A 71,105-nucleotide genomic window follows, 5' to 3' on the forward strand; every position below is an offset into this window, starting at 1 on the left:
TGAGTATAAGCTGAGTTTTTCAGCACCCAAAATGTACTGAAAAATTAACCCTTTGGCTTATACTCGAGTCCCTCCAGCTAGTACCCTCTGCTACCTGATATCCCACTGCCCACGCCAACCCCGGACCCCCTGTGCGCTCTTTTGCGCGCGGCTCCTTCCTGACTCCTTGCTCCGCCCCCGGCATGACGTCACACGCTCCCTACATGTCACATGTACATTTGATCATTGGGATCTATGGAACATGCACTATTTGTATAAAAACTGAAAAAGTAAGTTTTATACTTTTATCAGCTAGGTAACTTCATTTAAAATACAGAGCTTTGATTTCTTAGAACCCGGGGCAAAGAATTAAAAGACAGAGATTATCCTTTCAAGTGATTTTATCAAGCATAGAAAATTATGATGAATAAATGGCTTTCTGTATAAACTAATAATATACATATTTGTATAGAATGACATCATATGTTGCCTATGTCACAATGCAGAGGTGCTGATTAGTGATGAGCGAATCTGTTCCGTTTTGCTTCGCCGAAAAATTTGCAAATCTTTCAAAAGATCCGCGAAACGGTGAAAAATTCGTGAAACGGCGAAAATGTCGTGCGACAAAAAAAACTGTTGCCCGCGGCTATTATTTTGTCACACGGCTATTATTTCGTCGCACGCGGCTATTATTTTGTCGTGCGGCTATTATTTTGTCGCCCTCGGCTATTATTTTGTTGCGTGGCTATTGTTTCGTCGCCCGCGGCTCTTATTTTGTTGCGCGGCTATTGTTTCGTCGCCCGCGGCTATTATTTCGTCGCCCGCGGCTATTATTTCGTCGCGCGGCTATTGTTTCGTCGCACGGCTATTGTTTCGTCGCACGGCTATTGTTTCGTCGCATGGCTATTGTTTTGACGCCCGCGACTATTCTTTTTTTACGCCGGCGACAATTTTTGGACGTGCGGTGAATTTTTCTGTGGCGAATTTTTTCATCCGTTTCGTGAAACAATCCGCCAATGGCGAAACGCGGAAATTCGCCGTGAATCCATGCCTGCCGAAACATTTCGCCCATCACTAGTGCTGATAGTGAAGGTTCATTTAGGTTTGCTATTTTGCTTGGCCTATTTAGAGGGCATACTGTTCACTGGGCATTATAAACATACAGTCTCTTTTGAATCTCTCAGCATTCCTATTGATGGTCTCCAGAAGATGGGCCTGACTATATTAGAAGTGAAGTGCTGCTTAACCCATGCACAAAGTGATCTGCTCACTACAGATTGTCTCATGGGGCAGACTTTAGTGACTTCTGCTGTATTTGTTCAGTATGATTGACAGATCCTAATGTTATTGGTATTTATTTTGATTATTGAAACTTAGCAGTAGCGGCTGCATTTCCCACCCTAGGCTTATACTGGAGTCAATAGGTTTTTCCAGTTTTCTTAGGTAAAATTAGGTACCTCGGCTTATATTCGGATCGGCTTATACTTGAGTATATACGGTATAGGCAACAGGTACTGTACATTCAATGTGACCTCTGGTTAGATATGTGTGTTATCAAGATGAATCCAGGGCAATGTTAGGACGTCTGTGAGTCACAGTAATTGTATCCACATAGTCTTTCTCTTCTAGTCGTATCAGGGGCTCGCTTCCCCTTCCTTCCACTCCTTCGGCCAGTCTTATATCTGGCCCATAATGCCGGGGCAGTCAGCTCTGAGCAAGTTATTTGTCAGATCAACTATGGCCTCCATGCCAGCTCAGGTCCATCCAAATTGAATAGTTTCAATCTTTCAAGCAATAACGAATTGATGATGTTGATGATTACACTCAGATGGATGCCGGTAACCTAAAGGATGGCCTGAAAGACACACAGCAGTTATACTATGACCCTGTATTAGAAAAGTAAAAGAAACATGTATTTTTGATAAATTAGGCAAAGCTGAGAGCATAGCGCAGAGACCAAATAGACAAGGCAGTGCCATGGGAACCGTGAGTACAAGGATTCAGACCCATATTGGAAACAAAAAATGAGAGACAGTAGAGTAAATAAGCAGCAGTTTTACTAAAACTCCATAATTTCTTTTTTCAAAGTTGACTAAATTCATTTTCCCGAATGTCTAATATTTACTTGAAAAAGTTGCTACGAGAAGAGTAAAAAAACTGAACTTTTTGAAATCGTCCCCAAACAAATCCCAAATTTTATCGAATTGTCGCTGTGATAGGTGGAGAGCGCCAACACCTGCACCATCAGGGAACTAAGCTTCAGGCCCAGCTGGAGGCCCCACTATGTGGAACTGGCGGAAGGACACATAGGATTCCTTGCACCTGGTCCAATAGGGCCACCACACTCTGTGATGGGATTTAGAAAAAGTCGACTTGCAAGCTTTCAGCATTCTCCTCAGCTAACTCTTTCTGTATCCAAATGGCTGCTTCAACTGCTATCTCGCCAAAGCCAACAGGCTGGGATGGTGGTGGGTGAGGGGGCCCTACAGTGCTAAGGGGCCGATTTACTAATCCACGAACGGATCAAAAGTGTCCGAATGCGGTTTTTCGTAATGATCGGTATTTTGCGATTTTTTCGTCGCTGCCGCGTCTTTTTTGAAAATTGTAGCAACTTTTTCGTAGCCGTTACGACTTGCGCGAATTGCCGCGACTTTTTCATAGCCGTCGGCAAAAAATCGGAAAGGTTTGTGCGCCGTTTACTAGCACTCAATACGAAAAAGTCGCGACAATTTGCGAAAGTCGTAACGGCTACAAAAAAGTCGCAACAATTCACAAAAAGTTGCGATGGCGACGAAAAAAAATCACAAAAAATACGAAAAAGTCGCAAAATGTTCGTTTCCAATCCGATTTTCCCCATTCCGGATTCGAATTTGTGGATTAGTAAATGAGGCCCTTAGGGCTGATTTATCAAAATTCAAGTTTACGTTTTTTCACAATTCAAAAAAAAAAAAAAAGTGCAAATGGGACTATACACGAGAATATTCTTAAGAACCACAAATAGTCAGGTATTTGGTATTTATTAATTAAAAATTTCTCAAAAAGTCACCAGAAAAAACTCGCCAATTGTCTCTAACACCTTTATTTATTTTCCCATTCAAGTTTTTTGACAATTTCAATTTTTGTGAGACAAAACGCACGTGGGAATATTCCTTTTTCTTAAATAAGTTGCGCAAGTTTTGATGCAGTTATTTTTTTTCACCTCTGCAGGTTTTTTTTCACAAATTCAAATTTTGATACATCTGCCCCTAATGGGCTTATTTATCAATTTTTCGAGTTAGTGAAATCGAGTTTGTTTTTATAAATTGAAAACTCACATATCGAATGGTCGCTTATTTATTAATAAGCAAAACTTGTTTGAATAAAAAACTCAAATACCTCGAGTTTACGAGCTCTAAAAACTGGAAAAATGAAGTTTGAGAATATGACTTGACTTTGCCTAGGATGACACCCATTGACTTCTATAGAAACTCACAAGGCAAATTTTTACATTCAGCTTTTGGTTTTTTTTGCCAGATATTCAAGTTTTCGAACAATAACTTTGATAAAAATCAAACTCGACCATTGATAAATCACCCCCCAAGTTTTGTCCATTTTTTTTCAGTTTTATTGCGTTCCACCAAAAGGGTTAAAAGGGATATTTTGCACTCGGCTAACAAAATTCCTAATGAAATTATCTTCAGTTGTTTTTTTCAAAACATATACAGGTTCCCTTATCCGGAAACCCATTATCCAGAAAGTTCAGAATTACAGAAAGCCCGTCTCCCATAGACTCCATTTTAATCAAATAATTAAAAATTTTAAAACTGATTTTCTTTTTCTCTGTAATAATAAAACAGTACCTGTACTTGATCCTAACTAAGATATAATTACCCCTTATTGGGGGCAGAATAGCCCTATTGGGTTTATTTCATGGTTAAATGATTCCCTTTTCTCTTGATCCCAACTAAGATATAATTACCCCTTATTGGGGGCAGACAGCCCTATTGGGTTTATTTCATGGTTAAATGATTCCCTTTTCTCTGTAATAATAAAACAGTACCTGCACTTGATCCCAACTAAGATATAATTACCCCTTATTGGGGCAGAACAGTCCTATTGGTTTATTTCATGGTTAAATGATTCCCTTTTCTCTGTAATAATAAAACAGTTACCTGTACTTGATCCAACTAAGATATAATTACCCCTTTTTGGGGCAGAACAGCCCTATTGGGTTTATTTAATGGTTAAATGATTCCCTTTTCTCTGTAATAATAAAACAGTACCTGCTACTTGATCCCAACTAAGATATAATTACCCCTTTATTGGGGCAGAACAGCCCTATTGGGTTTATTTAATGGTTAAATGATTCCCTTTTCTCTGTAATAATAAAACAGTACCTGTACTTGAATCCCAACTAAGATATAATTACCCCTTATTGGGGCAGAACAGTCCCTATTGGGGTTTATTTCATGGTTAAATGATTCCCTTTTCTCTGTAATAATAAAACAGTACCTGTACTTGATCCCAACTAAGATATAATTACCCCTTATGGGGGCAGAAACAGCCCTATTGGGTTTATTTCATGTTAAATGATTCCCTTTTCTCTGTAATAATAAAACAGTACCTGTACTGATCCAACTAAGATATAATTACCCCTTATTGGGGCAGAACAGCCCTATTGGGTTTATTTCATGGTTAAATGATTCCCTTTTCTCTGTAATAATAAAACAGTACCTGTACTTGATCCCAACTAAGATATAATTACCCCTTATTGGGGGCAGAACAGCCCTATTGGGTTTATTTCATGGTTAAATGATTCCCTTTTCTCTGTAATAATAAAACAGTACCTGTACTTGATCCCAACTAATTTATAAATAATCCTTATTGGATGCAAAACAATCCTATTGGGTTTAATCAATGTTTTATTGATTTTTTAGCAGACTTAAGGTATGGAGATCCAAATTATGGAAAGACCCCTTATCCGGAATACCCTTGGTCCCGAGCATTCTGGATAACGGGTCCTATACCTGTATGTGTGACTGTTGGAGATCGCAGTAACTTACCTTGGCAGCTGAGTGAAAGGAGACACGGGAACCATGATTGGCTGTAGGTATAAAGAGATAATTAGAGCTGTATTAGGGCTGGATTTATTATGAGAAGCAGTATATCTGGTTACTGGCGGTGTAAGAATGATCTGTTCCTATGATACGGTGCCAGGACATTTCAGTAGGAAGAAGTGCTTACACAATGGGCCTCTTTCTAAGAAACTTTCCGGCAGAGGATTTAAAGGGGAACTATGATAAAATATGTCCAAGTCATGGGGAATGTAAAACAAAAAAAAAAAGTATAAAAGTATTTTAGATTTTATTGATACATAAAAATGTTATTTATTGTATTGGTTACTGACTGCTAACAGCTTAGAGGGCTGTAAAGCAGGAAGTAGTGTTCTGGCTATTATGTTAGACATCTGCCCACTCCAGCCTTTATAGATGACATGTTTGCCTAACTATATTGAAAACATTTTTTATTTTGCGCAGTCTATTTACCCAGTTTCATTTTTACACTGAACTGCTCCTTTAACGAGTTTAAAAAATGCATTTTTTCTTTAATTCAAGCTCTTACCCCCACAATTACATTTTCTTGATTGGGTTTTTTTCCCCCTAAAATGTAAAAAAATTAGGGATGCACCGAATCCGAATCAGGGTGGATTCGGCCAAACCCAAAAAAGTGGGTTCGGAGCACCCCTAGTAAAAATATATTAAAAAGAAAACTGCCAGGTTTTAAAAAGGCGGCTTTTTTAGTTATTATTCTTTACAATTTTAAGAGAAAAACCCAACTGGGAAAAAATACGATTGTAATAAAAGAACATTATTCCATTTTTGTAACCTGGTTATAGAATAAGTTAACCTTTTTTTTTTCTATGAGTAAAATTGTGCAGAGTGAAGCCCCGCCCCCACTTCCTGTTCAGTTCTCTCTTCAATTCGACAAGGTTGTGGGAGTGGAGAGCTTTCTGCGCATGCCTGGAGGCAGCAGGAGCCAATCTGTGCATTAGCAGGGTTTTTTTTTTATGCGAGACCTGAACAGGAAGTGGGGGCGGAGCTTCACTCTGCACAAGGAAGCAACCAGAAAGAATATCTTCTGACTGAGGAAACAGGTCAGAGAGAATGCTGGGACAAAGGTAGGTAATTCTGGAGGCTGTTTATTCTGGAGGCTGTTTATTCTGGAGGCTGTTTAGAGTAATTTTACTCATAGAAAAAAAAAGGTTTACTTATTCTTTAAGCCATTGACTATTAATAAAGCAACCTCTAAAGATCATGTATGCTAGGCAATTTCCCCAATGCAGGGGGGAATAATGAAAGCACATTTGTGATTGGTTACTATAGGGGTGCAAAGTTGCCTAGATTTGGTAAAGGAGAGCCAGTAACTTTATCCTAGGATTTAAATATTCTGGAGACCCTTGAGTAGTTCCACAACTACACATGTATATACATAGCAAACTTGTTGTTTACCTTCTGTTAGGGTTTTCTGTAGTTTATTCAGCTTCCTTTTTACACTCCTAGAGGTGATATTCCCCTTTATAATGGAATCTATTTGCCCCCTATTGAAAAGGGTAAGTCTGCAAGTCAACTTCATGATGTTTGCCTGTGTATGTTGCATTCTTCTCTTCACTCTACCACTGCTATCCTCCAGGTCAGCCATCACCATAACGATCCTCTGTTTCCCTACACAGAAAACGATATTATTTTATATATATATATATATATATATATATATATACACAGGTATCGGACCCCTTATCCGGAAACCCGTTATCCAGAAAGCTCCGAATTACGGAAAGCCCGTCTCCCATAGACTCCATTTTAATCAAATAATTCAGAATTTTAGAACAGATTTCCTTTTTCTATGTAGAAATAAAACAGTACCTTGGAATTGATCCCAACTAAGATATAATTACCCCTTATTGGGGCAGAACAGCCCTATTGGGTTTATTTAATGGTTAAATGATTCCCTTTTCTCTGTAATAATAAAACAGTACCTGTACTTGATCCCAACTAAGATATAATTACCCCTTATTGGGGGCAGAACAGCCCTATTGGGTTTATTTCATGGTTAAATGATTCCCTTTTCTCTGTAATAATAAAACAGTACCTGTACTTGATCCCAACTAAGATATAATTACCCCTTATTGGGGGCAGAACAGCCCTATTGGGTTTATTTAATGGTTAAATCATTCCCTTTTCTCTGTAATAATAAAACAGTACCTGTACTTGATCCCAACTAAGATATAATTACCCCTTATTGGGGCAGAACAGCCCTATTGGGTTTATTTCATGGTTAAATGATTCCCTTTTCTCTGTAATAATAAAACAGTACCTGTACTTGATCCCAACTAAGATATAATTACCCCTTATTGGGGCAGAACAGCCCTATTGGGTTTATTTCATGGTTAAATGATTCCCTTTTCTCTGTAATAATAAAACAGTACCTGTACTTGATCCCAACTAAGATATAATTACCCCTTATTGGGGGCAGAACAGCCCTATTGGGTTTATTTAATGGTTAAATGATTCCCTTTTCTCTGTAATAATAAAACAGTACCTGTACTTGATCCCAACTAAGATATAATTACCCCTTATTGGGGCAGAACAGCCCTATTGGGTTTATTTAATGGTTAAATGATTCCCTTTTCTCTGTAATAATAAAACAGTACCTGTACTTGATCCCAACTAAGATATAATTACCCCTTATTGGGGCAGAACAGCCCTATTGGGTTTATTTAATGGTTAAATGATTCCCTTTTCTCTGTAATAATAAAACAGTACCTGTACTTAATCCCAACTAAGATATAAATAATCCTTATTGGATGCAAAACAATCCTATTGGGTTTAATTAACGTTTTATAAATTTTTTAGTAGACTTAAGGTATGGAGATCCAAATTACAGAAAGACCCCTTATCCGGAATGCCCTTGGTCCCGAGCATTCTGGATAACGGGTCCTATACCTGTATATATATATAATACATCGGGCCCTGTTTCACTTCTCTTTGATCTGTAGTTTACCAAGTCCAAGTATAATAACTAAGTGCTACTAACTACATTAACTCCTGCATTTCATTCACCCATTAGGAAGTCTTGATCTGCAGGTATAGGATCTATTATATTGAATGATCTGGGGTTTTCTGGATTAGGGATCTTTTCATAATTTACATCACCATACCTTAAGACTACCATTAAATAAATCCAAAAAAGAAACTATTTGACGCTCAGACCCTGCTGCTATTATACTCAACCGTAAAGCTGTCCCACTGCGCCCCCTAGTTCTCTATAGAAGTTGATGAAAAACGTAATTACACATGGAAACCAATTCACCAATGAGAATTCTACTGACCCAAAACTTAATTATAGATGCAAGAGAAGTGACCAATGAGAATGCTGATTCCCAGCACTGTGTCAGGCCCCTTGCTGGTACCTTACATATAGAGATAATGATGTCATTTTCCCGTCATTATATGGCACAGGAATCAGACATGGGGATAAAGGGACAGACTTGTTCAGTGCTGGGAAACTGTGCTTAATGCTCCCAACTCCAATTGCAGGAACAGAGAACAGGGAGCCAGATTTATACAGATCAGCTGGGATTCTCATTGGAGGATTCTTTTGCATTTCAATGCTGCCAATGCGGGCCCTAGAGAGCTGGGAAAGTTTTATTGTGCAATATTGCTTTAAGAATACAACCCTGATGTTGCTGGACTACAGCTCCCAGCATGCCTCACCCTTCATTATATGTTACATTATTCTGGTGCTTTATTATTATGCTGCTTAGTTACCAACAAGGTATTAATACAGGGAAAATGGAAGAATCCAAGAATACCATGCAACAAAACTGAACATTTGGGGCCAAATAGCTTTTTGGGGGGTTTTCTAAAGAAAGAAAAAAGCCCATTGTTGTACTTACCAACTATATGAAACATGGTCCCCAGTTCATCATTATACAGTGCATTTAGCCCATTGGCGGCTTCTGTCGCCCCCTGTTTATCAGAGTGATACAGGATACAGAATGTACATTTAGAAATATCTTTTTGGAACTGAGAGATATCGCTAGAGATGCGGATCGATTGAATATCTCTGATGTTTTTCTTGAAGCTTTCAGTTTTCAGAAGATCTTCTATCCATTGGTGGCTCCAAGGTTCTCTGGAGCAAATCCCAACTACTAGACCCCCCTATAATATAATCATAATGAGAATTCATTTATCAACTCCAAATAAAATCAAAATAAAAAAAAAAAATCAAATTTTTTTTTTTGGCATTAGTGGTATTTTTTTCTTTTTGTTTGAAATAGAATTTCACAAATACTTTACATTTGCACCACTCAAGACCCGTTTTGAAGTTATTGTATAGTGCTAGCTTGAGCCCCAGAAGTGCAAAGTTTGTTACAAGTCTTGTAACCCCTAGCAACCAGTAGGGTTTACTGGTCAAAAAACAAATATTTGATTGGTTGTTAGGGGTTATTCTCTGGGACAACGTTTCACTGGAAGCCCAGTTGCAAAATATCTTGGAGTATTTGTTTATTACTTGGAGTATTACTGAATAATTAAGTTAATTTTAAAGTGTTCAACTCCGCAAAACACACCTACCTCTTCTGACAGATCAAGCTGTAAAGCCATAGTTCCACAGAGAGGCTGACATTTTGATTAATGGCCATGCAGCTACTGTAGGCCATATCTATTCATGTACAGGTATAGGACCCGTTATCCAGAATGCCCGGGACCAAGGGTATTCCGGATAAGGGGTCTTTCCGTAATTTGGATCTTCATACCTTAAGTCTATTAATAAATCAATAAAACACTAATTAAACTCAATAAGATTATTTTGCATCCAGTAAGGATTAACTATGTCTTAGTTTGGATCAAATACAAAGCACTGTTTTATTTTTACAGTGAAAAAGGAAATCAATTTTTAAAATCTGAATTATTTGCTTATAATGGAGTCTATGGGAGGCAGGCTTTCCGTAATTCAGAGCTTTCTGGATATCGGGTTTCCGGATAAGGGATCCCATACCTGTATATGATAGTTTACCTTCTACTCCTCTACATCAGGGCAGGGAATGATATAAATGACACATATATATTTTGCAAAGTGCTATGGGATATGTTGGGGTCAAATAACTGCAGGGTATTAATAAATAATGTGTTTTTAACTGGTTGGTGGCTGATGATGACATACTAGACATGTAACATATATTACCTGTGGTTGCAGAATGAGTTGCGTTGCCTCTTGACAAGAACCCCTATTCATGTTTATCTGTGGTCTCTGGTTTTCTTTCACATCTATCCAATACAATTACATGGAACGAAAACGTTACCAAAAATCTCTCACGCTAAAATACTTGAATAACGCTTCATATAGTGATTTCAATCTAACGAGGACCATTAACAAGTCAGTATACAATAAGCTCCCTGGTGATTCCTAACCTCAATGCAACTTCTCAACAACTCCAAATTACAGGTGTATATGGGTATTTATATGGTGATAAAGGGACAGACTTGTTCAGTGCTGGGAAACTGTGCTTAATGCTCCCAACTCCAATTGCAGGAACAGAGAACAGGGAGCCAGATTTATACAGATCAGCTGGGATTCTCATTGGAGGATTCTTTTGCATTTCAATGCTGCCAATGCGGGCCCTAGAGAGCTGGGAAAGTTTTATTGTGCAATATTGCTTTAAGAATACAACCCTGATATTTCTAGACTACAGCTCCCAGCATGCCTCAAGCTTCATTACATTATTCTGGGATTTGTAGTCCAGCAACAACTGAATAAAGTTTGGTTGAGCAGCGCTGGGCAGCAGGGTTCACATCCCCGTTAATGATGCTTATTTATAACGCACATCTCTGAGACACAGGAGATATTCCATGTTTGGATAGGGCAGCATGATATTAGTACTTACCTTTCCTCCTTTGCTCTAGGCTTCTTTTTTCATTAATTTCCTCCTTTGTGAACAGTTGAAGATTACACTGGGCAAATGGACTTTTATTCCACCAATCCCTCCACTCCATACTAGTAAGAGGGTCATAATCCAGGTCACTAATTATCATGGTTATTTTACTGGGACCTTGAAAATAAAATGTTTTTAGTCATAATTTAGACATTTTTGTTCATAAACAATAGTTAATACTAAATCAAAACTCACTTTCCGACTTTCTGTTCATTGCTATGGGGGTTTTTAGAAGCATTTTTATCGATGGGTGAAAGTTACCATTTGATAAATATGTTTCAAAACATCCTATAGGAATGAACAGAAAGTGGGTTCGTTTTTTGTGGTGAGCTCTCATCTCATATTCTGATAAATCTACCAAGGGGAGGCCCGTTTAGCATTTATGGTATCAAAAGATATCAAAAGATCCAAATTGAAAAACCACAAAAAACTTGAAAACTGAATTTGGATTGGATCTCCATACCTGAAGATTACCCAAAGATTATTTAAACATTAAATAAACCCAATAGGGCTGTTCTGCCCCCAATAAGGGATAATTATATCTTAGTTGGGATCAAGTACAGGTACTGTTTTATTATTACAGAGAAAAGGGAATCATTTAACCATGAAATAAACCCAATAGGGCTGTTCTGCCCCAATAAGGGGTAATTATATCTTAGTTGGGATCAAGTACAGGTACTGTTTTATTATTACAGAGAAAAGGGAATCATTTAACCATTAAATAAACCCAATAGGGCTGTTCTGCCCCCAATAAGGGGTAATTATATCTTAGTTGGGATCAAGTACAGGTACTGTTTTATTATTACAGGGAAAAGGGAATCATTTAACCATTAAATAAACCCAATAGGGCTGTTCTGCCCCAATAAGGGGTAATTATATCTTAGTTGGGATCAAGTACAGGTACTGTTTTATTATTACAGAGAAAAGGGAATCATTTAACCATTAAATAAACCTAATAGGGCTGTTCTGCCCCAATAAGGGGTAATTATATCTTAGTTGGGATCAAGTACAGGTACTGTTTTATTATTACAGAGAAAAGGGAATCATTTAACCATTAAATAACCCAATAGGGCTGTTCTGCCCCCAATAAGGGGTAATTATATCTTAGTTGGGATCAAGTACAGGTACTGTTTTATTATTACAGAGAAAAGGGAATCATTTAACCATGAAATAAACCCAATAAGGCTGTTCTGCCCCAATAAGGGGTAATTATATCTTAGTTGGGATCAAGTACAGGTACTGTTTTATTATTACATAGAAAAGGGAATCATTTAACCATTAAATAAACCTAATAGGGCTGTTCTGCCCCAATAAGGGGTAATTATATCTTAGTTGGGATCAAGTACAGGTACTGTTTTATTATTACAGAGAAAAGGGAATCATTTAACCATTAAATAAACCCAATAGGGCTGTTCTGCCCCCAATAAGGGGTAATTATATCTTAGTTGGGATCAAGTACAGGTACTGTTTCATTATTACAGAGAAAAAGGAAATTACTTTTAAAATAGAATTATTTGCTTATAATGGAGTCTATGTGAGATGGCCTTTCCGTAATTCTGAACTTTCTGGATAACAGGTTTCCAGATAACCGATCCCATATCTGTATAAGGAGAAGTATCTCTTACTCCCTATTTTCCTGGATTGCTATCTTACATTCAAAACACGTAGATTGCACCAAATAAACCATGAATGATCATCGGCCAACCCGGTTTTCAGTTCTGGCCATTCACTTAAAGTGGGACATGAAGGGCCACCCCTATAAGAGATGGACTAAAGGAAAAGTGAAAAATGTCTTACCCCACATCTTCATAAAATATTCCAAATAAGGCTTTAGATAATCCCTGGGTTTCCCTGATCGCAGGGAGTGACACACGACTATAACAGAATTTCTGTCTGCCGCTGCTTTCCATTCGTCCTCAGACGTAACCGAGAGTGGAATGAAGGACACGCCAGTGATGGGCATAAGGAGACTGTTCTTCAGCTGCCCTGCTAACCATGAAACATCAAAGGTTTTATCCCAGTAGAAGAGCTTCAGGGACAGCCCTGTGTCCTCACTTATCCGTGCCCCTCTGAAACAATACAGACAGCTTCATGGGTGGCAAGTTGACAGGAGGATAAATAAACACATACGGCCTCATATATGAAAAATAAGTCAACAAGCAAAGTGCAAATAATAATGTGCCCCTCTTCTATCCCTAAGGATAGCTCTTTGCACTCCTGAGATGGTCTACCAGAGGCATGGTAAGTAGGTCACATGTGGACATACCCTAGAAACCAATGGCCTTTATCTACCATAAGTGCAGAGTGCAGCTTTCACCAACCATTGCCATGGCTGAGCCAGTGCTCTGTGCATTCAGTGTTGTGCCCCGTTGTACTCTATCAACGTTGTACTCTAGCAACCCTGGCACTGGTAAATGAGCCCTGTCATCTTTTAGTTCGTAGCTGATATTACTTTCCATGGTACTCATATAACTGTCATTGAGAGAGAATAGGTTTTGGTACTGGTTGTCGTAGTTATACTCCTATAATCCTCCAGGGATATAAGATTCTCGCCCACAATGAGTAAGTTACTCTTGGACTTGAATAAATGCTTACTGAAATCGAGCCTGGCCCTGAAGGTCCCCCTGGGCCTGACTAGAACCATTCAGATTAACCAGACAGCTTTATTATACATTAATACAGAGTATTAAATAATAGCTCATACGTCCTGAAAGCTCATGAGGACGTGAGGGAACATCTAACAATACAGCATGTTACCATTTAACCATTTCTTCTTCCATGGGGTAGATCCTGTGGCATCCAATCATCATCCTTGGTTTTGCATAACTATCCCTCTCTGTCCATCTTTAGTAAAACTGTTCCAAGCATCAGCACAATAGCCCAAAACTGGTCTACCTGTTATGTCAGCACAGTGTCCAGAATGGTATCTGTGCAGTGGGTGTGTTTTTAGGGCTATTTGTGTCATCTTAACACTAAAGGTCCCCATACAAGGTCAGATTGTAGCTGCCGATATCGGTCCCTTGGACAGATACGGCAGCTTATCTGCCCGTGTAGGGGCAGAAACTAGGGGCCTGGCCGACCGATATCTGGCCTGAAATTGGCCAGATCTCGATCGGGCAGGTTAGAAAATTCCGTCGGATCGGGGACCGCATCGGCTCGTTGATGCGGTCCCCGAACCGACTGCCCCATTGCCGCCAGTATAATTCGATCATTTGGCCCCGGGGCCAAACGATCGAATTATTTTTTTTTTAACTACACGCTCCCCGATATCGCCCACCCGTAGGTGGGGATATCGGGTGCAGATCCGCTCGCTTGACGATCTCGCAAAGCGAGTGGATCTCAGTGTGTATGGGGACCTTAAGAATGCCATTAACCAAGGACAACAGCTACATTTTCTTTTTCTGTACCTAGACCTTGACCTTCAACCCTCAACTGTTTTGTCATCTATTCTAAACCAGTGTCCAGTTCTAAACATGTTATTAGACTATAACCTTGTAAATAGTTTATATCTAAAATTCTAATATCTACACTGGTTATTAACTATATTTCCTATAAAGCAAAAACAAAAGGCTAAGGTTTAAATATGAGCTATCACTTCCACAGGATTCAGAGATGGCTACATCTAGTAATAGAGTATAGCCGATGTGACCTACAATACACTTAAAGTTTAAATTCCAAACAAAATGTGTAACCAAATATTTCATTATTGTGTTGTTCTTACCCCAGCGATGAGCAATGTAGAAATTCCTGTTGGTCTGAGATGGTATCATTGTTTCGCTCTTGACAAGAGGAATTTCTCCCGGAATCAATTGCTCGCTTTTGTACATCTGAGTTGGCTTTGGTGTCTGTAGCAGAACTCTGCCTTACAGGAGAATTGCAGTGCTCTTGAGCTGTTTTATCATACTGGGATATAACACAGTTATTAATATTATGACATGGTATTTCACAGACTGTTCCATCAACGGCTGTACCGACCTGAGAGGTAATACTTAATGAATGGATCGGAGGTAGAACATTGGTTCTTGCTGGGAATTCTGAAAATGGTCTTTTAGTTTTGTTATATTTCCCATGTGATTGGCCATCAATTTCTACTGTATTTATATTTTTAAATCTATTTAGAAGGCTGTCTGTTGCCTCTGTATCAAGCGTTATCTGTACTTTGTTCATATGTACAAGGGTATCACGTCCCTTTGTGGCTGAAGACATCGTAGGACTGCCCTCTTGGGATGGAGACCTTGATATATTATCATGTTGAGATGCTTTACTTAACTTGTTAGTGCTGTAACTATCCTCTTCCAGTTTGGCAGATCTTTCCAGTACACTGGATCTTTTATCAGCCATAGGACAGTCAGAGTTCGGTCTAAAATCTGGAGAACTTGAACCCTCAGTTGAATTATTATTATGATACGTTATATTATCATAGCCAGCTAATATATCTTTTCCTTGAGTAAAGCTGAGAGAGTCAGCTCTTATCTGTTCTTCAGTATAGTTATTTACAGACTCTGTTCTCTTTCTGTGAGGCAGATGAATCATAAATGTGTAGCTTCCTAGAGTTATTTTATCCCCATCCCACAAGTCAGTGCTTTTGCAGACGAGACAACCATTGACATAAGTCGGTGCATTTTCCTTGGAGGTCACAAAGCCCTCTAGTATATTAATTACACAGTGATCTAGCTCAATTCCAGGTCCATTCAGCTGGATATCCTGAGAAGTTCCAGCACCAACAGATGTATTTTCTTTTAAATAAAATAAATATGTATGCTCTGGATGGTGATGTATGGGGAAAAGATAGCTCTTTTGGGGGTCTATCCTAATCCCCAGTTGCTCTACTGTGATGCCCATACTATCTAAATGCTTCTGTCTCTCTTGCATAACCTCAAAGTTTTGAAGCTTTTCTTCCCAGGTCATGTTCAATTCTTCTAGAAGATCTTCCTTTTCTCTAAGTTTGGACTGAAGTTCTTGCAAATCTCGGTGCATTCCCTCAGCTTGGCTTAACTTTTCCTTGAGGATCCTTACTTCTTCTTGTAACTCTCCAATAGCTTTACATGTGGTGTCCTCGTTTACTACTGCTTGGTTGACTATCCTTTTAGCACTATCAGCATAGGTTAAAGTGGACAGGGTCTCATGGTAATTATCTGCAGCTGGGCTAATGGTGGCCAACATGACTGTCTTGCTGTTGCCTCCTAGATTGTTTTTAAGTAGCCACGTGAGAACAGAATCTCTATAATTTACATAGCTCGCTTTCCCCTCAGACAAAGCAAATATAACTCTGCCAAGGGCCGTCAGGGACTTATTTATATTTTTACTTTCCTTTAGATGCTCTCCTTCCGCTCCTGTTTTAGAAACCCTCTCACTTCCCGCTAAATCCACCAGGCTAATCTTTCCAGTCAATTCCCTTGTGGAACCAGTACTATGGTTAATATGGATCTGACTTACGGTTATTGAGAAGATAGCATGTGAGCGACTGCTTACATCATTCATGTTTGTAGCAGCAGTAGTCCTGTGTTTATTTGCTTTTAATACTAGACAGTTTATATTTTCATAGTTAGAGACCGTATGATGAGACAGACCCTCCACATAGGGGCCAAACTGTTTGCTCTCCCGGACTTTGAGTGTCTTTTGGTTTTCCTTTGACTGTAATAGATCCCTCACCTTTTCGTTGTATATTTCCATGAAGGAAACTTCCACTCTCAGCTGTCTGGAGTTGTGTTCTCTCTTAAATAACTCGGAACTGATCATTGGAATGAGACCTGGCTGTTCGTCGGTTCCCATCATTGAAAATGATTTTCCCGATCCTGTTTGTCCATAGGCAAATATGCAAGCATTGAACCCTTTGAAGACATTGTCAACAAGTTCCGATCCAAGAACACTAAAAACCTCCTCTTGCCCTGCATGGTTTTCATCCACAGTCAAAAAGCAATGGTCGAAAGTGAATTCCTTTTTTACCTTCATGTGGTCTTCCTTGTGACTTGGAGGAGGCAACAGAAATATCTGGTTGCCTTTCACTTGCACGACACATTCGGATTTAAGCTCATTCTCCCTGTGGTTCATGGGACGTGCTCTCACCGCCACTTTCACTCTGACAGCAGACATATTAACCGTTCCACAGACAGCCAATAGTAGAGGGAAACAGGTAGATACAGTACCTTCAGTTACTTATCCCCGTGCCATGCTGGTCTGATGAACTACAATGTGCTCGCTCCATGTCTTTCTTGTGAAATCAGAAATCTCTACAATGTTCAAACTGCTCCGTGTATAGCAACACAAATGTCATTTTCCGTCACTTTTCTAGTCTGTCAGGTGTTGGCTGCAAAGGTGGAGCTATGAGGCTTTTGTTTACCTGTCGTCGGAAAATATTTAGGAGAGCAGTTCCTCATTACTGTAGCTTCTCTTCAGTTCAATTGGAAAGCACTTTCGCTGCCTGGCATTCTGAATATACATGCAGATCTCCAAGGTGCCTGGGCAAACAGGTATTCTTGTCAAAGGCTCAATTCATCTGTGCTAAACAACTATACACAGTTCAGTATATTGCATGGGCAACTGTTGTCTCCTTTGTAACCTTATTCTTTAATACTGTTCACATAATTTATATGTAACTTATCTTGAATTAGTTACTCACTAACTACAGGTACTTATTTATAGATAAAGCTCTCTTTACCCTCCTCCTCGTGTTAGCTTTCATAGAGGGTATTAGTTTACAGTTTTAGCGCATTCACCACAGTGTGAGGCAACAAAAAGCACCATGAAGATACAGGAAAAGTAATGTAACTGTTGCAGGGCTTTCCCTAGCTCATATAAAAGTGTTACCTATTCTGAATCCTTCTGAACATCTTGTATAGTGGATAACTGTCCCATTAGATTCAGAAGGTTGGACAGAAGTGATGTGAGAATCTGTCCAGTTTCTCCTTGCTGAAATATTTGCAAAGTGGTAAAAATTTTTACTGCACAATTTTGCAGAGCGATTTGAAAAAGTTGGGGCAACAAACTGGAAAATGAGGTTCAATGTGGACAAGTGCAAAGTTATGCACTTTGGCAGAAATAATATTAACGTTATAAAAGTTATCTACTAAATGGTACTTTGTTGGGGGGGTGTCCTTAATGGAGAAGGATCTGGGGGTTTTTGTTGATAACAAGTTGTCTAATTCCAGGGATGTTGGGTAGGGGGTTCCTCACGGTGAGGGCAGTGAGGGGGTTGGGGAATGCCCTGCCGGGGGATGTTGGGTAGGGGGTTCCTCACGGTGAGGGCAGTGAGGGGGTTGGGGAATGCCCTGCCGGGGATGTTGGGTACGGGGTTCCTCACGGTGAGGGCAGTGAGGGGGTTGGGGAATGCCCTGCCGGGGGATGTTGGGTAGGGGGTTCCTCACGGTGAGGGCAGTGAGGGGGTTGGGGAATGCCCTGCCGGGGGATGTTGGGTAGGGGGTTCCTCACGGTGAGGGCAGTGAGGGGGTTGGGGAATGCCCTGCCGGGGATGTTGGGTAGGGGGTTCCTCACGGTGAGGGCAGTGAGGGGGTTGGGGAATGCCCTGCCGGGGGATGTTGGGTACGGGGTTCCTCACGGTGAGGGCAGTGAGGGGGTTGGGGAATGCCCTGCCGGGGGATGTTGGGTAGGGGGTTCCTCATGGTGAGGGCAGTGAGGGGGTTGGGGAATGCCCTGCCGGGGGATGTTGGGTAGGGGGTTCCTCACGGTGAGGGCAGTGAGGGGGTTGGGGAATGCCCTGCCGGGGGATGTTGGGTAGGGGGTTCCTCACGGTGAGGGCAGTGAGGGGGTTGGGAATGCCCTGCCGGGGGATGTTGGGTAGGGGGTTCCTCACGGTGAGGGCAGTGAGGGGGTTGGGGAATGCCCTGCCGGGGGATGTTGGGTAGGGGGTTCCTCACAGTGAGGGCAGTGAGGGGGTTGGGGAATGCCCTGCCGGGGGATGTTGGGTAGGGGGTTCCTCACGGTGAGGGCAGTGAGGGGGTTGGGGAATGCCCTGCCGGTGGATGTTGGGTAGGGGGTTCCTCACGGTGAGGGCAGTGAGGGGGTTAGGGAATGCCCTGCCGGGGGATGTTGGGTAGGGGGTTCCTCACGGTGAGGGCAGTGAGGGGGTTAGGGAATGCCCTGCCGGGGGATGTTGGGTAGGGGGTTCCTCACGGTGAGGGCAGTGGAGGGGGTTGGGGAATGCCCTGCCGGGGGATGTTGGGTAGGGGGTTCCTCACGGTGAGGGCAGTGAGGGGGTTAGGGAATGCCCTGCCGGGGGATGTTGGGTAGGGGTTCCTCACGGTGAGGGCAGTGAGGGGGTTGGGGAATGCCCTGCCGGGGATGTTGGGTAGGGGGTTCCTCACGGTGAGGGCAGTGAGGGGTTGGGGAATGCCCTGCCGGGGGATGTTGGTAGGGGTTTCCTCACCGGTGAGGGCAGTGAGGGGTTGGGGAATGCCCTGCCGGGGGATGTTGGGTAGGGGGTTCCTCACGGTGAGGGCAGTGAGGGGGTTAGGGAATGCCCTGCCGGGGGATGTTGGGTAGGGGGTTCCTCACGGTGAGGGCAGTGAGGTTGGGGAATGCCCTGCCGGGGGATGTTGGGTAGGGGGTTCCTCACGGTGAGGGCAGTGAGGGGGTTGGGGAATTCCCTGCCGGGGGATGTTGGGTAGGGGGTTCCTCACGGTGAGGGCAGTGAGGAGGTTGGGGAATGCCCTGCCGGGGGATGTTGGGTAGGGGGTTCCTCACGGTGAGGGCAGTGAGGGGGTTGGGGAATGCCCTGCCGGGGGATGTCGGGTAGGGGGTTCCTCACGGTGAGGGCAGTGAGGGGGTTGGGGAATGCCCTGCCGGGGGATGTTGGGTAGGGGGTTCCTCACGGTGAGGGCAGTGAGGTTGGGGAATGCCCTGCCGGGGGATGTTGGGTAGGGGGTTCCTCACGGTGAGGGCAGTGAGGTTGGGGAATGCCCTTCCTAGTGATGGGGTAATGGCAGATTCTGTTAATGCCTATAAGAGGGGCCTGGATGAGTTCTGGAACAAGCAGAATATCCAAGGCTATTGTGATACTAATATCTACAGTTAGTATTAGTGGTTGTTTGTATAGTTTATGTATGTGCGTGTATAGATTGGTAAGTATAGGGTGTGGGTGCTGGGTTTACTTGGATCGTTTGAACTTGATGGACTCTGGTCATTTTTCAGCCCTATGTAACTTTTTTGTGCAGCCATTGGAGTCTATGGGCAGAAAAGTGTTTTTTTTTGTTTTGCTCCACAATAGTCTCTCTCAAAGACTTCTTAACAGTATTGGTGACTTAATATTTTATTAGCAAGAGAATAATTCAATAACAATGGTGTATTTTTTGTGTTCTAAAAATTGCAGAGGCTCTAGTGTTCTTAGTTTTTATAGTTGCTAAAGAGTTAAGGTGCCCATACACGGGCTGATTTCAGCTGCCGATATCAGTCCTTTAGACTGATATGGCAGCTTATCTGCCCATGTATGGGCACTACCAATGGGCCTCCCCGACCAACATCTGGCATAATATTGGCCAGATCTCAATTGGGAAGGTTGGATTTTTCCATCGGATAGGGGGCCACATCACCTTATTGAAGAGTTCCTCGATTGGACGGCACCTATGCCGGCGTTTTTATGCCCGTAAATGGGCTTATCGGGAGAAGATCTGATTGCTTGGCGAACTCACCAGTGTATGGCCACCTTAAGTCTACTCCATACTGTTAGGGCAATGGCCTGTGGGAGGGCTTAAGGAAAATCTCACTCCCTCCTGGCAACAAAATGCCCCAAAATTCCTTATTATTGCAGTCAATGTGAAACTGTCTGTTCACGCAATTGTGTGGTTAGAGACTTCTGTATTTTCACGTTGGACACAATACTAGGGAATTTTGTGCATTTGTCTCCCTCAGGGGAGTGTGATCTACTGGCAAAACACTCAGGGTGATTCATGGCAGTCGTAGTCACTATAGACCTACAGATAATGTCACACAATGGAGTGTTACATACATCATCAGATACTACATTCTATCTGGCAGACTTCTACTAAATGATATCAATTGTTATATGGTCTCAGTGCCAACTAAAGAAATAGGTAAATAGGTAATTAACGACCTCACTCAGGTTCCAAACAAAGTTCTATTATTGGAATATATCACTCTGGGTGAGGCCACAGGGGAACTGGCAGCCAACTAAACAATAAAAAACTGCCCCAGATCGACTTCCTTCTTATGACTTGACAAATGTTTTTTTATGTTACTAAATGGCTTTACTTATGGCAAGTGTTTAAGTGCATTGTTTTGGGTGAAAAAATGTATTGAGTTGTCATATTCAGTCCCAAATACCGTATGTGTTGGAGTTAACCCTAAACAAACCACACTCACTGCACATAGGGCAGCCATATTTGTATAGGTCTGTATAAATATGTATTTGAGATTTTATAAAGGGGACATTGAACATTATTTACCCCACTGGAAGTGCAGGTTAATAGAGCCCACACTCTGGTTGGGGGAAACAATACCCTTTTGTGCAAAAAATGCTCCTACCGAGCACTATGCCCCCAGCAACAGGAGGGGCTCCCAGTGTGGGCGGCCATTTTGTGACACTAACGTACAAATGATACTAAGTGCCCCAGTTTGTCCAAACCTCTCAGGAAAATGTAATGCTTGTTCTTTTCCATTCCATTTGCTCTGAGTGATCACGGCTCTGTGTAGGGGTAGGATAGGTACATAGTGGGGCTAGCACAGAAGGAGAAAATTGGAAAAGAAGCAGCGAAGTGTGGGGGGTAATAAATAATCACTGAGCTACTTTCTGAGCGACCAACTGCAATGTTATCTTTCAGCTTCATAGCAATTTCCCCAGTCACTGAGGGGTTGTGTTTCCTTAGGGATTATTTCAGGCAAAATCTCTGCAGGAAAGTGAAAAGGATTAAAGCATACCTCCCACCATTTTAAAAACAGAAAGCGGGACAAAAATAAATGGTGCGTGCAGTGGGGTGAATTTTTTTTGACCACACCCACTAAATACCACTCCCATTTGACTAAATTTGGCAGGTTATTTAAAGTTTGAAAACATTTCTGGGGGTTTTGGGGTCCTGTTTTATGTGTTATTACTCTACTTCTTGAGGGTTCACATGGTCCTGTCTCAGCAATGAGTCCGAACTACTTCTCAACAGGACATGCATATCCAATAGTTCTACCCTCACCTACACTACTACACCACCTACACTACTACACCTACTGTATCCTGAATGATGCAGCATGTCCAAAGCCAGGGGGCCATGTTGATTGCTGGAAGAGAAGCCACCAACAGTACCAGCTTGGTATTTGTGCCTAGATTTGTAGGGTAGCTACTGGGGTCACAAGGGAGGTGGAAAAACCTCACAATTGAAACCCCAAGATTGTGCCTTTGTTTTTTGAATTTGTAAAGCTGGCCATACATACCGATATTATTGTACGAAACGAAGATTTGTACGATATTCAGTGCATGTATGGTGGATTGATGAGGCCACCGATAAAGCACAAGCCTTGGATGGCGGTCGTCTTGTTGATCGGGGGGACAAAAGATTTTGATCGGGCGCTGTTGAAGCAGATGAAGGAACTCCAAGCACACCGGACAGCAGAGTTTGCTAAAAGTCGGTCTTTATTTTTCCTCTATTATTGCTTTGGTTTTAAACTCCGCTGTCCGGTGTGCTTGGAGTTCCTTCATCTGCTTCAACAGCGCCCGATCAAAATCTTTTGTCCCCCCGATCAACAAGACGACCGCCAGCCAAGGCTTGTGCTTTATCAGTGCCCTCATCAATCGAGCTATCTAAATTTTGTTTGATTTTCCTTGATTGGCTTGGGATTTGATACTTCATTGGAGATAGGCTCGGGGTTTATACACCTGAGCCTCCACGATTTATCGGGTACGGTTTGAAATTATCATCCCAATACAAGCCGTTTATATATTGTTTATTGCTTTATTTGGAGTTATTTCGGAATTTAGGGTACGTTTTTGTTAATGTATAAGAGCGCCGTTGAAGGCCCCCAAGCAAAGGCACGTATTTAGGGTTGAATCGTCAGATAGGGGTAGAATTCCCATTGTTTCTACCTCCATATCTGATGATTAATCTCTGAATGTTAGTGAAAGGCAAAAACGATCTTTCTTGTGACCTGTTGCAGGAAAGATCATAATTGTAACGTGTATGGCCACCTTAACTAAACTCTCATAGCCATACACCAGTCACTCTTAATTTTGGACTATAGATTTGCTTTTGAGTGTAAATGGGTGTATTAAATCTGTATTTATTACTATGTGCCATATTTACAGGTGCCGCATTCCATTGTGCTATCCTAGTGCTACACCAGCAATAACGTAACCCAATGGGTACAACAGCCACAGCGAGCATATGTATGTATATCTTCATTTATAAAGCGCTACTTATGTACGCAGCGATGTACAGTAGAATACATTAATACAAACTGGGGATTATTAAGATAATAATAGATAAATACAAAGTATAACCATAAATACAGATAAATACAAGATAAATACAGTTGCAACAAGTTAAGAGTCAAAGACACAAGAGGATGGAGGTCCCTGCCCCGTAGAGCTTACAATCTATATGGGAGGGTAACTTACAGACACAAATATAAGTGTTGTAGGTCACAGTGGGTGACACTACAATATAAGTGGCAGTTCTCAGATCAGGTGCTGGGTGAGTGCCCCAATAGGGAGTCTTTAAGTTTAGTTTTAGAAAGACTGAGGGAGGATTCTAGATGAGAAGAGATGTAGTGAGGGGCAGAGGAATGGAGGGCTTTGAAGGTTAAGAGAAGGAGTTTGTAAGATATTCTTTGTTTAATAGGAGCCACAATAAGGACTTTAGCAGGGGAAGGGCCTGAACTCTCCTGGGTGAGAGGAGGAGAATTCTGGCAGCAGTATTTAGTATATAGACTGTAGTGGGGAAAGATGGGAGTTAGGGAGGCCAGTATAGGAGTTTTACTCCAGAATTTGCCACCTATTGTGTATAAAACCCATTTCTAAAGTCCCTCAGCTTTTTTTTTTTATGTATTTTCCCATGAATGTTTCATAAGGTGAACTTTGTCTGGGAGTTTGTTACAGTGAGTTTTATGGATAACAATAAAACAGGCGGGGAGGTGTAGCACAGTGTTTGGTGCTTCGGTTATTATAAAAGCAACCTTTTCTGGGAAATGGAAAGAATCTTGAATCATGAAACTGGAGGTACAAGTCTGTGGCAAAAGACAATTACTCACAGGCATTCAGCAAAGAGATTTGGCAACAACCTGGGTAAAGGTCCCCATACACGGCCGATAGTAGGTGCCGATATGGGTCCCTTGGACCGATTCGGCAGCTAATCTGCCAATGTATGGGCACTACTGACGGGCCTGTCCGACCGATATCTGGCCTGAAATCGGCCAGATCTCGATTAGGCAGGTTAGAAAATCCAGTCGGATTGGGGACGGCATCGGCTCGTTGATGTGGTCCCCGGACCGACTTTGCCTATGCCCGTCATACCCTGGATTCTCCCAAGATCGCCCACCCGTAGGTGGGGGATATCGGGAGAAGATCTGCTCGCTTGGCAACATCGCCAAGCGAGCGGATCTGCCAGTGTATGGGGACCTTCTTCTCAGAGAGGGATTTCTACCTCTTAAATAAGATTATATTTCCTACCTACAATCATTACAGAAGGTCTAATGCCAAGCAGGCACCCTCCCTTCAGCAGTGCAACGGGATTGAGTGTTAACTGCTGGAACTCGGCATTCATGGGGTTAAGCTAACAAAACAAAAGCGGTTTCCCTACTTTCACTTTCACTTGCTTCATTGAGTTAGAGTTGAACTGAGCCTCCAGGAAATGCTTCTTTCGATAAACAGGGTGGTTCTGGGTGTAAAAGAGCACTGAAAGCAGATGATCTATCACTGGGAATTTCCCAGTTGCTGATAATTAAAACCGATTGTGAAATATCCTAGGAAGGTATAAAGCAGGCAAAGCGAAACTACACAGGAGAAGCAGCTACGATGGATGTGGATCAGCTCAGGGAATATATCCAGTCATTCCGCCTTAACGATTGCCCACTGGGGAACCAGGGCTACACTCGGATCCTCCTTCAGCTCTTTGGGTTCCTGGGGCACGGCAAGTCTTCTCTCATTAACTCCTGTAAATTTGCCCTGCTGGATACGGATTTCAAAAAGCATGCAGAGGCTGCAGCCAATGATGGTGGCCTGACGATGGAAAGGAAGTCCTACCAACTTACAGGGACCATCACAATGGTGGACAATAGAGGGTGCGCCATGATAAACCCCTATGAGATGGCGGAAATCTACGCTCAGCTGTGTAAGTTCCATTGAGATCCTTGTGTGACTGCTCTCTGTACTGGGCTTTGTAGGATGGGCTAATCTATTTTAGACCTAAATATAATTATATAACGTGTACCTGACCTGCTGCTCTTTAATTAGTGTTTAAAGGCTTATACTATATGGGGAGATTTGGTAAGCAAGGCAGAAGGGGGGACGGATGGTTTCCTTTCCTTTACTACAGTAGAAGGTGGTTACATCATGTTCCTCTCCCAATCTCAATGTGGTGGGGGAAGGTATAGGAAGCTAAATTGTAAATGAGAACATATAAATACACTGAGAATTGATTGGGCGGATACAGAGGATCATCATTACCCACAAGAAGCAGTAATGGTGGGAAGAAATATTCTTACCAGTAGAGATAACTTAGTGAAGTGAAGTGGAAGCCTCTCAGGGAAGATAATAGTCTGTGTTTAACTATTACTACTACTTTAGTTTTGTTCTTACCTTGTTCACAAGATCCCTGCTCCATGACTTAACCAAGGTGGCTGGTCACCCAAGGGACCAAAGGTTAGTCACTTGAGTATTGCTCATGTATTATAAGTGATAATGTACCCCCTACTGTAAATGATAAGGATATTAGCAGTCACTGAGGGGTTCTGTGCCCATATAAAGGCACAAGGCTGCAGGCTGAGTTATACAGGGAACTCTGAGTATCACTCATGTATTATAAGGGATAATGTACCCCCTACTGTAAATGATAAGGAATATTAGCAGTCACTGAGGGGTTCTGTGCCCATATAAAGGCACAAGGCTGCAGGCTGAGTTATACAGGGAACTCTGAGTATCACTCATGTATTATAAGGGATAATGTACCCCCTACTGTAAATGATAAGGATATTAGCAGTCACTGAGTGGTTCTGTGCCCATATAAAGGCACAAGGCTGCAGGCTGAGTTATACAGGGAACTCTGAGTATCACTCATGTATTATAAGGGATAATGTACCCCCTACTGTAAATGATAAGGATATTAGCAGTCACTGAGGGGTTCTGTGCCCATATAAAAGCCACAAGCTGCAGGCTGAGTCTATACAGGGAACTCTGAGTATCGCTCATGTATTATAAGGGATAATGTACCCCTACTGTAAATGATAAGGATATTAGCAGTCACTGAGGGGTTCTGTGCCCCCCCATATAAAGGCACAAGGCTGCAGGCTGAGTTATACAGGAACTCTGAGTATCACTCATGTATTATAAGGGATAATGTACCCCTACTGCTAAATGATAAGGATATTAGCAGTCACTGAGGGGTTCTGTGCCCATATAAAGGCCACAAGGCTGCAGGCTGAGTTATACAGGGAAACTCTGAGTATCACTCATGTATTATAAGGGGATAATGTACCCCCTACTGTAAATGATAAGGATATTAGCAGTCACTGAGGGGTTCTGTGCCCATTAAAGGCACAAGGCTGCAGGCTGAGTTATACAGGGAACTCTGAGTATCGCTCATGTATTATAAGGGATAATGTACCCCTACTGTAAATGATAAGGATATTAGCAGTCACTGAGGGGTTCTGTGCCCCCCATATAAAGGCACAAGGCTGCAGGCTGAGTTATACAGGGAACTCTGAGTATCACTCATGTATTATAAGGGATAATGTACCCCTACTGTAAATGATAAGGATATTAGCAGTCACTGAGGGGTTCTGTGCCCCCCATATAAAGGCACAAGGCTGCAGGCTGAGTTATACAGGGAACTCTGAGTATCACTCATGTATTATAAGGGATAATGTACCCCTACTGTAAATGATAAGGATATTAGCAGTCACTGAGGGTTCTGTGCCATATAAAGGCACAAGGCTGCAGGCTGAGTTATACAGGGAACCCTGAGTATCACTCATGTATTATAAGGGATAATGTACCCCCTACTGTAAATGATAAGGATATTAGCAGTCACTGAGGGGTTCTGTGCCCATATAAAGGCACAAGGCTGCAGGCTGAGTTATACAGGGAACTCTGAGTATCACTTGTGTATTAAAAGGGATAATGTACCCCCTACTGTAAATGATAAGGATATTAGAATGAGATGTTGCCTGCTGTGTATATAGGCACAAGGCTACATGGTGCAGAACTCATAGCAAATGTCTAAACCAAAATCTTAAAAAATCAATTTTCCTATTTATGTGCTTAGTGTAATAAAGAGAGGGAAATTACATATTTTGAAAAAATAGCTGTAGTTCTATTGTATTATCATCAACGAAACACATAATATTGTACAAAGACAATGTCCCTGGTTGGCCTCCCAGAATATACCTTTTATTACTATTGTTCCAGGTAACTTTGTCCCACTGGATGAGAGAGTAGAATGGAACCAGAATTACGAGGACATGATGTTTCGGCTGGAGGATGATGATGTGGAGCCAAATTTTGAAGATTTCGTTGTTCCAATATTTGTCTACAGGTGAGAGTGAGGTTCTGGTACTGTTCTTGTACTTCAGACACAGTGGAGGTATCATTTCTCCATAGAGATTACTGATTGACGCAGGGCTAATAAGTGCCTGAAGTTCAAGTTGCACATTTTCAAATGGTAGAGTCTAGTTTTGATTACATTACTCTTGAATGACTTATGGATTGTATCTGTGTGGCACAACACTATGGGGGAGATTTGTGTTCGTATTTTCTACAACTTTTTTGTACCTTTCGTATCTGTGACAATTTTTTTCGTTATTTTGTGTGACTTTTTCGTACTGTGCGTTAAAAATAATGCGACAAAATCATATTGTCGTGCCGAGTAGGAAAGTTTCGGATTCATTCAAGCTTCGTTATCGTGACTTTCCTTGGGCCAGGTTGGAGCTGCAGAGTGCCATTGAGCCCTATGGGAGGCTTTCCTTGGGCCGGGTTGGAGCTGCAGAGTGCCATTGAGCCCTATGGGAGACTTTCCTTGGGCCGGGTTGGAGCTGCAGAGTGCCATTGAGCCCTATGGGAGACTTTTCTTGGGCCGGGTTGGAGCTGCAGAGTGCCATTGAGCCCTATGGGAGACTTCCTTGGGCCAGGTTGGAGCTGCAGAGTGCCATTGAGCCCTATGGGAGGCTTTCCTTGGGCCGGGTTGGAGCTGGCAGAGTGCATTGAGGGCCCCTATGGAGACTTCCTTGGGCCGGGTTGGAGCTGCAGGAGTGCCATTGGCCTATGGGAGACTTTCCTTGGGCGGGGTTGGAGCTGCAGAGTGCCATTGAGCCTCTATGGGAGACTTTCCTTGGGCCGGGTGGAGCTGCAGAGTTGCCATTGAGCCCTATGGGAGACTTTCCTTGGGCCGGGTTGGAGCTGCAGAGTGCCATTGAGCCCTATGGGAGACTTTCCTTGGGCCGGGGTTGGAGCTGCAGAGTGCCATTGAGCCCTATGGGAGACTTTCCTTGGGCCGGGGTTGGAGCTGCAGAGTGCCATTGAGCCCTATGGGAGACTTTCCTTGGGCCGGGTTGAGCTGCAGGGTTGCCATTGAGCCCTATGGGAGACTTTCCTTGGGCCGGGTGGAGCTGCAGAGTGCCATTGAGCCCTATGGAGACTTTCCTTGGGCCAGGTTGGAGCTGCAGAGTGCCATTGAGCCCTATGGGAGACTTTCCTTGGGCCAGGTTGGAGCTGCAGGAGTGCCATTGAGCCCTATGGGAGACTTTTCCTTGGGCCGGGTTGGCAGCTGCAAAGTGCCATTGAGCCCTATGGGAGACTTTCCTTGGGCCGGGTTGGAGCTGCAAAGTGCCATTGAGCCCTATGGGGAGACTTTCCTTGGGCCGGGTTGGAGCTGCAGAGTGCCATTGAGCCCTATGGGAGACTTTCCTTGGGCCGGGTTGGAGCTGCAGAGTGCCATTGAGCCCTATGTGGAGACTTTTCCTTGGCCGGGTTGGAGCTGCAGAGTGCCATTGAGCCCTATGGGAGACTTTCCTTGGGGCCGGGTTGGAGCTGCAGAGTGCCATTGAGCCCTATGGGAGACTTCCTTGGCCGGTTGGAGCTGCGAGTGCCATTGAGCTCTATGGCGACTTTCCTGGACCAGGTTGGAGCTGCAGAGTGCCATTGAGCCCTATGGGAGACTTTCCTTGGGCCGGGTTGGAGCTGCAGAGTGCCATTGAGCCCCATGGGAGACTTTCCTTGGGCCGGGTTGGAGCTGCAGAGTGCCGTTGAGCCCTATGGGAGACTTTCCTTGGGCCGGGTTGGAGCTGCAGAGTGCCATTGAGCCCTATGGGAGACTTTCCTTGGGCCGGGTTAGAGCTGCAGAGTGCCATTGAGCCCTATGGGAGACATTCCTTGGGCCAGGTTGGAGCTGCAGAGTGCCATTGAGCCCTAAAGAAATGATGGAGAAGGACCTGGGGGTACTTGTACATAATAAACTTGGCTGTAGCGAGGTACTGTCCTGCTTTATGAGGGAATGGATTTGCAGGCAATGGGGAGGGGCATTCTTTCTCTTTGCAAAACACAGGTAAGACCCCATCTAGAACATGCAGTGTAGGCTTGGTCTCCAGTGCTCTGACTGGATATTATTGAATTGGAGAGTCCAGAGAAGGGCAACTCAGCTTACAAAAGGTATGGAATGTCTCAGTTATGAACCGATGAGTTATGAAGAAAGACTGGCTAAGCTGGGGCTCTTTATGCTGGAGAAATGGCACCTAAGGGGGTGTATGATAACTATGTATAAATATGTAAGGGGACCAGCAAGGGGAGATGCATTGTGGACCTTGCCCGGTGGGATAAAGAAACCTTTAGTGATCTCAGACTGAGTGTGAGTGTACTGTTGGGCTGCAAATTCATCAATAGTTCATCAACAGCATGGCAGGACTTCGGTGCTGTCTATTTTCCAGTGCCCTGATTGGCTACTGGTTAATTCTAGCCCGGCCCACTTTCGAAAATGCAAACAACTGGACATACAGTTAAGGTCCCCATACACTATAAGATCCGCTCGCTTGGCGATGTCGCCAAGTGAGCGGATCTTTACCCGATATCCCCACCTACGGGTGGGTGATATCGGGTAGCAAGCTGCTTTAAAAAAAAAATAATCAGATTGTTTGGCCCCAGTTGCGGCAAGATTTTCTAACCTGGCCGATTTCAGGCCAGATATCGGTCGGCCAGGCTGCTCTTTTCTGCCCCTACACGGGCCGATTAGCTGCCGAATCGGTCCAAGGGACCCATATCGGCAGCTTCTAACAGGCACTTTCACTTAAACATTTTTTTTTGTCCTGGCTACACATGGCCAGTAAGTGTATAAAATAAATACTGTAGGTTACGAATAATATAAGACAATTATTTCAGGTCCCTATGAAGAATCTCTAATCATTTCCTTCTGTGTTTGTTTCTCCACCCAGTGTCAAGAAAGAAATAACTGCCACGGAAATAGAGGAAATTAAACCTTTTCTTAAAAACTGCAGAGATCTGACGGGTAATAACTATTTATTTTTGGACTCGAGAATTGTTTTTTTAATATAAATTTAAAAACAAAATCTTGAAAATTCACCAAGCTGAAACTTGGTGAGCTTCCATGGAAAGCCAATGGGAGGGGTATATTCAACAATTGAGCTATTTTAGAATGAGATTTTTTTTCAAAGTCGTATTTCTATGGTTATCATGGTGATCATGATAGAGAGTGGGAAGACCTAAAGGGAGCTCCATTAAAGGTGTCAAGTTAGCAATCATTTTCAGCCAAAATGTAAATCTGGTACAGGTATTGGACCCCTTATCGGGAAACCCATTATCCAGAAAGCTCTGAATTACGGAAAGTCCATCTCCCATAGACTCCATTTTAATCAAGTAATTCACATTTTTAAAAATGGTTTCCTTTTCTCTGTAATAATAAAACAGTACCTGTACTTGATCCCAACTAAGATATAATTACCCCTTATTGGGGCAGAACAGCCCTATTGGGTTTATTTCATGGTTAAATGATTCCCTTTTCTCTGTAATAATAAAACAGTACCTGTACTTGATCCCAACTAAGATATAATTACCCCTTATTGGGGGCAGAACAGCACTATTGGGTTTATTTAATGGTTAAATGATTCCCTTTTCTCTGTAATAATAAAACAGTACCTGTACTTGATCCCAACTAAGATATAATTACCCCTTATTGGGGCAGAACAGCCCTATTGGGTTTATTTAATGGTTAAATGATTCCCTTTTCTCTGTAATAATAAAACAGTACCTGTACTTGATCCCAACTAAGATATAATTACCCCTTATTGGGGGCAGAACAGCCCTATTGGGTTTATTTAATGGTTAAATGATTCCCTTTTCTCTGTAATAATAAAACAGTACCTGTACTTGATCCCAACTAAGATATAATTACCCCTTATTGGGGGCAGAACAGCCCTATTGGGTTTATTTAATGGTTAAATGATTCCCTTTTCTCTGTAATAATAAAACAGTACCTGTACTTGATCCCAACTAAGAATGGGTCCCATACCTGTAGGGGTTTTCTGGTTTTGAAGGGTTTTTAGGGTTTCACATTATCTATGAAACCTAGTGAAAATAATCACTCTAATTCACTTTCCTACAGGAATATTTCCCATCATCGTCCTGACCAACAAGACCAGCGGGGATTTTGCCAAGCTGCGCAATATATTTGAAGGCATGGGGGCAGAGGAGATACTGGCAGTGGAGAATTATACAGACGAGGATCACTTTAAGACCCGGGGGAGACACACACTGTTCCTGGAGCTGATCCATAAAGCACTGAAGGATGTGAGCTTTTTGTATGAAAGAGCAGCGGAACCCCAAAAAGGACAGAGCTCAGCGCAAAAAATTCCTTCTGAAATACGTGCACGAGAGGGATAAGAATCAACCCAAGTCAATAATAACAACAGTAACTGCCAGACGGTCACCATGATATACCTGTATCTTCAGTGTTAGGGGAGATTTACTTAAACATTGGGAGGAAATTCTTTACCCTTTTCAACTTTTTTCCCCAGGAAAAAATTGGTTTCCAGTAAAAAATAATTGGATCTATTATCTGGAATGTTTGAGACCAGATAAAAGACATTATCCCCAGTTAAGCTTTTTTTCATTTCCATATGCAGTGATCCTCATTCTCCTGAATGAAAGTTTTGGGGCCCATGGGAGACAAATTATTATGAATAACATTGTCCTAAGGATTTTTGGGCACCAACATGGATTTATGAAACTAAAGTCCCATACACGGCCGATCAACTGCCAATATCAGTCCCTTAGACCAATTCGGCAGCTAATTGCCTGTGTATGGGGCACTACTGACGGGCCTGCCTGCCCGATATCTGGCCTGGAAATCTCAATCGGGCAGGTTAAAAAATCTAGTCGGATCGGGGACCGCATCTGCTCGTTGATGCGGTCCCCGGACCGACTTTTCCTATACCTGTCGTTATAATTCGCCCTGGGGCCAAACGATCGAATTAGCCTGGATTCTCCCGATATCGCCCACCCATAGGTGGGGGATATCGGAAGAAGATCCACTCACTTGGCGACATCGCCAAGCGAGCGGATCTGAAGGTGTATGGGTACCTTTAGTTACCACTGAGTACAAGATATATTTTTTTATGATTACAGAAAATGTTGAAATGGGGCAGATTTATCAAAATTCCCCCACTTTTGATTATTCCTATGGGATTTTTAGAAGCGTATTTATTAACGGGTGAAAGATAGAGTTCCCCATTTAATAAATACGCTTCTGAAAATCCCATTTGAATAAATTGGGTGAATTTTGTTGTATTGAGCTCTAATCTCATGGGCCGATTGTAGCTGCCAATATTGGTCCCTTGGACAGATTCGGCAGCTTATTGGCCCGTGTAGGGGCAGAAACGAGGGGCCTGGCCGACCAATACCTGGCCTGAAATTGGGTAGATATCCATCGGGCAGGTTAGAAAATTCAGTCGGATTGGGGACCACATCGGCTCGTTGATGCGGTCCCCGAACTGACTGCCCCATTGCCTGGGGCCAAACGACCGAATTAGCCTACATGCTCCCTGATATCGCTCACCCGTAGGTGGGGATATTGGGTGAAGATCCGCTCACTTGCCGATTTCGCCAAGCGAGCAAATCTTAACGTGTATGGGGACCTTTAAATAGAAAACATTTCTGAGGTTTTTAGATAATGTATTATTGCATGACCAATCCCATACCTGTATTGTAAACATCTTTTCTCTACTGTGCAAAACTTTTTTTTTTTTCAGTATTTCTATTATTAAAAATAAATGCCCAGTGCAAACAAATTTTTGTTACATTTGAACATACCTGTAATTCTGGAAAACTTGCTGGGATTTTACAGTCTTAATGGTTTTGCTTCCTCCTTGTGGGGACGCTGGAAACACTTAAGTAAATAGTAGGGAAAAAGTCACTTTTTGTTCAAAAAATGGATTTGAGCAGAAAATATCAAAATATTTTGGCCAAACCGTTTTTTTTCATAAATATGAAAATGATTCAAACTTATGGGGAAAAAGCAATTTTTACTCAGTTTTCTGTGAAATGGCCCATTTACTAAACAATTTTGAGATAAGTTTTTTCTAAATTATAGAACATTTCTGTAAAATTCCACAAGTTTTTCGTGGTTTTCAATAAATTTCCCACAAAAAAAAAACGTATTTTGTGCAAAGAATATGAACATTTCAGAATTCGTTAACGTGTTGGTTACACTTTCATCGGGACTATCTTTTCGCCAGGTTTGATCTGTCGAGTGCCACTGAGTCCTATGGAAGGCTTCAAAGTCAGAACTGTTTTTGTGGCGTTTACAAACTTTTCACAGAAAATTTTGTGACGTTCGGAACGCAATTGCGATATTTTAGTACGAACGATAAAAGCATTGTCGAGACATTTTATAACTACAGAAATTACTTCGAATTCATACCATATCGAGTTTCAAAACCAGAAAAAAAAAAACATTTTAGTAAATTTGCCCCTAAAACTGGAAGGTCTGATATTTACTAAGTGCAGAAAACTCAAATGTAAAAATTCACCATTGCAAGTTTCTATAGAAGTCAATGGGGAGTTCTTTGAGTTTTCATTTTTCTAGTTTTCCTTATTAATAAATAAGCAACTATTCGATATGCCAGTTTGTTCGATTTAGAAAAACACAAGTACAGGTACTGTTTTATTATTACAGAGAAAAGGGAATCATTTAACCATGAAATAAACCCAATAGGGCTGTTCTGCCCCAATAAGGGGTAATTATATCTTAGTTGGGGTCAAGTACAGGTACTGTTTTATTATTACAGAGAAAAGGGAATCATTTAACCATGAAATAAACCCAATAGGGCTGTTCTGCCCCCAATAAGGGGTAATTATATCTTAGTTGGGATCAAGTACAGGTACTGTTTTATTATTACAGTACATTACATATACATTACATGCCCTGGGCTCTCAGCACACATCCCCCTTGTCCCTAAGGTGGAAGCAAAAAACAGGAAGGTGCCACTCCTCTCCCAACACTATACCAAAGTCAGGCAGGATGTGGTCACTATACCTTCTAACCAATAGCACACATGTTAATGAACTCACTTAGATACATTCCCTTCTGCCCAGCAACTAAGGGAACTGAACCTGTAGGGATTTAAAGCCATAGGGACCATTTAACCCCATGGGTCCCTACATACAGGTACTGTTTTATTATTACAGAGAAAAGGGAATCATTTAACCATGAAATAAACCCAATAGGACTGTTCTGCCCCCAATAAGGGGTAATTATATCTTAGTTGGGATCAAGTACAGGTACTGTTTTATTATTACAGAGAAAAGGGAATCATTTAACCATGAAATAAACCCAATAGGACTGTTCTGCCCCCAATAAGGGGTAATTATATCTTAGTTGGGATCAAGTACAGGTACTGTTTTATTATTACAGAGAAAAGGGAATCATTTAACCATTAAATAAACCCAATAGGACTGTTCTGCCCCCAATAAGGGGTAATTATATCTTAGTTGGGATCAAGTACAGGTACTGTTTTATTATTACAGAGAAAAGGAATCATTTAACCATGAAATAAACCCAATAGGGCTGTTCTGCCCCCAATAAGGGTAATTATATCTTAGTTGGGATCAAGTACAGGTACTGTTGTATTATTACAGAGAAAAGGGAATCATTTAACCATGAAATAAACCCAATAGGGCTGTTCTGCCCCCAATAAGGGGTAATTATATCTTAGTTGGGATCAAGTACTGGTACTGTTTTATTATTACAGAGAAAAGGGAATCATTTAACCATGAAATAAACCCAATAGGGCTGTTCTGCCCCAATAAGGGGTAATTATATCTTAGTTGGCATCAAGTACAGGTACTGTTTTATTATTACAGAGAAAAGGGAATCATTTAACCATAAGTAAACCCAATAGGGCTGTTCTGCCCCCAATAAGGGGTAATTATACTGAATCTTAGTTGGGATCAAGTACATGTAACACCTATTTCAGCTCAATAGCGCCTTCCCGGACTAGTACCAGTAGAACATGGGTTACACTGTACTCTCTTACCCAGAATGGGCCTTCGCTAAGTGGAAGAGGAAGGTGAGGGTGTTGTGCAACTACACCTCTCTTGCTGCTATGGCAGAAAAATGAAAACAGAGGGCCGCCAGAGGTTCTTGCAAATAACAAAGTAATAAGTATTTATTGAACATCCACAGGGTTTACTCACAATACAGCTTCAGAGGCCATTGGTACATGCAACACATACCGAGTGTATATTCAGACTAACACTCTCCTGCGGGCAGACTGGCAGGAATCTCCCTTCACCTCTGCGGACACACCCTTTAGTGGATCCCTCAGGAATTCTCTATCCTGATTCCCTATTCACTTGGATCCCTACACTACAGGCAATGTGGCCTGGGAGAACTATCTCCAGAAAAACTGCAAATCCTATGCAGGAGCTCATGCTGCTCATTCTAGCTCAACCCTAACTGCCTTACACTCCTAGAGTGTACTATAAAGGGAGCTACACCTGCCACTATCTAATGCCTCATTCACGGGGCCCTGTTCCCTGACTTCACTGGGCCTGGGCCCATGCCCTGGGCTCTCAGCACACATCCACCTTGTCCCTAAGGTGGAAGCAAAAAACAGGAAGGTGCCACTCCTCTCCCAACACTATACCAAAGTCAGGCAGGATGTGGTCACTATACCTTCTAACCAATAGCACACATGTTAATGAACTCACTTAGATACATTCCCTTCTGCCCAGCAACTAAGGGAACTGAACCTGTAGGGATTTAAAGCCATAGGGACCATTTAACCCCATGGGTCCCTACATACAGGTACTGTTTTATTATTACAGAGAAAAGGGAATCATTTAACCATGAAATAACCCCAATAGGGCTGTTCTGCCCCAATAAGGGGTAATTATATCTTAGTTGGGATCAAGTACAGGTACTGTTTTATTATTACAGAGAAAAGGGAATCATTTAACCATTAAATAAACCTAATAGGGCTGTTCTGCCCCAATAAGGGGTAATTATATCTTAGTTGGGATCAAGTACAGGTACTGTTTTATTATTACAGAGAAAAGGGAATCATTTAACCATGAAATAAACCCAATAGGGCTGTTCTGCCCCAATAAGGGGTAATTATATCTTAGTTGGGATCAAGTACAGGTACTGTTTTATTATTACAGAGAAAAGGGAATCATTTAACCATGAAATAAACCCAATAGGGCTGTTCTGCCCCAATAAGGGGTAATTATATCTTAGTTGGGATCAAGTACAGGTACTGTTTTATTATTACAGAGAAAAAGGAAGTAATTTTTCAAATAGAATTATTTGCTTATAATGGAGTGTATGGGAGATGGCCTTTCTGTAATTCTGAACTTTCTGGATAATATGTTTCCAAATAATGGATATCTGTATAAGGAAAAGTATCTCTTACTCTCTATTTTCCTGGATTGCTATCTGACATTCAGAACACGTAGATTGCACCAAATAAACCATGAATGATGATCGGCCAACCCAGTTTTCATTTCTGGCCATTCACTTAAAGTGGGACATTTACTGCCAGGACAGTAAATGGGAACAAGTTTTATAAACTTGCTGGCACGACAACTTTATGTCACAGGTTGTTGAGGAGCCAACCAGGAACCATGCTATACTAGATCTAGTGATCTCTAATGACCCAGAACGTATAGCAAATGTGCAAGTGGTTGAACCCTGGTAATTAGTGACCATCATGTTATTTCATTTGATGTTTGGTGCAGAAACAAATTTACACGGGGGCAACAAAGACACTGAATTTAGGAAGGCAAAGACTAACCCCAAAAAGTTTTTAAGTATATTAATAGTAAAAAGATGCAGGTTGAGGGTGTGGCCCATTGAGTTATAGTAACAATATAGTTACAGCGGATACAGGAAAGGCAGATGTGCTTAACCAGTTCTTTTCTTCTGTGTATACAGTAAGGGGGAGCCAGAGGGCCAAGTCCCACCTAAGAGCTGCACTGTTGCCTCAGCTCCAACTATACAGTGGTTGGCACAGGATATTGGTGCTTAAAGGGTTACACACGATAAATGTAAACAAGGCACCAGGGCCAGATGGAATACCCCCTCGGGTACTGAGAGAGCTAGGGGCAGAATTGCAGTGGCCCTTGTTTCTGATATTCTCAGACTCGCTTTCATCAGGTATGGTACCTAGGGATTGGGGGAAGGTGAATGTCATTCCTATATTTATACAGGGAGTAAGATCTCAGCCTGGCAATTATAGGCCTGTAAGTCTGACATCCGTGGTGGGCAAGTTATTTGAAGGCTTGTTAAGGGATCACATACAAAATTATGTAGTGGAGAATGGCATTATGGGTAGGAGTCAGCATGGCTTTATGAAGGACAGGTCATGTCAGACCAATTGAATTGCTTTTTATGATGAGGTAAGTAAGAAGCTGGACAGTGGGGATGCAGTAGATATAATCTATTTGGATTTTGCCAAAGCATTTGATACCGTTCCCCACAAACGACTGCTTTCTAAGCTAAGGTCTATTGGTCTTAGTGAAGTCGTTTGCGCATGGATAGAAAACTGGCTACAGGATCGGGTACAGAGGGGGGTTGTTAATGGCACATTCTCTACTTGGAGTAAGGTTCTCAGTGGGGTCCCTCAGGGTTCTGTACTGGGGCCACTTTTGTTTAATTTGTTCATAAATGACTTAGGGGAGGGTATTATGAGTAATGTATCAGTGTTTGCAGATGACACAAAACTCTGCAGACCAGTCAATTCTATCCAGGATGTGACATCCCTGCAGCAGGATCTTGGCCAACTGGCAATCTGGGCAGCTAAGTGGCAGATGAGATTTAATGTGGATAAATGTAAGGTCATGCACCTGGGATGTAAAAATATGCAGCCACTTATACCCTTAATGGGACTGCACTAGGCAAATCCATAATGGAGAAGGAGCTTGGAGTCCTTGTAGATAATAAACTTGGCTGTAGCAAGCAATGCCAGGCAGCAGCTGCAAGGGCAAACAGGGTTCTGAGCTGTATTAAAAGGGGTATAGATTCACGGGAGGAGGGGGTTATTCTTCCCCTTTACAGAGCGCTGGTAAGGCCCCATCTAGAATATGCTGTTCAGGTCTGGTCTCCAGTGCTCAAACGGGACATTATTGAGTTAGAGAGGGTCCAGAGAAGGGCAACTAAGCTGGTAAAGGGTATGGGAAGTCTCAGTTATGGGGAAAGACTGGCCCAGTTGGGTCTGTTTACACTGGAGAAGAGGCGCTTAAGGGGTGACATGATAACTATGTATAAATATATAAGGGGATCATATAATAACCTTTCTAATGCTTTATTTACCAGTAGGTCCTTCCAATGGACACGAGGGAACCCACTCCGTTTAGAAGAAGGGAGGTTCCATTTAAATATTCGGAAAGGATTTGTTACAGTGAGAGCTGTGAGGTTCTGGAATTCCCTCCCCGAATCAGTCGTGCTGGCTGATACATTATATAGCTTTAAGAAGGGGCTGGATGGATTCTTAGCAAGTGAGGGAATACAGGGGTAGGGGAGATAGCTCTCAGTACAAGTGAGGGAATACAGGGGTATGGGGGATAGCTCTCAGTACAAGTGAGGGAATACAGGGGTAGGGGAGATAGCTCTCAGTACAAGTGAGGGAATACAGGGGTATGGGAGATAGCTCTCAGTACAAGTGAGGGAATACAGGGGTAGGGGGGATAGCTCTCAGTACAAGTGAGGGAATACAGGGGTAGGGGGGATAGCTCTCAGTACAAGTGAGGGAATACAGGGGTAGGGGAGATAGCTCTCAGTACAAGTGAGGGAATACAGGGGTAGGGGGGATAGCTCTCAGTACAAGTGAGGGAATACAGGGGTATGGGAGATAGCTCTCAGTACAAGTGAGGTAATACAGGGGTAGGGGAGATAGCTCTCAGTACAAGTGAGGGAATACAGGGGTATGGGAGATAGCTCTCAGTACAAGTGAGGGAATACAGGGGTAGGGGAGATAGCTCTCAGTACAAGTGAGGGGATCAGGGGTAGGGGGGATAGCTCTCAGTACAAGTGAGGGAATACAGGGGTAGGGGGGATAGCTCTCAGTACAAGTGAGGGAATACAGGGGTAGGGGGATAGCTCTCAGTACAAGTGAGGGAATACAGGGGTATGGGGGATAGCTCTCAGTACAAGTGAGGGAATACAGGGGTATGGGAGATAGCTCTCAGTACAAGTGAGGTAATACAGGGGTAGGGGAGATAGCTCTCAGTACAAGTGAGGGAATACAGGGGTATGGGAGATAGCTCTCAGTACAAGTGAGGGAATACAGGGGTAGGGGAGATAGCTCTCAGTACAAGTGAGGGAATACAGGGGTAGGGGGGATAGCTCTCAGTACAAGTGAGGGAATACAGGGGTTGGGGAGATAGCTCTCAGTACAAGTGAGGGAATACAGGGGTAGGGGGGATAGCTCTCAGTACAAGTGAGGGAATACAGGGGTATGGGAGATAGCTCTCAGTACAAGTGAGGGAATACAGGGGTAGGGGAGATAGCTCTCAGTACAAGTGAGGGAATACAGGGGTATGGGAGATAGCTCTCAGTACAAGTGAGGGAATACAGGGTTATGGGAGATAGCTCTTAGTACAAGTTGATCCAGGGACTGGTCCGATTGCCATCTTGGAGTCAGGAAGGAATTTTTTCCCCTCTGCGGCAAATTAGAGAGGCTACAGATGGGTTTTTTGCCTTCCTCTGGATCAACTAGTAGTTAGGCAGGTTATATATAGGCATTATGGTTGAACTTGATGGATGTATGTCTTTTTTCAACCCAACTTACTATGTAATATTGGCCAGATCTCAATTGGGAAGGTTGGATTTTTCCGTCGGATAGGGGGCCACATCACCTTATTGAAGAGTTCCTCGATCGGACGGCACCTATGCCGGCGTATTTATGCCCGTAAATGGGCTTATCGGGAGAAGATCTGATTGCTTGGCGAACTCACCAGTGTATGGCCACCTTAAGTCTACTCCATACTGTTATAGGGCAATGGCCTGTGGGAGGGCTTAAGGCAAATCTCACTCCCTCCTGGCAACAAAATGCCCCTAATTTCCTTATTATTGCAGTCAATGTGAAACTGTCTGTTCACATGATTGTGTGGTTAGAGACTTCTGTATTTTTCTGCAGTTATAGACAATGCACTGTTTCACGTTGAACGCAATACTAGGGAATTTTGTGCATTTGTCTCCCTCAGGGGAGTGTGATATACTGGCAAAACACTCAGGGTGATTCATGGCAGTCGTAGTCACTATAGACCTACAGATAATGTCACACAACAGATACTACATTCTATCTGGCAGACTTCTACTAAATGATATCAATTGTTATATGGTCTCAGTGCCAACTAAAGAAATAGGTAAATAGGTAATTAACAACCTCACTCAGGTTCCAAACAAAGTTCTATTATTGGAATATATCACTCTGGGTGAGGCCACAGGGGAACTGGCAATAAACAATAAAAAACCTGCCCCAGATCGACTTCCTTCTTATGACTTGACAAATTATGTTACTAAATGGCTTTACTTATGGCAAGTGTTTAAGTGCATTGTTTTGGATGAATAAATGTATTGAGTTGTTATATTCAGCCCCAAATACCGTATGTGTTGGAGTTAACCCTAAACAAACCACACTCACTGCACATAGGGCAGCCATATTTGTATAGATCTGTATAAATATGTATTTGAGATTTTATAAAGGGAACATTGAACATTATTTACCCCACTGGAAGTGCAGGTTAAAGGAACAGTAACACCAAAAAATGAAAGAGCTTTAAAGTAATAAAAATATAATGCACTGTTGCCCTGCACTGGTAAAACTGGTGTGTTTGCTACAGTAACACTACTATAATTTATATAATAAGCTGCTGTGTAGCCACGAGGGCAGCCATTCAAGCTGGAAATAAGGAGAAAAGGCACAGGTTACATAGCAGATAACAGATAAGCTCTGTAGAATACAATAGTGTTTTATCTGTTATCTGCTATGTGCCTGTGCCTTTTCTCCTTTGAATGGCTGCCCCCATGGCTACATAGCAGCTTATTTATATAAATTATAGCAGACTTTCTGAAGTAAACACACAACTTTTACCAGTGCAGGGCAGCAGCACATTATAGTTTAGTTACTTTTATACACTTTCATTTTTTGGTGTGACTGTTCCTTTAATAGAGTCCGGAAATAGAGGGGGAAACAATACCATTTTGTGCAAAAAATGCTCCTAACGAGCACTATGCCCCCAGCAACAGGAGGGGCTCCCAGTGTGGGCGGCCATGTTGTGTCACTAACATGCAAATGGTACTTAGTGCCCCAGTTTGTCCAAACCTCTCAGGAAAATGTAATGCTTGTTCTTTTCCATTCCATTTGCTCTGAGTGATTACGGCTCTGTTTCACCCTAAGCAGACACTGAAGGAGAGCTAAATAGGTGCCGATAAACCAGTGCCATGAATACTCTATTTTCCCATATTGCTGTTACATGGCCTTCAAGCACACACCTAAATCATGTAGATACACCTAACATGCCCTCTGCCACCATGGCAAAATATATATATATTTTAAAATAACAAAATGAATGTTATGATTCAATGATATATGAGGCCCTGTATGTTCTCTTGCGTGTGTGTGGGGGGTTCCTCAGGGTTAGTCAGCTGCCAATAAAATTGACTCGTGCAACAAGCACCTCACTGTGTAGGGCAACAATGCTGCACAGAACAAATATTATAGGAGAAATGACACTGTCGCCTATTGACACATATACACTCAAGCAACACATGTTTTGGAAATTCATGCTCATTTAAGGCTGGCACTTTGAAACCAGGGCTGACAAATGGTGGCCTCTCAGAATTTCAACGCGAACCCCAGTTTTGAAGTTTGCGAGGAAACCGCTCACATTATATGGCGGGCAGTTCAGTGGGCGGGCACCCCGGGCAGGGGCTTCAGTGAGTGGGTGAATGTGCGCATCAGTGAGCGCTGATTGGGCGGGCGCTCGCCTCTGTGGGCGGGTCAGTGGAAGGCCAGATGTGCGCTCCGGTTGGCTGTATGTGGAAGTGGAATTGGTGCTTTGGTGGGTAGTAGGGCAGGTTAGGGGTAGCAGTAACAGCGACACTGTGGCAGACATGAGAGAGAAGGCACAAACAGAATGCCCGGAACAAATGGAATGTAGGGAGAGAGATGAAAATACAAAAAATGAAAGAATAAGTAACGTGAAGAGAAAGTAGCGGGAAAATGATGGCGCAGTGGGGGTGTGTTGAATAATGGGAAGTGGGATAATTGCGTTAAAAAAGGGCAATAAATGGAGAGAGAATTGTGTAGGAGTAGGATAGGTACATAGTGGGGCTAGCACAGAAGGAGAAACTTGGAAAAGAAGCAGAGGAGCATGGGCGTCCACAGAAGGGGGCAAGAGGGGGCACTTGCCCCCCCCCTGGAAAAGTAGCAAAAAAAACAAAAACCTTACTCCGTTTCTGCAGTCCCCTCAAGCCCGTTTTTGCTGTGCTCCGATTGGATCTTTCTTCTTGTGGATTCTCCAATCAGAGCACAGCTTCCTTGACAGACAGTAAAATTGACCAATCAGAGCACACATGCACACAGGGATCGGGAGATTTTGCAAACTGGAAACAGAAATAAAGACTGAAAAGAAGAATCTGCCCCTGTAACTTTACCTAAGAACCAACTCTCAACTTTTGCTGCAGTTTTCATCCCACAGGCACTATACCCAGGTACTATACCCAGGTACTATACACAGGTACTATACACAGGTACTATACCCAGGTACTATACACAGGTACTATATACACAGGCACTATACACAGGTACTATACCCAGGTACTATACCCAGGTACTATACCCAGGCACTATACACAGGTACTATACCCAGGTACTATACCCAGGTACTATACCCAGGCACTATACACAGGTACTATACACAGGCACTATACACAGGCACTATACCCAGGCACTATACCCAGGTACTATACACAGGTACTATACACAGGCACTATACACAGGCACTATACACAGGTACTATACACAGGCACTATACACAGGCACTATACACAGGCACTATACACAGGTACTATACACAGGGACTATACCCAGGTACTATACCCAGGCACTATACACAGGTACTATACACAGGCACTATACCCAGGCACTATACCCAGGCACTATACCCAGGCACTATACCCAGGTACTATACCCAGGCACTATACCCAGGTACTATACCCAGGCACTATACCCAGGTACTATACCCAGGCACTATACCCAGGCACTATACCCAGGCACTATACCCAGGCACTATACACAGGTACTATACACAGGTACTATACACAGGCACTATACCCAGGCACTATACACAGGTACTATACACAGGTACTATACCCAGGTACTATACACAGGTACTATACACAGGCACTATACAGTTCTAAAGAATCACTAGCTGACATTAAATTGTTTTTTGCCTGACCTGACATCTATAATAATTTATAATCTATCCCCTACCCTAACACATGGAGGGTAAGTTAACTCTTTCCCTCTGAAAAAGCTCATTGTGTGTTTATATATGTGTTGTTGTTTTTTGCACTTACTATTTTTTTTTTTTTTTTGTCATTGTTTTGTTCATTTATAGTAAGTTACAGTGGGGCCAATGTTGTGTATCAGTGCCAGTGTTATAGTGCCAGGGCCTGAATATCTGCCATCAGTACCCACTGCTTCTCACTGTATATAATGTGCTGGGTTTGTAAATACGGACTGCGTCTCACTGTATATAATGGGGAGTCAGTACCCACTGCCTTTCTTGCTATAAAACTAACATAAACACATCTAAAGGGGAGGTTCCCTTTAAGTTAACCTTTAGTATGTTATAAAATGGCCTATTCCTAGCAACTTTGCAATTGGTCTTCCTAATTAATTTTTTTGAATAATTTGCCTTTCTCTTCTGCCTCTATACAGATTTCAAATGGGGGCCAAAAAATATTGCTCTGTGAGGCTACAATTTTATTATTATTATAATTTTGTATTACTTATTTTTCCAAGTAGGCCCCTTAACTATTCATATTCCCATCTCTTGTTTAAATCACTACCTGGTTGCTAGGGTAAATAAGACCCTAGCAACCAGATAGCTGCTGAAATACCAAATGGAGAGCTGCTGAACAAAAAGCTAAATAACTGAAAAACCATTAAAAATAAAAGTGAATTCGAATGCGAACTACCCCTTTAAGCGAACTGATCACAAACACAAATGTTTGCAGATCCCCTAACAGAAGTGCACGTATGCATACTTTTACTACTAATACTAAACATTTTAGGGTAAAAAAAAAAGCACCCCCACCCGCACTTTTGTACAGTATCCCTGGGAGTCAGTGGGAACGGCAAGAGGTAGTTGGGAGGTTAACTTTTTACGTCAGCAGCGAATCCACTAAGTGTCACATTAGCTGTAGGTCAGTCTGTGTATGGGCCATATTTAGCCTCCCCTAGTATCATCCTGCAAAAAAAAATAAATATATATATATTTATCTGTTGCAGGATGATGCTAGCTTACTTGCCCCCCTTTGGAAAATTTTCTGCGGACGCCCATGCAGAGGAGTGTGGGGGGTGTAATGAAAATCACTGAGCTACTTTCTGAGCAACGTTATCTTTCAGCTTCATAGCAATTTCCCCAGTCACTGAGGGGTTGTGTTTCCCTAGGGATTATTTCAGGCAAAATCTCTGCAGGAAAGTGGAAAGGATTAAACCATACCTCCGACCATTTTAAAAACAGAAAGCGGGACAAAATTAATGCAGTAGGGTGAATTTTTTTGACCACACCCACTAAATACCACTCCCATTTGACTAAATTTGGCAGGTTATGTAAAGTTAACCCTTCTGGGGGTTTTGGGGTCCTGTTTTATGTGTTATTACTGTACTTCTTGAGGTTTCGCATGGTCCTGTTTCAGCAATGAGTCCGAAGCACTTCTCAACAGGACATGCATATCCAATAGTTCTACCCTCACCTACAGCACTACTCCTCTTGTAAAGCACCTACTGTATCCTGAATGATGCAGCATGTCCTAAGCCAGGGGGCCATGTTAACTGCTGGAAGAGAAGCCACCAACAGTACCAGCTTGGCATTTTAATTTAGAGGCATGCCAGCCTAGGATTGTAGGGTAGCTACTGGGGTCACGAGAGAGGTGGGAAAGCTGACCATACACACCGATCGATATTATTGTATGAAACGAGGATTTGTACGATATTCGGTGCATGTATGGTGGATTGATGAGGCCACTGATAGAGCACAAGCCTTGGATGTTGGTCATCTTGTTGATTGAGCGGGATAAAAGATTTTGATCGGGCGCCGTTGAAGGCCCCCAAGCAAAGGCACGTATTTAGGGCTGAATCGTCAGATAGGGGTAGAATTCCCATTGCTTCTAACTCTATATCTGTCGATTCATCTCTGGAAGGCACAGACGATCTTTCCTGTGATCTGTGGTTGTAATTGTAACGTGTATGGCCACCTTAACAAAATGAGTCCCATAGCCATACACCAGTCAGTTCTTATCCTGGACTATAGATTTGCTTTTGAGTGTGAATGTTTGGGTGTACTTGGTGTATTAAATCTGTATATATCACCGTGTGCCATATTTACAGGTGCCGGATTCCATTGTGCTATCCTAGTGCTACACCAGCAGTAATGTAACCCAATGGGTGCAACAGCCACAGAGACTGCATAGCGGCAGCAAAGTTATCCCATTGTGTATAGGAGTTTTACTCCAAAATTTGCCACCTATTGTGTATAAAACCCATTTTGTAAAGTCCCTCAACTTTTTTTTTATGTATTTTCCCATGAATGTTTCATAAGGTGAACTTTGTCTGGGAGCTTGTTATAAGTGTACAGTGAGTTTTATGGATGACAATAAAACAGGCGGGGAGGTGTAGCACAGTGTTTGGTGCTTCGGTTATTATAAAAGCAACCTTTTCTGGGAAATGGAAAGAATCTTGAATCATGAAACTGAAGGTACAAGTCTGTGGCAAAAGACAGTTACTCACAGGCATTCAGCAAAGAGATTTGGCAACAACCTGGGTAAAGGTCCCCATACACGGGCCGATAGTAGCTGCCAATATCAGTCCCTTGGACAGATTCGGCAGCTAATCGGCCTGTGTATGGGCACTACCGACGGGCCTGTCCGACCGGTATCTGGCCTGAAATCGTCCAGATCTCGATCGGGCAGGTTAGAAAATCTAGTCGGATCGGGGACCGCATCGGCTCATTGATGCGGTCCCCGGACCGACTTTGCCTATACCCGTCATACCCTGGATTCTCCCGAGATCGCCCACCCGTAGGTGGGGGATATCGGGAGAAGATCTGCTCACTTGGCGATGTCTGCCAGTGCATGGGGACCTTAACTTCTTCTCAGACAGGGATTTCTACCTCTTAAATAAGATTATATTTCCTACCTACAATCATTACAGAAGGTCTAATGCCAAGCAGGCACCTTCCCTTCAGCAGTGCAACGGGATCGAGTGTTAGCTGCTGGAACTCGGCATTCATGGGGTTAAGCTAACAAAACAAAAGCGGTTTCCCTACTTTCACTTTCACTTGCTTCATTGAGTTAGAGTTGAACTGAGCCTCCGGGGTATGTTTCTTTCGATAAACAGGGCGGTTTTGGGTGTAACGGAGCACTGAAAGCAGATGATCTATCACTGGCAATTTCCCAGTTGCTGATAATTAAAACCGATTGTGAAATGTCTTAGGAAGGTATAAAGCAGGCAAAGCGAAACTACACAGGAGAAGCAGCTACGATGGACGTGGATAAGCTCAGGGAGTATATACAGTCATTCTGCCTTAACGATTGCCCACTGGGGAACCAGGGCTACACTCGGATCCTCCTTCAGCTCTTTGGGTTCCTGGGGCACGGCAAGTCTTCTCTCATTAACTCCTGTAAATTTGCCCTGTTGGGTAAGGGGTTCAAAAAGCATGCAGAGGCTGCGGCCAATGATGGTGGCCTGACGATGGAAAGGAAGTCCTACCAACTTACAGGGAACATCACAATGGTGGACAATAGAGGGTGCGCCATGATAAACCCCTATGAGATGGCGGAAATCTACGCTCAGCTGTGTAAGTTCCATTGAGATCCTTGTGTGACTGCTCTCTGTACTGGGCTTTGTAGGATGGGCTAATCTATTTTAGACCTAAATATAATTATATAACGTGTACCTGACCTGCTGCTTTTTAATTAGTGTTTAAAGGCTTATACTATATGGGGATATTTGGTAAGCAAGGCAGAAGGGGGGACGGATGGTTTCCTTTCCTTTACTACAGTGGAAGGTGGTTACATCATGTTCCTCTCTCAATCTCAATGTGGTGGGGGAAGGTATAGGAAGCTAAACTGTAAATGAGAACATATAAATACACTGAGAATTGATTGGGCGGATACAGAGTATCATCATTACCCACAAGAAGCAGTAATGGTGGGAAGAAATATTCTTACCAGTAGAGATAACTTAGTGAAGTGAAAGCCTCTCAGGGAAGATAATAATATTTGTTCTTACCATGTTCACAAGATCCCTGCTCCATGAACTCATGTATTATAAGGGATAATGTACCCCCTACTGTAAATGATAAGGATATTAGCATTCACTGAGGGGTTCTGTGCCCATATAAAGGCACAAGGCTGCAGGCTGAGTTATACAGGGAACTCTGAGTATCGCTCATGTATTATAGGGATAATGTACCCCCTACTGTAAATGATAAGGATATTAGCAGTCACTGAGGGGTTCTGTGCCCATATAAAGGCACAAGGCTGCAGGCTGAGTTATACAGGGAACTCTGAGTATCACTCATGTATTATAAGGGATAATGTACCCCCTACTGTAAATGATAAGGATATTAGCAGTCACTGAGGGGTTCTGTGCCCATATAAAGGCACAAGGCTGCAGGCTGAGTTATACAGGGAACTCTGAGTATCACTCATGTATTATAAGGGATAATGTACCCCCTACTGTAAATGATAAGGATATTAGCAGTCACTGAGGGGTTCTGTGCCCATATAAAGGCACAAGGCTGCAGGCTGAGTTATACAGGGAACTCTGAGTATCACTCATGTATTATAAGGGATAATGTACCCCCTACTGTAAATGATAAGGATATTAGCAGTCACTGAGGGGTTCTGTGCCCATATAAAGGCACAAGGCTGCAGGCTGAGTTATACAGGGAACTCTGAGTATCACTCATGTATTATAAGGGATAATGTACCCCCTACTGTAAATGATAAGGATATTAGCAGTCACTGAGGGGTTCTGTGCGCATATAAAGGCACAAGGCTGCAGGCTGAGTTATACAGGGAACTCTGAGTATCACTCATGTATTATAAGGGATAATGTACCCCCTACTGTAAATGATAAGGATATTAGCAGTCACTGAGGGGTTCTGTGCGCATATAAAGGCACAAGGCTGCAGGCTGAGTTATACAGGGAACTCTGAGTATCACTTGTGTATTAAAATGGATAATGTACCCCTTACTGTAAACAATAAGGATATTAGAATGAGATGTTGCCTGCTGTGTATATAGGCACAAGGCTACATGGTGCAGGACTCATAGCAAATGTCTAACCATCTAAAAGAATCAATTTTCCTATTAATGTGCTTAGTGTAATAAAAAGAGGGAAATTACATATTTTGAAAAAATTGCTGTAGTTCTATTGTATTATCATCAACGAAACACATAATATTGTACAAAGACAATGTCCCTGTTTGACCTCCCAGAATATACCTTATATCACTATTGTTCCAGGTAACTTTGTCCCACTGGATGAGAGAGTAGAATGGAACCAGAATTACGAGGACATGATGTTTCGGCTGGAGGATGATGATGTGAATCCAAATTTTGCAGATTTCGTTGTTCCAATATTTGTCTACAGGTGAGAGGGAAGTTCTGGTACTGTTCTTGTACTTCAGATGCACATTACAGAGTGACGACACAGTGGAGGTATCATTTCTCCATAGAGATTACTGATTGCCGCAGGGCTAATAAGTGCATGAAGTTCAAGTTTCACATTTTCAAATGGCAGAGTTTAGTTTTAATTACATTACTCTTGAATGACTTATGGATTGTATCTGTGTGGCACAACACTATGTAGGTAATTCATTCCATCCAGGATTTGGCACCTTGCGGCAGAATCTTGACCGACTGGCAATCTGGGCGGCTAAGTGGCAGATGAGATTCAATGTCGATAAATGAAAGGTCATGCACCTGGGATGTAACAATATGCTGCCACTTATACCCTTAATGGGATTCAGTTAGACATATCCATGATGGAGAAGGACCTGGGGGTACTTGTACATAATAAACTTGGGTGTAACGAGGTCCTGCCCTGCTTTATGAGGGTATGGATTTGCAGGCAATGGGGAGGGGCATTCTTTCTCTTTGCAAAACACAGGTAAGACCCCATCTAGAATATGCAGTGTAGGCTTGGTCCCCAGTGTTCCGACTGGATATTATTAGAGAGTCCAGAGAAGGGCAACTAAGCTTACAAAGGGTATGGAATGAAGTGATGAAGACAGGTAAGGTCGCATCTAGAATATCCAGTGTAGGCTTGGTCCCCAGTGCTCCAACTGGATATTATTAGAGAGTCCAGAGAAGGGCAACTAAGCTTACAAAGGGTATGGAATGAAGTGATGAAGACAGGTAAGGTCGCATCTAGAATATGCAGTGTAGGCTTGGTCCCCAGTGTTCCAACTGGATATTATTGAATTAGAGAGTCCAGAGAAGGGCAACTCAGCTTACAAAGGGTATGGAATGAAGTGATGAATTATTAAGAAAGACTGGCTAAGCTGGGGCAATTTATGCTGGAGAAATGGCACCTAAGGGGGTGTATGATAACTATGTACAAATATGTAAGGGGACCAGCAAGGGGAGATGCATTGTGGACCTTGCCCGGTGGGATAAAGAAACCTTTAGTGATCTCAGACTGAGTGTGAGTGTACTGTTGGGCTGCAAATTCATGAATAACTCATCAACAGTATGGTAGGGCTTCGGTGCTGTCAATTTTCCAGTGGCCTGATTGGCTATTTGTTAATTCTAGCCCAGCCCACTTTCAAAAATGCAAACAGCTGGACATACAGTAACAGGCACTTTCACTTCAACATTTTCTTTTTGTCCTGGCTACACATGGCCAGTAAGTGTATTACATAAATACTGTAGGTCAGGGATCCCCAACCACCGGGCCGGGTTGTACTGAATCGGCTGTAGGTTACGAATAACATAACACAATTATTTCAGGTCCCTATGAAGAATCTCTAATCATTTCCTTCTGTGTTTGTTTCTCCACCCAGTGTCAAGAAAGCCATAAGTGGCAGGGAAATAGATGAAATTCAACCTTTTCTTAAAAACTGCAGAGATCTGACAGGTAATTATATGTTTTTGTACTCGAGAAATATAAATAAAACAAAAAAATCTTGAAAATTCAAATAAATACTTTGTCAGCTGAAACTAAGGAGCCCATTCATTTGGATCTCCATACCTCTACTAAATATCAATAAAACATTAATTAACCCCAATAGGATTGTTCTGCCCCCAATAAGGGGTAATTATATCTTAGTTGGGATCAAGTACAGGTACTGTTTTATTATTACAGAGAAAAGGGGATCATTTAACCATTAAATAAACCCAATAGGGCTGTTCTGCCCCCAATAAGGGGTAATTATATCTTAGTTGGGATCAATTACAGGTACTGTTTTATTATTACAGAGAAAAGGGAATCATTTAACCATTAAATAAACCCAATAGGGCTGTTCTGCCCCCAATAAGGGGTAATTATATCTTAGTTGGGATCAAGTACAGGTACTGTTTTATTATTACAGAGAAAAGGGAATCATTTAACCATTAAATAAACCCAATAGGGCTGTTCAGCCCCAATAAGGGGTAATTATATCTTAGTTGGGATCAAGTACAGGTACTGTTTTATTATTACAGAGAAAAGGGGATCATTTAACCATTAAATAAACCCAATAGGGCTGTTCTGCCCCCAATAAGGGGTAATTATATCTTAGTTGGGATCAAGTACAGGTAATGTTTTATTATTACAGAGAAAAGGGAATCATTTAACCATTAAATAAACCCAATAGGGCTGTTCTGCCCCAATAAGGGGTAATTATATCTTAGTTGGGATCAAGTACAGGTACTGTTTTATTATTACAGAGAAAAGGGAATCATTTAACAATGAAATAAACCCAATAGGGCTGTTCTGCCCCAATAAGGGGTAATTATATCTTAGTTGGGATCAAGTACAGGTACTGTTTTATTATTACAGAGAAAAGGGAATCATTTAACCATGAAATAAACCCAATAGGGCTGTTCTGCCCCCAATAAGGGGTAATTATATCTTAGTTGGGATCAAGTACAGGTACTGTTTTATTATTACAGAGAAAAGGGAATCATTTAACCATGAAATAAACCCAATAGGGCTGTTCTGCCCCAATAAGGGGTAATTATATCTAAATCACCCATTAATGTCCGCTAAACTGGAAACCCTTTCACATTCCCTGATGGCCGTTCCAATGCTGCAAGCATTTAGGGTTTCACATTATCTATGAAACCTAGTGAAAATAATCACTCTAATTCACTTTCCTGCAGGGATATTTCCCATCATCGTCCTGACCAACAAGACCAGCGGGGATTTTGCCGAGCTGCGCAATATATTTGAAGGCATGGGGGCAGAGGAGATACTGGCAGTGGAGAATTATACAGACGAGGATCACTTTAAGACCCGGGGGAGACACACACTGTTCCTGGAGCTGATCCATAAAGCACTAAAAGACGTGAGCTTTTGTATGAAAGAGCAGCGGGACCCCATAAGGGACAGAGCTCAGCGCAAAAAATTCCTTCTCAAATACGTGCACGAGAGGGATCTATAATAAAGTCAATAATAACAACAGTAACTGCCAGACGTCACCATGCTATACCTGTATCTTCAGTGTTAGGGGGAGATTTACTAACTTTGGGTAGAAATTCTTTACCCTTTTCAACTTTTTTCCCCAGGAAAAAAATGGTTTCAAGTAAAAAATAATTGGATCTATTATCTGGAATGTTTGAGACCAGATAAAAGACATTATCCCCAATTAAGCTGGATAGCGGCATTAAAAGTGTTTTCATATGCAGTGATCCTCATTCTCCTGAAATTTTGGGGCCCATGGGAGACAAATTATTATGAATAACATTGTCCTAAGGATTTTTTGGGAACCAACATGGATTTATGCAACTTAAGGTCCCCATACACGGGCCGATTCTAGCTGCCGATATGGGTCCCTTAGACCGATTCAGCAGCTAATCGGCCTGTGTATGGGCACTACTGACGGGCCTGCCGATATCTGGCCTGAAATCGTCCAGATCTCGATCGGGCAGGTAAGAAAATCTAGTCGGATCGGGGGCCGCATCGGCTCGTTGATGTGGTCCCCGGACCGACTTTTCCTATACCTGTCGTTATAATTCGGCCTGGGGCCAAACGATCGAATTAGCCTGGATTCTCCCGATATCGCCCACCCGTAGGTGGGGATATCGGAAGAAGATCCACTTGCGAGCGGATCTGAAGGTGTATGGGTACCTTTAGTTACCATTAAGTACAAGGTACTTTTTTACAATTACAGAAAATATTGAAACCAGTGGGAAAAAAATGGGCAGATTTATCAAAATTCACCCACTTTTTATTTATTCAAATGGGATTTTTAGAAGCGTATTTATCAGTGGGTGAAAGATAGAGTTCCCCATTTAATAAATACGCTTCTGAAAATCCCATTTGAATAAATAAAAAGTGGGTGAATTGTGTTGTATTGAGCTCTAATCTCTCATTTTGATAAATCTGGCCCTTAAGGTCCCCATACACAGGCCGATTGTAGCTGCCAATATTGGTCCCTAGGGGCAGAAACGAGGGGCCTGCCCGACCGATATCTGGCCTGAAATTGGGCAGATATCGATTGGGCAGGTTAGAAAATTCAGTCGGATTGGGGACCGCATCGGCTCGTTGATGTGGTCCCCCGACTGCCCCATTGCCTGGGGCCAAACGACCGAGTTAGCCTACATGCTCCCTGATATCGCCCACCCGTAGGTGGCGATCTCGCCAAGGGAGCAAATCTTAACGTGTAAGGGGACCTTTATATAGGAAACAGACTGTATTTCTGAGGTTTTTAGATAATGTATTATTGCAAACATATTTTCTCTACTGTGCAAAACATTTTTTATTTCAGTATTTCCATTATTAAAAATAAATGCCCCGTGCAAACAAATTATTGTTACATTTGAACATAATTCTGGAAAACTTGCTGGGATTTTACAGTCTTAATGGTTTTGCTTCCTCCTTGTGGGGACGCTGGAAACACGTAAGTAAATAGTAGGGAAAATTCACTTTTGTTCAAAAAATGGATTTGAGCAGAAAATATTTTGGCCAAACCGGTCTTTTCATAAATATGAAAATGATTCAAACTTATGGGGAAAAAGCAATTTTCACTCAATTTTCTGTGAAAAGGAAAATGCCTTTTAGTAAATCAGAGCACGTAGGGTTCGACCCTTTCTAGCAAATACCTGACGAATTCTGTTGTTACCTAAAACTTTGTCATTAAAGTCGTACCAAGAGGAGACTGGTTTTGGATGTATTTGTTTATATTAATAAGCACAATTATTTCTATGACTGTATTTATTAGGGTCAAACCAGTTAGGAGGTGGCATTGCCTGCAGTATATTTGCAGTAGGGTTGGCAAGTTTGGCATATTGTGGGAATTAAACACCAAACTATAATGCAGCAAACAATATTTCTAATGTATTAAAACAATATATAAATTGTATATAGTGAATAATTTACTATAAAGATTCAAAATTTGATCAAACAGTAACGGGGTGATTTTTAGTGATGAGCGAATCTGTCCCGTTTTGCTGGAAAATTCACGAAACGACAGCAAAATTTGCGAAACGGGTTTGCCGTGCAATTTTTTGTCTTCCGCACCCTTTTTTGATGCGACCGTGCCCATTTTGATGCGACCGCAACTTTTTTTGACGCGTGACGCAGCATGCCTCACCCTTCATTATATGTTACATTATTTTGAGATTTGTAGTCCAGCAACAGCTGAGTAACGTTTGGTTGAGCCGCGCTGTGCAGCAGGGTTTATATCCCCTTTAAAAGGGGAATCAGAATGTGCTTCAGCCTCCTTGGAACCCTTTTGCTGGGGGACAAAGGTAACTGCATTCATACATGTGAAAAGTGCCAATGGCCTGCTTCAGCCTGTTCTGATTAATTGTGGGGATGGTTCTAAGGAACCTTGGACTACGACTGCATATGACAGTAACTCCAGGGTAATACCCCATATGAGTTATTATCCAAAGGCAAATCTGATTTGTGGCCATTATGGCCATTGCATGAACTGGTGTCCCCAGAATTGGCACCACGCCAGCTATAATGCTATGCCGCACAGCTTGGTGGCAATTTATGAACGATGAGCATAAAATAAAATATTTTTGTATATTATTTAATCAGAACTGTGTTGGTGAATGACCCCTAGAAACCAGATTTGCATCAATCAAATTAACCCGATATCGCCCACCCATAGGTCAGAGTCCGGCTGGACTGGGCTGTAATACCCCTCCCTGGGAACCTCTTTAATTCACAATCACACACAAAGGCAAAGTTGATAGGTTTATTGACAGGACGCTGTACCTTTAAATAACATTTATTCATACAGCCTGCCAGACCAGAGCTATTTCTTATAATACTTTAGATTGCCTAAACCATTGCTGTGTTTGCTGAGGGAGAAATCCCCACTTATGTGGCAGGTTCTTCCCGAGACGGACTCCCTGAGAAGAGCACGCTTTGTTATCTAAAGCCCTGACTAGGACTCCATTTTCTTCTGTGCCCTAAACAGATCGCTCTTTTCTGCCACTGGGGTTTCCCACTATTTGTTTCATCAATGTTTCACTTGTTTATCAATGTTTTAATGATGTTTTCTGCACCTATTGTTCTAGGGTTAGACAGAAACGTGTCCCCTGACAATAGGCTGCTAATCCCCATTAATATAATGACCCCCCCAGGGGACCCGAACAAGAGCTGTGAAATGGAGACTGAGTGAAACAGAGCTCAGAGTTACACTGAGCTTTACTCAGTTTTGAAAATGGCGGGAAAATGTTGTCTAAAAGGCAAATTCACAAAAGTGTCTGTAAACTGTAGTTCTTTCACCCGGAACTAAAACGTGGCAATTGAGTCAGAATATAGGTGCATTCCTGTTTGGGAATATGGAGAAAGTGTTTTACATCAGTTTTACCACCGCTTTTACTCCACTTTTGTGAATTCCCCCCCACACTGTGTATAAAACGTCAGTATAACTGCATAAACTGAGAGCGTTTGTGGATAATATTTAGAATTGTTCTGGTTAAATAGATGAAAGAAAAGAAGAAAAAAAAATACATTTCCTCACTGCTAGCTACATGTTACCATATGCCCATAGAATAATGGGTATTTTGAATATTTTTTTCCCTTTTTAATTCAGTTTGAAGGCTGATAATTATAATGTCATTATCTAAACACTATCAGGTACAGGCTCTGGCACACGGGGAGATTAGTCGTCCGCGACAAAACTTGCGCGAAATCGCGCCGCCGCGTCTGCCATCCCGCCGGCGACTTACATGTTCGCCGGTGGGATGGCAGGGGAAGGCAACTCGGGGAGATTAGTCGCCCGCGAACAGGGAGTTTTGCCGCGGGCAACTAATCTCCCCGTGTGCCAGAGCCCTAAGGGAACACAGGAGTAACTTTTATCAGATTAAATATACACACCAAAGATTTTGTATGTATCGGGTGCTAATTTTCTAAATGTAATTGTAGTCTGCTACTGTATATAACATACTATGCTAATTAAGTTTACTTCTGTGTTTTATACAAATTAAAACATATCTGACATTGCAATATATCATCGATTGTGATGATACTATTGCAGACTTTTTTCTGTGTTCATCTTGCATCAAAGCTGCAGGCCGTTTTTTAGCCTATGGTGCTTTCCTAGCCTCTACCTCCCTTTGTACTTCAAACTCATGGGCCTTCTTTTCTAATTCTAATTTGTTGAAATATTTGATCAGAAATTTCTTTCTCTCTATACGTTCTTCCCTTGGGTTCCTTGGGTAGCCCATCCTGAATTTGACATGATCCAAAGCAGATTTAAGGAGGTTGAGGAAATCTGTACTTCTCCCCAGTGTCTGTATCTGATCCTCCTCGGAGTAGTTCTCCACTGCCACAACCACCTCTGCACCCAAACATCTAAACTTCTTTTCAGCCTCAAAATAATCCCCACTAGTTTTGTGTGTGAGGACAATGATTGGGGAAACACCTGAAAAAGAGAAAAACCAAAATATGTATGTAGAGAGAGCATTCTCCCCATCATATAGCAGGTTATCTATTCTGATGTGAATATGATTTATAATTCGTTTGCATTGTATTGTTCATTATACAGTGTTAACTGCTCATAGGATGGCCTTAGTAAGTCTATGAAGGGAACCTGCTCCAAGGCTTTGTCATTTCTTTATATGGGAGTGATAATGCTGATAGAGCTGGTTTGGACATTATCTGTAGCATTAGTGAACAAAAAAGAACGAGGCATCATCTTCTGGAAATTTGACTCTTCCCTTGTCAGGTGGGCTTCCCAGCCATATTCATACAAACCCAAGAAAACAAAGACCATGAACTTGTATATTACCATTCTGAATCCCCAGTTCAGTCTTATACACTGAGACTTCAATTTTATTTCCATTAATAAATAAATGGAAGGAGAATGGGAATATTGGGCGATAACTTATGTAGCATGAATACAATAATATATATTTGTGTGAGAAAAACCACAATGGCAGAAGTGTTTGCAGTTTAGTAAACCTGCACTTTAGAGCGCAGGTCATTATCGCTATCTTAGTAAATGGATACCTTAAAATGGAAACCTTAGTCTCCATTTTCAAAAAGCATACTAATAAAACAGAAAAAGTCTTAAGAACTGCTAGAATAGATGGTCTCCAGTGAATGAAAGTAATTAAAAAGCAATGTACTGTTGCCTTGCACTGGTTAAACTGGTGCCTTTGCTTCAGAAACTTTACTCTAGTTCAGTGCTGTCCAACTTCTGTGGCACCGAGGGCCGGAATTTTTCCGGCCTCCGTGGTGGAGGGCCGATAATGGAAGCTAGTTTTGACCACTCCCCTTTTAAAAAACACACCCACTTGAAACCACACCCATGTTATTGCATGACCTGTAGGACTGTAGGAGCAGTGGCAGCATTGTGTCACTGTAGGCTGCCTGTGTGTGCCATACTCTGCCTGCCCTATGCTGCCTGTTTGTGCCATACTCTGCCTTCTCTTTTTATAGTGTGCAGGGTTTATTTTTGGGTTTCTACTGCTCTTACAGTCTGAGGTGTGAACAGGTGAACAATATGGGTGATTACAGCCTGAGGTGTGAACACTGCAGGGGGTGAACGATGTAGGGATTAAAAGGTGTGAACAACACAAGGGATTACATTTTTAAACAATACAGGGGGTTTACAGCCTGGATCTGAGGTGAGAACCATGCAGGGGGCAGTTAATCTCAGTACTGATACCATTTAAAGCTAACACAAAGGAAAGTTATCAAAGCAGCCAGACAGGTGGACAGCACTGCTCTAGTTTATATAAACAAGCTGCTGTGTAGCCATGGGGGCAGCCATTTAAAGCCAAAAAATGAGAAAAAGCACAGGTTACTCATCAGATAACAGTATGTTATACTGCCGATTCTTTTAAATCAATTTAATTTTTAGATGTTACTGTTCCTTTAAGGGGAAATATAATAACTATGTATAAATATATAAAGGGATCATATAACAACCTCTCTAATGCTTTATTTACCAGTAGGGCCTTCCAACGGACATGAGCGCATTCATTCAGAATAGAAGGAGGGTTTTTTTGTAAGAGCCGTAAAGTTGTGGAATCCCCGAATCATTTGTACTGGCTGATACATTAGATAGCTTCAAGAGAGGGTTGAATGGCTTTTTTGATATATATAAAGTTACTGAAATGTAAAGTTGATCCAGGAACTGGTCCTATTGCTATCTTGGAGTCAGGAAGGTATTTCCTTCCCTCTGAGGCAAATGAGAGAGGCTTCACCTTCCTCTAAATCACCACGTACTAGGTAGGTTTCACTTAGACAAAAAGGTTGAACTCAGTGGATGTTGTGTTTAACCTTATCTACTATACAATTTTATAATTACCAGTGCACCAGTAGGCAATTGATATTTACCTGTCATTCGTCTGCAGTTTATAATAATATCCTTTAATGCCGCCATCTCGCGCTCTATAATTGGAAATGTAACCCTGCAAGCAACAATAGGCATTATAAGTAAACTGTATTAGCAAGAGTATGGGTTCTTTAGTAATATTAGATTAAATATCTAATTGGGCTAGATATCTATAGGGCAGGTTGGAATACCACAGAGAATTCCCATGTCTTCATAGGCCCACATTATGGTCCCGCTGTTAACTTGGGCAAGTATAGGGCCACATTAGAAGATTAGGATCTGCTAATTTGGTGATGAGCATTTCTTTTAGTGCATACTTAGCCTTATATTCCCAAAATAATGCAAATAATATTAGCAGCAAATCCTAATAACGCAATGCAATACAGTGAGTATTTAGTGCAACTCTGCTCCTTGTAGAAATAGATTTCCTATAATTATCACTGAGCCGCTGGCCAATCGGGTAAAGTAACCTGTCAGTGCAGCTCTGCTGAGTGGAGTCGGTAAAGATCAATGATGTGAAAGAACGTACACGCTCTGAACCAATACTGGAACTGTAAAGTCTGTGAAATTCGGCTCCAACTCGGAATCTTCTAGCTGGGACACAAAGTCTTCATATTTGCTATGATATTCCACCCTCTTATTTAGGGGCATGAAGTTTCCTGGAAGTAAAAAAATGAAAATCTTATAAATAGGTAACCCTTTCTTGGCACACTCCTGTAGAACAGGATCACACTCACTTTCCTTGGCTGTTACCTATGACAGTCCAGAAGCCCTGAAACCTCCTTGAAAGATACTGGGGAACAGGTATTTACAGCACAGTGCCTCTACCTAGTGGGCCCTGAGGAGCACACCGTAGCAGAATTCCACTAGAAAAATAAAACACTCACCAATTGCAGTAACCAAGATAAAATTTATATAAAAGATGACCATGCAACAGTATTTACTATAACCAGCAATCCTGCCCTGGGGAACCCACGTGGGCTATCAACCCCTGGCACAGTCTCTCAATGTTCCACAGTCACACACTCCACTCCGGTTGGACAAAGCATATGTTTAGTTCAGTCCCCAGCAATATGTCCCTTCCCCAAATAACTCTTTCAATACCCCAGGTAGTGCTACTTGCCCCAAGGTATCTATCTCTTTGGAAAGGCTGTTGCTCCCACATAGCAGGCTCATGAGAAACGCAGCCCAAGAAGTGCACTGGGGCTCCCAGCCAATTGGATTTCTCTCCAGTCCGGAACCAGGCTTTGATCAATCCCCTTACTTTTGTATGCTAATACCCCACTGGCATGGAGAGCAGCTTAAATATATAGGTGTCAGCATTTCTCCATACGCTACCAGTTCCAAGAGCTCAACCTTGACCCATTAATCTCTGACTTCTTCACCATTGTGGCATGGCAGAGGCTTCCCATCTCCCTCTGGGGCAGAATCAATGTATTTAAAACGGTATTTCCCCTGAAATTCTTGTAGCTGTATGACAGTTCTTCTTATCCAATTCCTAAATCTCTCTTTGTTTAAGTTTATGAAATTCTCTCTTTCTTTTTATGGGCAGGAAAACAACCAAGGTTTTCCTGGGGATCGCTTACAGCTCCCTTAGACTGAGGATTTCTTAACCTCCCTGAGCTTTACCTTTATTATTTGGCTGCCCAACTATCTTACCTACACTCCTGGTTTTTCCTAGATGCAGAATACCCAAATATGCTCTTGCAGGCATTGATTCTAGGACCTTTACTTTAGGATCTAGAATCCCTTGTCCATGGTCCTCTATGTGAACTTCTAAATCTCTTTCCAGGGCTCTAACTTTCCCCCTCGGTGGCTACAAACCCACCATGCTCCTGGCAAGATGCCCAGAAATGTTACCTATTCTGTGATAAGTATTAGCAACTTGTAATAGACCAACAACCTGATGTACAGAATGAAATTTAAAATAAATACTTGAAAAAATGTAGTCTCATAGAGCAAACTTTTTTTTGGCTGTGACCCCAATTACAGCTTTAAAGATGTTGTTCACAGGTCATTCTATATCATGCTGAAAGTTAAGATAAACTACTCATTTAAGGTTTTCATCACCAAACTAAGCAATACCAGTATGACCAGCCATTCTTCATAGCACAAAGCCCTTATTCCCTGATTTAACCTAGTAACTTTTCTATTTACTACCTCTTTCTTCAAAATGTCATTTTTCACTGGAAACCATAAAAGTAGGGGGCCCCCCCCCCCCCCCCCCGGTTATATGACTTTGTTAACTCCTTCCACCGATAGATATTCTTTTTTTCTGGTTATTTGATCTATGTTGTATATATATCAGAGATAGTTGGGTGAAAGTCATGAAATTGTTTGTAAAACTGAATGAGTTCTTGTTCAGTACCAGTCCAGATTATGAATATGTCATCTATATAGCGGAGGTACGTCAGAGGCTTGGTGTTACAGGTAGAGAGAAAGTTCTCTTCTAGTTTTGCCATGAAAAGATTGGCATATTGGGGTGCAAAGTGTGTACCCTCCAACGTGGTTTACTTAATACAGTGCACTAGGTGCCCAACAGGAGGACTGTATATAGGAGAGACTGGCCAAAGCCTGAGAAAGAGGAATACACACCACCGCTTTACCATAAAAAATAGAAAACTGGACACACCAGTAGGGAACCATTTTAACAGCCCTCACCACTCCATAAATGATTTAAGAATCTTGGTCCTTAAGGGAAACTTCAAAACAGAGAATGAAATGAAGGTTTGGGAGTACAAATTAATGAAAACTTTCAACTCTCTGGAGAAGGGACTGAACCTGGGCCTTGGATTTATGGCAAATTACATAGATTAAGAACTGCCTGCACCCAGCCAGAAATACCAACATCTGGAGAGACACTGGGCCAGTTAATCACATGGAATTCCATTTACTTCACACTTCAGTAACTTACCCTCATTTATATCAAGTCACTTTGATCCACATTATCCTGTATCTTATCTGTGTGTATCTGTTTGTCCCTTGCAGCCCCCCCCCCCCCAGAACTAAAATGTTCTGAAAGCTTGCTATGATTATCTTAGTTAGCCAATAAGGTATCACCTTTATACCACTTTTGTTATTTTTTATTTCAAAAGGGTTACCCTGTAAACATTTTTGACTGGCTAACACAGTACATCACCTTTTCCTGCATTAACCATGAAATAAACCCAATAGGGCTGTTCTGCCCCCAATAAGGGGTAATTATATCTTAGTAGGGATCAAGTACAGGTACTGTTTTATTATTACAGAGAAAAGGGAATCATTTAACCATTAAATAAACCCAATAGGGCTGTTCTGCCCCAATAAGGGGTAATTATATCTTAGTTGGGATCAAGTACAGGTACTGTTTTATTATTACAGAGAAAAGGGAATCATTTAACCATGAAATAAACCCAATAGGGCTGTTCTGCCCCCAATAAGGGGTAATTATATCTTAGTTGGGATCAAGTACAGGTACTGTTTTATTATTACAGAGAAAAGGGAATCATTTAACCATGAAATAAACCCAATAGGGCTGTTCTGCCCCCAATAAGGGGTAATTATATCTTAGTTGGGATCAAGTACAGGTACTGTTTTATTATTACAGAGAAAAGGGAATCATTTAACCATTAAATAAACCCAATAGGGCTGTTCTGCCCCCAATAAGGGATAATTATATCTTAGTTGGGATCAAGTACAGGTACTGTTTTATTATTACAGAGAAAAAGGAAATCAGTTTTAAAAATCTAAATTATTTTATTAAAATGGAGTCTATGGAAGACAGGCTTTCAGTAAATCTGAGCTTTCTGGATAACGGGTTTCCGGATAAGGGATCCCATACCTGTACTTCTTTAAACAGAACCACGCTCTCCTCCCATGAGTCCATTCCTATTTGACTACAAGGTCATATCTTCTGAGCCATGGCTGTCCCAGATACTCTTAAGAGAACCACCTAACACAGCCCTGCTATCCAGCAAGTTTCTGAAACTCATTTTAAAGGCAAACTACACCCCCAGAATGAATATGTAACCAACAGACAGTTTATATCATATTAAGTGACCTATTAAAGAATCTCCCCAAACTGGAATATATATATCAGTAAATATTGCCCTTTTACATCCTTTCCCTTGAGCCGCCATTTAGTGATGGGCTGTGTGCTCCCTCAGAGATCAGCTGACAGGAAGTGATGCAGCTCTAACTGTAACAGGAAGTAGTGTGGGAGCAAAAGGCAGAACTCTGCCCATTCATTGGCTGATGGGGCCTAGCGTGTATGTGTGTCTTGGCTTGTTTGTGTGCACTGTGACTCCTATGATCCCAGGGGGCGGCCCTTAGTACATAAAATGGCAGTTTCCTATTTAGGATTACCCAATGGCACATACTGCTAAAAAAGTATATTTATATGAAAATGGTTTATTTAGATGAAGCAGGGTTTTACATATGAGCTTGTTAATGCATTACAAAATATTTTTGCAACGGGGCCCTTTATTTAAATATTAGTGACATGCAGTGGGGCTTAATTATAAACATAGAGCAGCACAGAATGATTTGAGCTGAGAAAAAGGTTTGCCCTGCGTGTTTATGTTTAGAAAGGTGAACAAAATTTGTGTATTTAGGGGCCCATTCATTAAAGTACAATGGCCACAAATACAAAAATTTGTGTTTTTTCTAAAGTTTAGAACTGTTCATACTGTTAAAGATAATATCGTTAAAAAAGTACGACTTTTTTGTGATATGTTCGTTATTGTACGAAAAAGTCGTATTTTTTGCAATGACTGCAACCATTTCAGATTCGTTCAAGCTTCGTTCAAGCTTTTGGCCAGAATGGAGCTGCTGCGTGCCATTGAGTCCTAAGTCAGAAAGGTTTTTGTTTTCTTGATGTTCGTAATGAGAACAACTGGGAATGTTAGAGGCACATTAACTATAGTTGTATATCAGCAGCAGAATGGTGGGAAGCCTGAGAAGGCCACTTCTTAAAGGACAAGGAAAGTCAAAACCTATTAAGCACACTATAAACAGTACTACTATTGCTGTGTAAAAACGCTATATTCCTGGCTTGCCTAATGAAAGAATTACAGAGATACACATACTACATTCTACATACTTGTTTCAGTGAACGGCGCCGCCATCTTTAACAAGGGATGCCCACTCCCCTTCCCTCACTGTCTGTACTGCGCATGCGTCCCCAACAACCTCCCTGCGGCTGCGTCCTTCTGTGTCTCCCCCCCTGCAGCTGCGTCCTTATGTGTATCCACTCACCCCATGTCAGCACCCCGCTCGTGTGCTCCTGTTGTGTATGCAACTCGCCTCCCCCTGCTCGCATCCTCTAGTATCCAACTCGCCTCTTGTCAGCACAGACACCCCCCCGCATCCTCTCGTGTCCTGGTGTTGTGTGTCAAACTCACCTCTTGTCAGCACAGACTCCCCCTCTGCTCGCTCCGCTTTCCATTTCAGTGAACGGCGCCACCACCGGTTTGTTTAAGTGAAAGGTGCCTCTCCTCCCCGCTCCCTCTTCCCCCACCAGCACCTGTGTCCCAAGCCTAGGGGGAACACTCCTGTATGTGCGCATGCGCCACCTACAGTCCAAGTCGCCAAGTCTGGGAAGGAGTGAGGCATTATGGGAATCTTCTCTACACAGCTCAGCATTTTTTCTAACTGTTTGGCTTCAGATCTTCTGAACGGGAGAAATATGGGGAGACTTAAGGGCACTATTGAGAGAACTGAAGGTATGCCTGCAGCTTGGGATTAACTCTTTATTAGCCTTTCCTTCTCCTTTAATGAGTACTGCTGTTATCCCCTACCTATCTGCCCTCATATATTGCCACTTATTTCTGTGTAATACGAGTGTGATTTCTTTATATGCCTCTGTGCACTTTGCACTTGTAATATGGCTCAGCTGGGAAGAGCTCACTTTGTGGAATCTTTTCCTTTTTCTTTTACATAAAAATGACCTTTTGCACCACTATTAAACTGTTACTGGATACAGCAGGGTGTGGTGTTCTTGTCAACTGGACTTACCTATGGAAAACAAGTTGCAGGTATGTTACACACCCTTTTCAACATGAGCTCAATGAATAGGGCTTGTAATGAACATAGTTTTTGCCTTTTATTTTAGTTAAGAAGTGAGGTATGGGGGATCTGTTATCTGGAAACCCATTATCCAGAAAGCTCCAAATTACAAAATGCCTTCTCCTATAGACTCAAATAACAATTCAAAATTGCTACATTGTTAAATTAAAACATTTCCTTTTCCTCTGTAATAATGAAAAAGTAACTTGTACAGGTATGGGACCTGTTTTCCAGAATTCTTGGGACCCGGGGTATTCCGGATAAGGGATCTTTCTGTAATTTGGATCTCCATAACTTAAGTCTGCTAAAAATCATTTAACCATGAAATAGGGCTGTTCTGCCCCCAATAAGGGGTAATTATATCTTAGTTGGGATCAAGTACAGGTACTGTTTTATTATTACAGAGAAAAGGGAATCATTTAACCATGAAATAAACCCAATAGGGCTGTTCTGCCCCAATAAGGGGTAATTATATCTTAGTTGGGATCAAGTACAGGTACTGTTTTATTATTACAGAGAAAAGGGAATCATTTAACCATGAAATAAACCCAATAGGGCTGTTCTGCCCCAATAAGGGGTAATTATATCTTAGTTGGGATCAAGTACAGGTACTGTTTTATTATTACAGAGAAAAGGGAATCATTTAACCATTAAATAAACCCAATAGGGCTGTTCTGCCCCAATAAGGGGTAATTATATCTTAGTTGGGATCAAGTACAGGTACTGTTTTATTATTACAGAGAAAAGAGAATCATTTAACCATTAAATAAACCCAATAGGGCTGTTCTGCCCCAATAAGGGGTAATTATATCTTAGTTGGGATCAAGTACAGGTACTGTTTTATTATTACAGAGAAAAGGGAATCATTTAACCATTAAATAAACCCAATAGGGCTGTTCTGCCCCAATAAGGGGTAATTATATCTTAGTTGGGATCAAGTACAGGTACTGTTTTATTATTACAGAGAAAAGGGAATCATTTAACCATGAAATAAACCCAATAGGGCTGTTCTGCCCCCAATAAGGGGTAATTATATCTTAGTTGGGATCAAGTACAGGTACTGTTTTATTATTACAGAGAAGATATCTTAGTAGGGATCAACTTATTATTAAACTTAAACTTATCATTAAAAAAAAAAAAAATTATATTGGAGTCTATGGGAGACGGCCTTTCCATAATTCGGATCTTTCTGGATAACAAGTTTCCCATACCTGTACTTAATTCCAACTAAGATAGAACTATTCTTTATTGAAGGCAAAACATTCCCACTAGGTCTATTTTACATTTACATTATTTTTTAGTAGTCTTAAGGTATAGAGATCTGAATTACAGAAAGATTCCTTATCCAGAATACCCCAGGTCCTGAACATTCTGGATAATAGATCCCATACCTGTACCAATCTACTGAGAAGCCCCTGATAATGAGCCACTCAAAAGCTGCTGCTTTGGGAGATGGGAGGGGTTTGTTTGTTCAGAGGTAGATACTGGACACACTGTCTTGTTTATAAAGGAAGGGTGGGGGGATTCAGTGAACATAGCTTAACTTTCAAATGAGTGCTTTATAATGGTAAAAGAAATAGGAAAATATGTTATTTAAAAATGATAACAGGCAGAATGTAATCTCAGTCCTATTTAATGAGGTCATAATAAGCAAAGATGTTTTTATGTGTATTCAGACCCTTTAATATGCCTGACATGATCTCAACTTCACAAACTATTTAATTCTAGGTGTTAGCAATAAGCAATGCTGAAGTATAACTAATTACACACTATATATTATGTCCAGGGGCACATCTTACATGATATTAGGATATATTTGGGCAATATACATAAAACTGTGTAGTATGTGGCATAAAATTAACATTTTCCGCGTCACTTTTTACTCAGCTATTTATCATGTACATTGTAAAGGAAGGCCCCACAACTTACCCAGCTGTGCGTAAACCGTTGGGAGCCTACAGTCGTCTATATGTACCAAAGGTCTGTTATCCACAACTGTGATGGTGGGTGTGAGTTCATAGGCTCTCCTCACTGTGGTGATAACATTAGGGCCATCCTTAGATTTAGCATGCATTATATACCTTCCTTCCTTCAGAACATACATGAGTGAGTTTATGAGGGCAGAGCTGCCCTGTCCAATGAACCCAAACAGCTGCAGTAGGACCCGATTGTAGCCCTGGTTCCCCAGAGGACAATGGTCCAGGCTGAAGTTCTGAATGTAGTCTCGGAGCTGGTTATAATCCATAGCTGAACGGTCTCTGACAGTCTCTGTGCGTGTTCCAGTAGTCGGCCCCTTAATATTGCTCTGTCGCTGTTAGATATCTTAGGTCTGTAAAATACTTTCACTTCTATATTACTATGTGCTTGGTATTATCAGCAATGTCTTACCAAAGAGCTCCATCTAGGTGTAATACAGTTTATTTAATAATATCTAACACTTCTGCATTCACATGCCTATGAATATGTATAAAAAATGACCAGGAATGGGTATACACATGTACTACAGTTAATCGCCAACAACCAATACATTGAGGAAAATTAAAGGAAAACTATGCCCCCAAACAATGTAGGTCTCTATAATAATATATTGCATAAACAACTCATATGTAAAACCCTGCTTCATCTAAATAAACCATTTTCATATAAATATACTTTTTTAGTAGGATGTGCTATTGGGTAATCCTAAATAGGAAACTGCCATTTTAAGTACTAAGGGCCGCCCCCTGGGATCATAGGAGTCACAGTGCACACAAACAAGCCAAGGCACACATACATACTAGGCCCCATCAGCCAATGAATGGGCAGAGTTCTGCCTTTTGCTCCCACACCACTTCCTGTTACAGTTAGAGCTGCATCACTTCCTGTCAGCTGATCTTTGAGGGAGCACACAGCCCATCACTAAATGGCGGCTCAAGGGAAAGGATGTATAAGGGCAATATTTACTGATATATATATTCCAGTTTGGCAAAAAAATTTTAACAGGTTACTTAAGAGTATCTGCGGCAGCCATGGCTTAGACCCTGAGCCACTGTAGTATTATGGCCTCCTTGGAATAAAATAAAAAAGGTCTACTCAGTATCCTTGACTTGTTCTGAGGTAAAATTTTGTCCATAATTCCATATACACAGAACTCTGGAGAAATGATATAGGGAATTGTGTGGTTATCATTTAGGCATTTCATAATTATCTTCCAAAATTTCCCAGTTTGGAGGCAGGACCACATAATATGGAGGAAATCAGCTTGGGGGTGCTGACAACATGGACAGGCTCAGGATCTGCCTGGGTAGTTTAGCAGTTTGTCTTATGTGGAAGTTAGGAACTGGTACAAAATGATGATCATAAGATTGGTAAGCCACCATACTAATGTAGGGATCCATAAGGTTAACTAGTCCCTATGGCTTTAAACCCTGCAGCTTCCTGGTTTTGTGCTGTTACTGGGTTAAGACCCATGTATCAGTTTTGAGTTGCATATGTGACTTATTGGTTAATAGGGAGACCCCTCCCTTGGCACTCAGATATAGTGTTTAGCAGGGGGTGGGTCTGCCTATTTGGCTGCATCTGCTCACAGGGGAAGGAGCACTGAGCCTGGGAGCAGTACTAGGCCCCAGTAAGCCATGTGCCCCAGAGTGTGCCAGCCACTCTGGTGAAGTCGGGAACAGGGACCCCGTGAATGAGGACCAGTTAGACCAAGTTTTGTGGAGCACTTTCTAGGAAAGTGAGATAGTGAGGGAAGAGAGCACGAGCAGTTTGGCTCCAGCAAAGGAAAGTAGCTGTGGGAGTCCCTCCCAGACAGGCACTGTTGCCTTAGTGTAGGGCCACGGTTTAGACATAGGAGGCAGGAAGTGTGTGAACCCTGATCCAGAGTTGCTTTGGGACCCTGAGGGCTAGAGGGGTTCAACCTGAGGAGTGGGGTACCCAGCTGACTGTTCCAGAGAGTGAGCAACTGAACCGGTGGCACTGACCCTGCCCAGGCTCAAGGGGAGTTGGGAGGAGCGGGTGTGCACCCTCTCTGTGCTGTCCTCAGAGAAATGCTATGCTGAACTGCTGTATGTGAGTATATTGCATAACCCTGCATATTGATTGTCTCTGACAATAAACCAGTTCTACTGTTCTACTGCAAGAACCTTCTGGCGCCCATTTATTATTCTGCACTGCACACAGCTATAGTGGGTTGTAGTTGCACTACACCATAGCTCCGTTTGGTTACTTCCACATAGCGAAGGCCCATCCTGAAGGATTGAGTCACATGTACCCCATGCTCTAGACCAGTGCTGTCCAAATTCTGTTGTACCGAGGGCCAGAATTTTTCCGACCTACGTGGTGGAGGGCCGATAATGGAAGCCAGTTTTGACCACTCCCCTTTTTGAAACTGCACCCACTTGAAACCACATCCATGTTATCACATGACCATACCCATATTAATGGTTTTAGTACAGCAAAAACCTGCCATACTCACTCTGCCTGCCCTACCCTGCCTGTGTGCCATACTCTGCCTGCCCTACCCTGCCTGTGTGCCCTACCCTGCCTTTGTGTGTGCCATACTCTGCCTTCCCTACCCTGCCTGTGTGTGCCATACTCTGCCTGCCCTACCCTGCCTGCGTGCCATACTTTCACTGTGTGTGCCATTCTTGGCTGGTTTGTGCCATACTTGGCCTGTATGTGCCATACTCTGCCTGCCCTACCCTGCCTGTGTGTGCCATACTCTGCCTTCCCTACCCTGCCTGCGTGTGCCATACTTTCACTGTGTGTGCCATTCTTGGCTGGTTTGTGCCAAACTTGGCCTGTGTGTGCCATACTCTGCCTGCCCTACCCTGCCTGTGTGTGCCATACTCTGCCCTTCCCTACCCTGCCTGTGTGTGTGCCATACTTTCACTGTGTGTGCCATTCTTGGCTGGTTTGTGCCAAACTTGGCCTGTGTGTGCCATACTCTGCCTGCCCTACTCTGCCTGTGTGTGCCATACTCTGCCCTTCCCTACCCTGCCTGTGTGTGCCATACTCTGCTTGCCCTATGATGCCTGTGTGTATGGCACACAGGCAGCCTACAGTGACACAATGCTGGCACTGCTCCTACAGTCTGCACAATAACTATATATTAAAAAACTTTTTAATTGCAGTACCACCTCAGTATATGTTCTTTTTGTAGTATGCAGGGATTATTTGTGGGTTTCTACTGCTCCTGAGGTGTGAACAGGGGAACAATATGGGTGATTATAGCCTGAGCCTGAGGTGTGAACACTGCAGGGGTTGAACAATGCAGAGATTAAAAGGTGTGAACAACACAGGGGATTATATATTTAAACAATACAGCCTGATTACAGCCTGAATCTGAGGTGAGAACCATGCAGGGGGGGGCAGTTAATCTCAGTACTGATACCATTTAAAGCTTACACAAGAGTAAGCCATCAAAGCAGCCAGACAGGTGGGGGGCCACACAGAGGGGGCCGCCAGTTGGACAGCACTGCTCTAGACCTATCTAGCCGTGCTGTTGGCTTGGTTACAGCCAAGAAATGGTTACACTAAGTCAAGGTAAACCCCATATGGTGCTTCTAACTATTTACCTCTGGTCATATTTTTTTTATAGGCTGGCACCTCCCTGCATGGCAGCATTTCTTGGGATAAGTGTCTCCTAACCAAGCCACTGGTCTCACTGGGCTTTATCCTCCCCCATGCCTTTAGCTTTTATAGGGGAAAGTCTGCCAAGACCAAAACATTGGTTTCACAGGCTTAACCTTTCCTTCCCTGCTTATGGTTTTTAAAGGAGAGAGATTGCCGGATCAACACCCCATAAGAGGTGGAGGAAGCCTATGAAACCAATGCTTCAGACAGGCACGATTGGTACCTCAGCATGTATTTCTCCTTTTACATCCTGGTCACCCCCCCCCCCCCCCCAAGGTGACAATTTGACTTTATTGCTACAGCTAAAAAAACTCACAAAAAGCCACAAAAAATAAAAAAATGAAGACCAAATGCAAATTGTCTAAGGATATCACTGCCTACATGATATTATGTTTGTATTAAAATCATATAAATCCCTATACAGTACAACTTCATGTGTGATGTGTTATATATGCCAGCCAATAAAATTTAGCAGTTGCAATGGCTGAGAATAGTGCTGTATTGTGGCTGGCTTGTCCTTATAATTATTTGCACTGGCGCTTTAAGGCGCTGTTACTGACATTTGTTTTT

General features: G+C 42.2%; 3 protein-coding genes across 4 annotated transcripts in view; 2 read left to right on the plus strand and 1 right to left on the minus strand.

The window, feature by feature from the left end:
- Nucleotides 1-537, plus strand: part of LOC116407755 (kinesin-like protein KIF13A) — an 11,928-nt gene extending 11,391 nt beyond the window's left edge. Inside the window, exon 6 of the mRNA XM_031893734.1 lies at nt 1-537. This exon is cut by the window's left edge and continues 357 nt beyond it. The gene's annotated coding sequence lies outside the window, so the exon portion shown is untranslated.
- Nucleotides 538-987: 450 nt separating this feature from the next.
- LOC108648793 (kinesin-like protein Klp98A) lies at nt 988-17,310 on the minus strand. Its single transcript, XM_018097220.2, has 8 exons — nt 14,673-17,310; nt 12,749-13,020; nt 10,904-11,068; nt 10,204-10,286; nt 8,915-9,179; nt 6,468-6,680; nt 5,022-5,062; nt 988-1,834 (listed from the first exon to the last, which is right to left on the minus strand). Exons 1-8 carry the CDS (start codon nt 17,042-17,044, stop codon nt 1,823-1,825), a joined length of 3,423 nt encoding a protein of 1,140 aa, XP_017952709.2. The 5' UTR covers nt 17,045-17,310; the 3' UTR covers nt 988-1,822.
- A 7,419-nt stretch (nt 17,311-24,729) lies between these two features.
- Nucleotides 24,730-52,916, plus strand: LOC101733399. Of its 2 annotated transcripts, none has more exons than XM_031893742.1 (4): nt 24,730-25,236; nt 27,531-27,657; nt 30,542-30,615; nt 52,231-52,916. In XM_031893742.1, exons 1-4 carry the CDS (start codon nt 24,921-24,923, stop codon nt 52,509-52,511), a joined length of 798 nt encoding a protein of 265 aa, XP_031749602.1. In that variant the 5' UTR covers nt 24,730-24,920; the 3' UTR covers nt 52,512-52,916. The 2 variants fall into 2 exon arrangements, with proteins under 2 accessions (XP_031749602.1, XP_004918225.1); XM_004918168.2 differs by lacking the exons at nt 24,730-25,236; nt 27,531-27,657; nt 30,542-30,615 and adding exons at nt 47,185-47,714; nt 49,390-49,516; nt 50,931-51,004.
- Nucleotides 52,917-71,105: the final 18,189 nt, after the last annotated feature.

The sequence above is a fragment of the Xenopus tropicalis genome, chromosome 9 (assembly GCF_000004195.4).
Source record: "Xenopus tropicalis strain Nigerian chromosome 9, UCB_Xtro_10.0, whole genome shotgun sequence".
Taxonomy (NCBI): domain Eukaryota; kingdom Metazoa; phylum Chordata; class Amphibia; order Anura; family Pipidae; genus Xenopus; species Xenopus tropicalis.

Coding starts and splice junctions, on each gene's coding strand:
- LOC101733399 (XM_031893742.1), top strand. CDS start 24,921: ATGGATGTGGATCAGCTCAGGGAATATATCCAGTCATTCCGCCTTAAC. Junction 25,237..27,530: donor GGAAATCTACGCTCAGCTGT/GTAAGTTCCATT, acceptor CTATTGTTCCAG/GTAACTTTGTCCCACTGGAT. Junction 27,658..30,541: donor GTTCCAATATTTGTCTACAG/GTGAGAGTGAGG, acceptor TTCTCCACCCAG/TGTCAAGAAAGAAATAACTG.
- LOC108648793 (XM_018097220.2), bottom strand. CDS start 17,044: ATGTCTGCTGTCAGAGTGAAAGTGGCGGTGAGAGCACGTCCCATGAAC. Junction 13,021..14,672: donor CTACATTGCTCATCGCTGGG/GTAAGAACAACA, acceptor GTATTGTTTCAG/AGGGGCACGGATAAGTGAGG. Junction 6,681..8,914: donor GACCATGTTTCATATAGTTG/GTAAGTACAACA, acceptor TTTTCTGTGTAG/GGAAACAGAGGATCGTTATG.